Source organism: Ovis aries, chromosome X (assembly GCF_016772045.2).
Source record: "Ovis aries strain OAR_USU_Benz2616 breed Rambouillet chromosome X, ARS-UI_Ramb_v3.0, whole genome shotgun sequence".
Lineage (NCBI taxonomy): Eukaryota > Metazoa > Chordata > Mammalia > Artiodactyla > Bovidae > Ovis > Ovis aries.
Window position 1 is genome coordinate 63882178 of NC_056080.1, and position 59322 is coordinate 63941499.

At 45.7% G+C, this 59322-nt stretch overlaps 1 protein-coding gene and 1 pseudogene across 9 annotated transcripts; both read left to right on the forward strand.

The window, feature by feature from the left end:
- Nucleotides 1-19106: 19106 nt before the first annotated feature.
- LOC101104554 (heterogeneous nuclear ribonucleoprotein F-like) lies at nucleotides 19107-28103 on the forward strand (annotated as a pseudogene).
- Nucleotides 23948-50698, forward strand: GJB1 (gap junction protein beta 1). 9 transcript variants are annotated; one of them, XM_042241973.1, is made up of 3 exons: nucleotides 43665-45998; nucleotides 47609-47697; nucleotides 49180-50698. In XM_042241973.1, the coding sequence occupies exon 3, from the start codon at nucleotides 49196-49198 to the stop codon at nucleotides 50048-50050; it is 855 nt and encodes a 284-aa protein (XP_042097907.1). In that variant the 5' UTR covers nucleotides 43665-45998; nucleotides 47609-47697; nucleotides 49180-49195; the 3' UTR covers nucleotides 50051-50698. The 9 variants fall into 9 exon arrangements, with proteins under 9 accessions (XP_060264141.1, XP_060264140.1, XP_042097907.1 ...); XM_042241976.1 differs by lacking the exon at nucleotides 47609-47697 and adding an exon at nucleotides 47991-48154; XM_042241975.1 differs by having other exon boundaries at nucleotides 43665-43697.
- Nucleotides 50699-59322: the final 8624 nt, after the last annotated feature.

Consider the following 59322-nt stretch of genomic DNA (forward strand, 5'->3'; position numbering starts at 1 on the left):
GGAAGAGGCTTTTTTTTTCTTTTTTATAATGAGAAAATGATAATAAAAGTTTTGGCTCATGATTCCAGCCTTTTGAAGTCCTTTTAAAATTTATTACCAACAGCTTCAAAAACAGAGAAGAAAAAACTTCCTAATCTCAACATCCTGATATAAACATTTTGCTATGTTTAAGAAGAACTTTCTAATGATTAATAACACTCTCTGAAATTAGAATAGACTAACTCAAATGGTAGGCAGCTCGCCATCACCAGAGATATTTAAGCGGTGACTGGATAATCACTCCTTGTGGGTGATTCAAAGGCAAAGAAAGCATCTGATAAAGGACTGAGCCCAATGACCTCTAGCGTCACTGAGATTCTATGGTGAGCTGGAAAGTCTCATGATAAAGTATTCAGAAAAATATTTCTGAAGCCTTTGAGCAGGGCAATCTGGAGCCAGAGATAATAACTAGTTGAGAGGTACCTACTTTGAGGTACAACTATGTTCACCTCTGGCCCCAACCCCTACCCCTGACTTGAATCCCCAAATTACAGTGTCAGAAGCCAACTTAATGGTTGCCTAATTCCTCACCCCTATGATCTGTTGCTTGATTCCTTCTGCGGCCTTTGCCAAATAGTTATCTTGTCTCTGTTTAAATACCTCCAGTGATGGGACTATCTTGTCCTTTCAAAGCTGACCATTGCATAATGTTTGGTCATCTTGAACCATCATAAAGTTCTTCCTTAGGTTGAGTCAAAATATGTTTTCCCAGAGCACATGCCCTTTGTCCCTCTTACAGAGAAAAACAAGATGAATCCATCTTCTATGTGATGATGGTTCCAACATATGAAAACTTGATCCCAAACCACAATCACGCCCTTTTTGATCCCTTCTTCAAGTTCACATACAATGATTCTGGAGTCCTCTCATACTCCTGGTCTCGTGTGCTTCATGCATGCTCCAGGTTGCTAATGCTCCTGTTCTTTTGTGGTGTCCAAGGCTAAAGACGGTCCTCCACTGTGGTCTAATGAGCAGAGAAGAAGGCACAAATGTAATCTTCCACATCCTAGCCCTGAATTCATTAGCATTTCAGGCAGCTAGTGTCAAAAATAATGAACTTACAGGCACCTCAAACACCAGAAACCTTTTCACAGAGTCATGTCTCTCCTACCTTACACTTAAGCATTTGGTTTCGATGAACTCGACTACGAAACTTTACATTTCATTTCCCTGGTTCTTTATGGCCTCTTGGGATCTTCCTGAAACCAGCATCATTTACAAATTTGATAAACATGCCATCAATGTCTTGATCCAAGTCATTAGTTAAATTATTGGACAGGCCAGGGACCTCCCTTCAAGCCCCCAAAGATCCATTAGTCACCAGCTGTGAATACACCTTTACTGTCCTATCTTCACGTGTTTTCTTCTTATCCACAAGGACATCTCAAACCAGGACATTCTTAAACAAAGTAAAATTGTATTCTGAAATCTTCTTTGGAAACAAGGAAGCAAGGGAGGGGGAGAGGTACAAAGGGAGCAGAGATGAAAGGAGTTTAACCTTTAGATCTTCCCCTCTTCCCTTTCCCCCAGTCCCATGATGAAATCTATGACCTCAGTCTCCACGAAAGAATTCCCAGCCACCAGCTCAGGTAGAGAAAATGGGAAGAACTGAATTTAGGGTCAGAAAACCTGCATTCAGATCCATCTCTGCTTCTTCCCAGCTGTACAACCTTGAGCAAGTTTGTTAACTTCTCTGAATCTGTTTGCTCATCTGTAAAATAGGGATGCTCATGCCTACCTCACAGGGTTGTAGTTAGGCTGGATGTGAATGTATTTTGTAAACTATAAGCACCATGCAAGGGCTTCCCGGGTGGCACTAGTGCTAAAGAACCCACCTGCGAATGCAAGAGACGTAAGAGACGTGGGTTTGATCCCCGGGTTGAAAAGATCCCCTGGAGGAGAACATGGCAACCCACTCCAGTATTCTTGCATGGAGAACCCCAGGGACAGAGAAACTTGGTAGGCTACAGTCAAAGGGTCGCAAAGAGTCGGACACAACTGAAGCGACTTAGCACAGTACAGTGAAAGTGAAGTGGCTCAGTTGTGTCCGACTCTTTGCGATCCCATGGATTGACCAGAAGTCTATCAGGCTTCTCTGTCCATGGGATTTTCCAGGCAAGAGTACTGGAGTGGGTTGCCATTTCAAGCACTATACAAATGTAAGATATCATTATCATTATATATTGAGTGCCTACTGTGTTCATCGATATAGGTTATAAAAGATACACAGGCTATGGTCCTTGCCCTTGAGGAGGTCACAATTTCGTAGGGGAGACATGAAGTAGAAGCGTAGAGCAAATGAGGAAATCAACCCTGAATATTCATTGGAAGGACTGATGCTGAAGCCAAAGCTACAATACTTTGGCCACCTGTCGTGAAGAGCCAACTCACTGGAAAAGACCCTGGGAAAGACTGAGGGCAGGAGGAGAAGGGGGCAATAGAGAATGAGATAGTTGGATGGCATCACTGACACAATGGACATGAGTTTGAGCAAACTCTGAAAGATAGTGAAGGAGAGAAAAGTCTGGGGTGCTGCAGCATGGGGTCACAAAGAGTTGGACACGACTTAGCAACTGAACAACAAATAGAGCAAATGGCACAAGTCACTAATTTAGAAAAGCAGAGGTCCCTTCAGACTGGGGGAAATGAAGGAAGGCTTCATGGATTTCCATCTGCACCTCAACGCGTAGCTTGGATCTGACAGAAATGGCTGAAAGAGGACAGCATTCCAGATGGAGGAACCTGGGAATGGGGACTTAAGGAACATATTTGTGGGGGCTGGAAGCGGTCCTGTTTGGCTGCAAGAGGCCATGAGGCTGGTTGGCCACACTGCAACTTGTTTAGACATGGTCATTTCCTAGCACACACATGACAGAGCACTTGGCCCTTCAGAAGGGGGCCCAGGATTTGAGCAGAGCCTCTGAAGTCTGATGTCTGCTACTTCTCAGCTTACCACCTGGGAGAAAAACAACTCTTCTGGAGGCTGGAGGCATCTGCAATGATTCCAGGAAAGTCACCATTTTCCTTATCTGCAGCTGAGAACTAGGTCTCCGGGAAGGGTGGGGACTAAGGCTGCATTTAAATCCTAGGAACCTTCCGCTGGAAGATTAAAGTGTTTTTACTGAATTAGAGTTATCCACCATATCTGAAAGGTTTCTTATTTTTCAATTCCATGTGGGGAATAGGGAGGGAGAAAAAAATAGTTCAAGGACTCTCAAGGTCCATTTCCTGCCAGTTTTCTTTGGAGTTATACTTGTGATTTGGTGCCACCTGGTGTCCGAGATGGAATATAGCAGCCTCCTTCCTAAGTTGAGAGCCCCAGAGCGCCGCCCAGCATCTATAGGAGGGGGCCAGCTTCCTTCCAGTAGGGTAGAGTAGGGTAGAGTCGCTCTGGGGTATGCGTTAACAGAAAAAAAGAGCGAGGAAGAGAAAGTGCTGCTCCAGGCACGCCTCTTGGCCATCCTTTTTTCTGTCACTAAAGCTTCTATTTTCTTCAGACTGCCCCTGGAAATGTGTGCTTTCCCAAGGACTATAGGTTTATGTTTGCTGTGTCCTCCTCCTTCCACCCACCTCCCACTCGCGCTTTCTTACAATGGCTTGAATATCTGCAACAGACGCGACAAGAGCTCTTTCAGATCTGACCAAAAGACACTGCTGTGAGCCTCTAGGGTGGCCAAGGGAGGAACAGTGAAAAGGTCTGGTTCCCCCTTGAGCTCAGGCCTAAGGGTTTCCTCCTGCGTGAGTTACACTGGTCTAGAATGACTGAGCTCAAACTCTTCCATAAGAAATCAGCTCCTGGAGGCTACACTTTGCTTCGTGTGCATGCACGTTTAGTCGGGTCAGACTCTTTGTGACCCCATGGAGTGTAGCCCACCAGGTTCTTCTGTCAGTGGAGTTTTCCAGGCAAGAATACAGGAGTGGATTGCTATTTTCTTCTCCAGAGGATCGTCCTGACCCAGGGATCGAACTGCATTTCCTGCTTTGGCAGGCGGATTCTTTACCACTGAGCCACCTGGGAAGCTCCTTACACTTCCTACAGCCCTTCTAAATGGTTAGGGGAGGGAAAATGAGAGTAGAACAGCACGTGGTCCCCTTTGCCCTCAAACCCCATTCCTGAATAGATTCAAAGCAATCAATAAAACTAAAACTGAATTAGTCTGATGATGCCTCACAATGGGGTAATACTAGAAGGTAGTTTGAGGGGGTCACTTGAATTGGGATGGCCAGAGCTGAGTAAGGACAAGACTAAGCTGGTCAAGATGTGAACCCCTCTGCCACCGCCTGCATTCTCACATACCCTTGAAGTCTCCTTTTCTGTTGTGCCCATCTTCTTAGGCACAGCCTTTGCAGGCTCTTCTGAGTGTCGGGAATCTTGGGCAGCTCCCAGTTTGGAGTATGGATTGTGGGTGGGAGCGTGAAAATGGTTGAAGTGCAAATGGAAGGAATCAGCTAGATCAGAATGCTTCCATTCTCTGATCACAAAATATATACATTCCAGCTCTTCCCTGGTCCCTACAATTCAGGGCAGCATAGTGGATGCCCCCTAACTTGACTGGCCAAGAAGTTAACAAATCCCTTTTTATCCTGTAGTTTAGTTACAACCGGGTTGCCATTTAAAAATATATAACATCTGCTAGGAAACTAACAGATAATAAATCTAATAAAAGAACATAAAAATAGTTTAGGGGTTAACTAACATTTCTCGTCCTATCCTGGACCAACTAAAGGTGAACTTATCTGGTACAATGTACAGGGCACCCAACCAAGTCCTTTTGCCGGGACAACCTTGCAAAATCAAGTGAGGTCTGAAGTTAGAGCAAGCTGCCTAGACTTCCACCTGACATAGATCTGGTGAGATTGGCAGTCCCCGATTGAATCTGCCTCCCACGTTGCCCTCTGGCCTGGCACCCAGCTGCCTTCTGGTTCTGCAGTAATCTTGACTCCTGGGATCCCTCACTCTTTCCAGCTCCCTGAGAGAGAAGCGCCCCAGTGAAACTCCACCCCCTTCAAATGTCGTTTTGATGGTTTTTAGGACCTATGTTTCCATGAACATAAGTGTGCTTATGAATTTAACTGACCAAAACAAAAAAAATTGGATTCGAAACTGCTTCTGAAAATCTGAATCCTAGGTGGCTGTTCCTATCATTCTCACTAGTATCTCGTTTAGTCCCCTAAAGTGGCCATGTGACCTTGATGGCAAACGCCATCTTTCCAAGAAACCAGCCTTCGCTGCATCAGCTCCTCGGACGGCTGCTCGCGCTCTGTCTTTTCCGATTTCAAAGCCTTTAGACCGCCCACCGAGACCCTTTTTCCGGTCTGAGAAGCCTGGAAGGCTCTCAGGTCATTTGTGGAGCAGATGTGATTGACACCCTCGATGCCTAATGAATGCTCGTCTCCTTCCCAGCTCGGATTACTAGTTCCGCTCTCGTTCCCAGCTTCTTTTTGATGACTCATCCCTCAAATTCTTCGCTCAGTGTCCTTAGTAATACCCGCCCCGCCCGTTCTTTCTCTTTTCGCTCCTAATTGTCCTCCACCCTTGGGGGAATGGTTTTTGTGAATCCTATCGGGTCTAGTCTTTACAGTATACTTGAACCATATAGAAGCAAAAAACGGAATTTCCGTGCAGGAACGTGAAGGTTTTTTTCATTATAAGGAGCTTAACCCGTCACTGTTCTTTCAGCTTTCCCTTTCTTGTGATGGGGTGGCTTTCTGCCTCTGTTTCCAGCTCAATGCCAAACCCCAGGCGGCTCTTTCCTAGCAAAGGTCAAGCAGCCCCGCTCCCCTGGCTGGCCTCGCAGAGGGAGGAGTCAGGGGAGGCACGATTAGGGTTGGAAGTTTTCAAACATTTCTGTCAGTCTCTTGGGCATCTACATCAGGCCACATGTGACAACTGTGCTTGGGACTGCAGCCCCAAAGAGGAAACAGATCTTGAGTCGTTAATGGCGTGGGGAGGGGAGGGAAGTGGGCGATGGGGAGGGGATGAGAAAAACAAGTAGGGGGCTGAAACCGAACTTAAAAGCTGTCCTGCACCCAGTCCACTTACACAGATGAATGCATGGACTTCCACCTGGGTAAGGGTCCTCACAGCATGCTTTGCTGGTTAGAGTCAAGTGAAGCATAATAGTAGATCTGTACTAGAAAGTGGGAAAGGGACTGGCTAAATGTGTCCCCTTTGGGCATTTGTAGGCTCAGTTGCTCTTTCTTGTTAACATGCTCATCACTGCTTACCCCTTCTCTCTCTTATGCCACAGCTAAAACCTGTGATTGAAAGCTTCAGTTCGCCTAGGTTTAACACTGCCTGTATAGGGCTTTGTAGGTAGTGGAGTATCATACCAAAGGCTAGAGACTCAGGAACCATCGCATCTGCAAAGTGCTCTCAGCTATTCAGAGGGAGCTTATGCACTTTGGTATTGTGTCTCTGGGAAGAAAGAGTAGTTTGTCACTTGGGGAAAAGAAGTTGCTGTGAAGTATGTAAGGCACCTTCCTTTTCTATTCACTCCTCATCAGCCCTGCTGCTTTCCTTTTGGAGGACCCTTGGCTAAGTCCCATCCACAGCTCATTTGCATTGTCCAGGCTTGCCCCTCTGGCCTCTGAAAGGAATGTAGCCAGTGAATAAGAAAGAAGCGGCATGCTTTCTGCCCCTGCTGGCATGAAGAGCAAGTAGGGACACAAATCCTATCTCTTCCTCAGCTCTGCTTCCACCTCCTCTCCTTCATTTTCATTAAAAAAAAAAAAATCCGGAAGCATTTCTCTACTCAAAACTCTTGTCTGTCCTCGTTAGTTTACACACAGCCCTTGCGCTGACCATCAAAGGCAACAAGGGCTAAGTGACACCAAAAATGCAGAAAGCACACATGGAGATGGGGGAGAGAAGTGGGTTAATGTGGTAAAATGTGTAGTCCAGAGATATTTATGCCAGTGATACATCTGGGGATAAGTGCAGTTTGTGGCTAAGAAATCAGGATAAATGCATGTAATTGTGATGAAAAGTGGAGGTGGGCAGTTGTGAGAGTTTTAGACCTAGGTGGATTGGGACAAGCAAAGCTAGTGCCTCTTAATTGTAAAAGGATTTCTAGAGGAGGTGGGATTTCAGAAATAGGTAAGTGACAGAACCAAATGGCCATAGGGTATTTACATCCTGTGATGGGAGATTTAGATGGAGTAGACTTTGATCAGGAAAGCTTGAATAACTGCTGATTGTTATTCTTTTTCCTCCTCTCTTTTCAGTGCACATTTGTTGAGTGCCAACTCTGTCCTAGATACTGGGAACATAAAGATAAGAATGATAGCAGGGACTTCCCTGGTGGCTCAGTGGTTGGGGGTCCATCTTGCAATGCAGGGGACACAGGTGCTATCCCTGGTTGGGGAGCTAAGATCCCACATTCTGCACAGTAACTGAGTGAATGCTGCGACTACTGAAGCCCGGGCACTCTGGAGCCTGTGTGCCACAGCTAGAAAGTCTGTGCACCACAATAAAGGATCCTACATGACCTAATGAAGATCCCGCAAGCCACAACTAAGACGCGATGCAGCCAAATGAATAACAAATAAATAATGTGCTTTAAAAAAGAGAATGATAGCAAATAGTTATTGAGTACATACTATATGCCAGGTTCTGTGTTAAGCGCATTATCTTATTTATGTCTCACATTGGCCTTATGATGTAGGTATCGTTACTATGCACATGTTGCAGATGAGCAAACTGTGGTTCAAAGAGATGAAGTGACTTGCCCCAAGATCACACATCTGGCTGTAAGTGGAAGTGGTGAGATTTGAATCTAGGCAGTTAGAATCTAGAGCCCATGAATTTAATTGGTGTGCTTTACCTAATCTGCTAGTTGGATACTGATAGAAATGAAACTCCTTTGATGGCAAGGGAAGCTAGAATATGGAGGGCCAGGACTTTGAAAGCAGACCAGGTAAAGTAGAAGATCCCAGAAGCAGCAGCAGAACCCCCAGCCAGTTGTTTAGACAGGCAGGTACAGCAAGCATCAGGGTAACCAGGATACAGCAGACACTAGGAAGAAGCCCAGACTGGCAGGTGGTTGGCAGCCAGAATTTCTGGCAGCCAGTGACAGAGGGTATGCTATGGGGCCTGGGCATGATGCCAGATGTCAAAAGGTCTGGCAAGAGCTGGATAAAGCACTATTCTAGCAAAGACTAAGTGGCCATACAGGGCACCAAGGTAGGACTGAGGAGCTGGGGGCACCTGAATGAGGCTTAATGGATGGGCCCTAGGAAACAGCCCAGTTATTAGAGCTAGGAATCAACTCCATTCATTCATCCTCCCATCTGTTCTTTAAACAACATATCTTGAGCTCTCACTATGTTTTAAGTGCTACGCTAGGCTCTGGGATAAGGCACAGTCTTTTGGGGTGTGAGTCAGAACTATAAAACAGACAGCTACAAAACAATGATTAGTTCTATATTATAGGCATGAACAGACTCTGTGTGGAGGAGGAAGGAGACTAACTTTCCTTGGGAGAGTTTACAAAGAATATTAACTCTAAGATGGGTCTGCAAAGAAGAGGGGAGATTTCCCAGACTCTGGAGTGGTAGGGAGGATTTCAGGCAGAAGGAATATCATGAGCCAAGGTATAAAATTTTGAAAGAGTAGGCTACATTTGGAGAAAAATATGCAATTCATACTGGATCATGGGGTATACAGCAGGGAGGAGGGGGGATATAAATCTGAAGAAGACTTGAGGCCAGATTATGAAGGCTCTTGTGGGTGCTGCTTGACAATCTTGGACATTTTCCTACAAGTAAAGGAGACCCAGCTGCAGTCTTTATGTTGATAATTGATGGGATTGCACCAGGAAGGTGTTTCAGGAAGACTACGGAAGAAATAGTGTCCAGATGTACTGGAGGCAGGCAGATCACTCAGGAGGTTACTGCAATTGTGAAGGTAAAAAATGATGGGAGCTTGAATTAAGATAGTGACGGCAACTATTAGTTCAGGAAAATATTTCTGAGGGAGAACTGACAAGACGCAGTGACTGATGTGGTGAATGAGTGGGGAAAAGGAGTCAAGGACAATACCAAAGATTTCTTGATTGACAGCTGGATCTATAGTGACATCATTCACAGAAAGACTGGAATATAGGGTGAGGAGTGGGCTTTACAAGAGGAGCTACAAACTTCAAACTAGAAAGCTCCTCAGTTTGAGGTATGCTGAGTTGGAGGTGCCTAGTGTTGTGCTGGTAAATGTTTACCAGCTCTGAGTGCTGGAGGAGATCCTTAATTTACTGATTTCGGTGATGTAAATACACTCACCATAGCCAATTTCAAGCTACCAGTGTGGACGGAGGAGCCTGGAAGGCTGCAGTCCATGGGATCGCTGAGGGTCGGACATGACTGAGTGACTTCACTTTCACACACTGGAGAAGGAAATGGCAACCCACTCCAGTGTTCTTGCCTGGAGAATCCCAGGGATGGGGGAGCCTGGTGGGCTGCCGTCTATAGGGTTGCACAGAATCGGCTCGGACACGACTGAAGTGACTTAGCCTTAGCCTAGTGTGACATCAACCCACTCACAAAATTCCTGAAAATGTAACACTCAGTCTCAGGGACTCAGAAAGGACTTTGCCAGGTAACCAGGGGTACAGGATTCTGATGGCATTATTTAAATAATTTTGAGACCATACCACTGGATTTAGTTAGGATTTTCAAAACTCCAGTGGAAAAGCTAATGGGTTCATTAAACTGCTAACCCCAAATCAAGCAGAATAAGAATGAATTATATGGCACTGAATGAAGGATGATTATGGCTTTTGTTTGGAGTATTGCTGCTGGATTTAAGGAACCCCTCTCTTTTCTCTTAAGTCAGCTATACTAATAACAACTAGTAAATTATACTTTTGTAAACAGAAATGAAACTTTTCTCCCTGATTTCTCCAGAATTTGAAAACTCTTATTGAGTATTATTTCCATGATAATATAATTATTTGCATAAGTTCAATAAGAATCTGTCCTCCTTATAACAGGACATAATTAGAAACATTGCATATATAAGCCAAGATGTTGATTGGAATGTCATATTTGAAAATAATGTGCTAGAATCAGATAGGACTAGACAGTTTTACAGAACTAAGATTGACTTTATAGAACAATACTTACAAAGTCCTCTTGAAAAAACTGTCCTGGTACCTGGCTTACAGATTTCCCAGATTTACAGTGAATAAAGAAGGTCACTTCTTCAAGGAAGGCCCAGGAATCTTGGGCTATTTGGGGGACCTCAAGAAAGGAGGAATTCACCTACATCTATAAGTATTGCAAGTAAAATCTGGTGGCAAGTTCTTGGCTTGGCTTCAAGAAGGCCTTTGAAAGTCTAATGTAGAATTCTTTATGATAAGTTCCAGGAAAGCAAACTTTAAAAAGTGTATGTGGTCAATTACCATTTTTTGCTGTATTTATGTAAATAATCAGGCCAAATCTAATGAGATGAGATGTAGTTTGTAAACAAGAATCGGAAAAGTTGGGGGTGACTGTAGAGAGAAATCTTGTGTTCCACAGAAAACTATAGTGCACCTTTGTTGGTTATTAGATTGTAGTCCTGTTTGTTGTCTTTGAACTGTTTTTCACCTCTTAGTAAACTACATTTTATTTTCTCCTTTGTTGTCTACCTGCAAACTGGACTGAATCCTGTCAGCTTGCACATTTTGTCAGTCCTTACCAGCTTCTTAATTCTTCTAGTTTCCCTCAATATCTGGCATTTCCAATTTACAAACTGGCATTTCCAATTTTTCTCTCACCCTCTTGACTTGGTGCTGCTGAGAACTAAAACATCACTGCCCAGGTCCTTACTGGGATTCAAGGTTGTCTGGTAGCTGACCTTCCCCCATGATCTAAAGAAGCTATGTAAGCTGAAGCTGGACAACTTAATGTAAACCTCAAAGGGGCATCACCACAGCAGATCATATACGGGCAACCTTTGTGCCTGCCGCTGTGTGGGTCCCTCAGGAAGTTCACTGGAACACTTGCATCTTTCATGTTCTGCTCCAGGAAACAACCATGCAGACTTCAAGCTAGAAAACCCATCAGATTGCCAATGGTGTCCTCATTCCACTAGTGTAAGAAAATCTTCGAGCCCAGTGTATAGACATCTTCTTGACTGGCTGCTTTCTGGACTCAGAAACTGGGTTTATAATCTGCTCCAACCACTAACCTTTGTAGTTATTTTATTTCCACAGAAATTCCCCTCATTAAATGCCCAATGGCTCATATCATCCAGCAAATATCCTCTACTTCCTAGTCTTAACATATGGTTCAACTGGTATCTAATAAACAAAACTGAGAAATGGACTTAAATTGTTTAGAGAAAAGAATAATATCTTTTCTTTGGTCTGTCCAGTTCAGTCTTGGCAAAGAATTTGTTGTTGTTGTTGCACTGGGTCTTCCCTGCAGTGTACAAGCTCTTCATCGTGGTATGCGGGCTTCTCTAGTTGCAGCACATGGGCTCTCTAGTTGTGGTTCAGTTCAGTCGCTCAGTCGTGTCCAACTCTTTGCGACCCCATGAACCACAGAACACCAGGCCTCCCTGTCCATCACCAACTCCTGGAGTTTACCCAAACTCATGTTCTTTGAGTCGGTGATGCCATCCAACCATCTTATCCTCTGTCATCCCTTTCTCCTCCTGCCCTCAGTCTTTCCCAGCATCAGGGTCTTTTCCAATGAGTCAGCTCTTTGCATCAAGTGGCCAAAGTACTGGAGTTTCAGCTTCAGCCATCAGTCTTTCCAATGAATATTCAGGACTGACTTCTTTTAGGATGTACTGGCTGGATCTCCTTGCAGTCCAAGGGACTCTCAAGAGTCTTCTCCAACACCATAGTTCAAAAGTATCAATTCTATGGTGCTCAGTTTTCTTTATAGTCCAACTCTCACATCCATACATGACTACTGGAAAAACCATAGCCTTGACTAGACGGACCTTTGTTATGATGCATGGGCTTAGTTGCCCCATGGCATGTGAGATCTTAGTTCCCTGACCAAAGATTGAGCCCATGTCCCCTGCACTGGAAGGCAAATTCTAAAGCACTGGACCACCAAGGAAGTCCCTTGGCAAAGAATTCTGCTAAGTCATCCTCCCATCTTTGATATATGATCAAGTTCTTCATCCCACACTTCAGTTGTGTAAGTCCTTGGCCTGCCATTAGTAAGACTGTTAGGTCAGTTTAGCAAGAACCCCTCATCCTTGACGTGTCCTCTTAGTAATTTTCCATCCACTGACCCTTTCACTCTGGTTATTGGCTATAAAATCCCAGTTGAACCCAATCTCTCCTGTGTCTTGTAAAATTTTTATCATTAAGTGAGGGAAAATCTGATAAAACTTCAAGGAGAAATAGATGAATCCACTATTATAATTGGAGACTTCAACACTCCTGTATAAGAAATGGAGAGATCCAGTTGGCAGAAAATAAGGAAGGACATAGCTAAATTCAATAGCATTGCTAATCAACTGGATATAACTGACATACACAGATTACTTTGTCCAACAACAGTAAAATACACATTTTTCTCAAGCTCATATGGAACATTCACATAGACCACATTCTGGGCCATCACAAATTCAAAAGAATAAAGATCGTATGATGTCTGCTCTCAGGCAACAGGGGAATTAAAATAGAAATCAATAACAGAAACATAACTGGAAAATCCCAAAACACATGGAGATTAAACAGCACACTGCTAAATAACACAAAGGTCAAAGAAGAAATCTCAAGGCAAATTTTAAGATATTTGGAGCTAAATGAAAATGATTACACAACTTAACAACATGTGTGGAATGCAGCAAAAACAGTGCTTAGAGGGAAATTTATAGCATTGAATCCTTATATTCAAAAAGAAGAAAGATCTAAAATCAATAATCTAAATTTCCACATTCAGTTCAGTCACTTCAGCCGCTCAGTCATGTCCGACTCTTTGTGACCCCATGAACTGCAGCATGCCAGGCCTCCCTGTCCATCATCAAATCCCAGAGTTCACCCAAACTCATATCCATAAAGTCAGTGATGCCATCCAGCCATCTCATCCTCTGTCGTCCCCTTCTCCTCCTGCCCCCAATCCCTCCCAGCATCAAGGTCTTTTCCAGTGAGTCAACTCTTCACATGAGGTGGCCAAAGTATTGGAGTTTCAGCTTTAGCATCAGTCCTTCCAATGAACACCCAGGACTGATCTCCTTTAGAATGGACTGGTTGGATCTCCTTGCAGTCCAAGCGACTCTCAAGAATCTTCTCCAACACCACAGTTCAAAAGCATCAATTCTTTGGCACTCAGCTTTCTTCACAGTCCAACTCTCACATCCATACATGGCCACAGGAAAACCCATAGCCTTGACTAGACGGACCTTTGTTGGCAAAGTAATGTCTCTGCTTTTGAATATGCTGTCTAGGTTGGTCATAACTTTCCTTCCAAGGAGTAAGCGTCTTTTAATTTCATGGCTGCAATCACCATCTGCAGTGATTTTGGAGCCCAAAAAAATAAAGTCTGACACTGTTTCCACTGTTTCCCCATCTATTTCCCATGAAGTGATGGGACCAGATGCCATGATCTCCGTTTTCTGAATGTTGAGCTTTAAGCCAACTTTTTCACTCTCCTCTTTCACTTTCATCAAGAGGCTTTTGAGTTCCTCTTCACTTTCTGCCATTAGGGTGGTATCATCTGCATATCTGAGGTGATTGATATTTCTCCCGCCAATCTTGATTCCAGCTTGTGCTTCTTCCAGCCCAGCGTTTCTCATGATGTACTCTGCATATAAGTTAAATAAGCAGGGTGACAATATACAGCCTTGACGTACTCCTTTCCCGACTTGGAACCAGTCTGTTGTTCCAGGTCCAGTTCTAACTGTTGCTTCCTGACCCGCATATAGGTTTCTCAAGAGGCAGGTCAGGTGGTCTGGTATTCCCATCTCTTTCAGAATTTTCCACAGTTTATTGTGATCCACACAGTCAAAGGCTTTGGCCATAGTCAATGAAGCAGAAATAGGTGTTTTTCTGGAACTCGCTTGCTTTTTCAATGATCCAGCAGATGTTGGCAATTTGATCTCTGGTTTCTCTTCCTTTTCTAAAACCAGCTTGAACATCTGGAAGTTCACGGTTCATGTATTGCTGAAGCCTGGCTTGGAGAATTTTGAGCATTACTTTACTAGCATGTGAGATGAGTGCAATTGTGTGGTAGTTTGAGCATTCTTTGGCATTGCCTTTCTTTGGGATTGGAATGAAAACTGACCTTTTTCCAGTCCTGTGGCCACTGCTGAGTTTTCCAAATTTGCTGGCATATTGAGTGCAGCACTTTCACAGCATCATCTTCCAGGATTTGAAATAGCTCAACTGGAATTCCATCACTTCTACTAGCTTTTTTCCACCTTAGGAAACAAGAAAAAAAGAGCAAATTAAATCCAAAGAGCAGAAATCAGTGAAATTGAAAACAAGAAATCAATATAGAAAATCAACAAAAATAAGCTGAGTTTTTTTAAAAGATCAATAAAATTGATAAGCCTCTAACCAGGCTAACTATAGCTACCTAAGAAAAGAAGGAGAGCACAAATTACTAATATCAGAAATGAAAGAGGGATCATTGTAAACAGATAATAAAGGAATACCACAAACAACTCTATGCCCACAAATATGTCTACTTAAGATGAAATGGGCCAATATCTTGAAACACACAAGCAGCCAAAACTCACACAAGGAGAAATAGACAATCTGAATAGGCCGATTTATCAATGAAATTGAGTCAATACCCCCACCAAAACAGAAAACACCAGATCCGGATGAGTTCACTAATGAATTCACCCAAACATTTAAGGAAGAAATTATACCAATTCTCTACAATCTCTTTTAGAGGATAGAAGGAAAAGGATTACTTCCTAACCCATTCTATGAGGCCAGCACTACTTTAATATTAAAACCAGAAAAAGACATTGCTAGAAAAGAAAACTACAAACAAATATCTCTCATGAACAAAGATGCAAAAATCTTCAATGAAATATTAGCAAACCAACTTAAGCAATATATAAAAAGAATTATATACCATGACCAGTTAGGATTTATCCCAGATATGCAAGACTGGTACAACATTCAAAACTCAAATAATGCAGCCAATCACATGAATAAGTTAAAAAATAAAAATTGTACAATCATATCAGTAGATGCAGAAAAAGATTTGATTAAAATCCAACACTGATTCATGATAAAAAAGAAAAAACTTCCAAATAAATTCCTCAGTAAATTCTTAGGAATAGAGGCAAACTTCCATCACTTGATAATTAATACCAAAATACCTACAACTAACATCATACTTAATGACAAGAAACTTGAAGCTTCTCCACCAAGATTAGGAACAAGGTAAGGATGCCCCCTTTCATCACTCCTTTTGAACACTGTACTGGCAGTTCTAGATAATGCAATAAAACAAAAAAAAAGAGAAGAAAAGTTATACAGATTGGGAAGAAAGAAATAGAACTATCTTTGTTTGCAAATGACATAATATGTAGAAAATCCAAAAGAATCAACAACAACAAAACTCCTGGAACCAATAAGCAATTATAGCAAGGTTAATATACAAAAGTCAGTCATGGACTTCCCTTGTGGCTTACTGGATAAGAACCTGCCTGCCAATGCAGGACACAAAGTTTAAATCCCTTGTCTGGGGAGATTCCACATGCTGTGGAGCAACTAAACCCATGTGCCACAACTAGTGAAGCCCTTGAGCTGCAACTACTGAAGCCCACGTGCCTAGAGCCTGTGGTCCACAACAAGAGAAGTCACTACAATGAGAAGCCTGTGCACTGCAATGAAGAGTAGCCCATGCTTGCCACAACTAGAGAAAGGTCGTGCAAAGCAATGAAGACCCAGCAGTCAAAAACTAACTAAGTAAATTTAAAAAGTCAGTCACTTTCCTAAATACCAGTAATGAGTACATGAAAAATAGAAATTGAAGACACAATATCATTTACATTAGCACCCTCAAAAATCAAATACTTAGATATAAATCTAAAAAAAATGTATAAGATATATATAAGGAAAATTGTAAAACTATGAAGAACAAAAGTGAATAAGAACTAAATAAATGGAGGGACTTCCCTGGTGGTCCAGTGGCTAAGACTACACACTCCCAATGCAGGGTGCCTGGGTTCGATCTCTGCTTAGGGAATTAGATCTCACATGCCTCAACTAAGAGTTTGTGTGTACAACTAAAGATCCCCCATGCCACAACTAAAAAGATCCCACATATCACAACAAAGACTGAAGATCCTACGTGTGGCAACTCAGACCTGGTGTAGTCAAGTAAATAAATAGGTAATTTTTTTTTTAAGTTTGTTCTTTAAATAAATAAATAAATGAAGAAATGCTCCATGTTCATGGAGCAGAAGACTCAATACTGTCAAGATGTCAGTTCTTCCCAACTTGATGTATATATTCAAGGAAATCCCAATCAAAATCCCAGCAAGTTATTTTATGGATATCAGCAAATTGATTCTAAAGTTTACATGAAGAGGCAAAAGACCCAGAATAACCAACACAATACTGAAGGAGAAGAACAAAATTGGAGGACTGACACTATCCAATGTCAAGACTTACTGTAAAGCTACAGCAATCAAGACATTGTGGTTTCGGTGAAAGAAGAGACAAAAAGATCAATGGAACAGAATATAAAGCCCAGAAATTGATCCGCATAAATAAAGCCAACTGATCTTTGACAAAGTAGCAAAGGCAATACAATGGAATAAAGATAGTGCTTTCAACAAGGGTTGGAACAACTGGACATCTATATCCAAAAAATGGATATAGGGACTTCCCCAGTGGTCCAGTGGCTAACATTCCACACTTTCATTACAAGTGAAGTATGGGTTCCCCTGATTGGGGAACTAAGATCCCTTAAGCCATGCAGTGTAGCTAAAAAATAAAAAAAAGAAAATTCTTAGGAAATAACATAGGCAAAAAATCTAGGTGATTTTGGGTATGACACTGACTTTTAAAAAATAATAATTTTATTAATTTATTTTGGCTGTGCTGAGTCTTCATTGCAGTGTGGACTTTTCTCTAGTTGCAAGGAGTGGGGGCTACTCTTCGTTTCAGTGCACAGGCTTCTCATTACGGTGGCTTTACTTGTTGTGGAGCATGGGCTGTAGGGCGCTCAGGCTTCAGTAGTTGCAGCACGTGGGCTCAGTAGTTTTGGTTCCCAGGCTCTAGATCACAGGCTCAGTAGTTGTGGCACACCAGCTTAGTTGCTCCAAGGCATGTGGGATCCTCCCAGACTAAGGACCAAACCCATGTCTCCTGCATTAGCAGGTGGATTCTTTACCACTGAGCCAGCAGGGAAGCCCAGCAATGACTTTTTATAATACCAAAGGCACAATCCATGAAAGAAAGAACTGACAAGCTTAAGATTAAAATGAAAAACTTCTACTCTGTGAAATAATGTCAAGAGAATGAGAACACAAGCTACAGACTAGGAGAAAATATTTGCCAAAGACACATCTGATAAAGGACTGTTATTCAAAATACGCAAAAAAAAAAAAAAAAGAAAAGAAAAAAAGAAAAGAAAGAAAACCGCTTAAAACTCAATTTAAAACTCAATGGTGAGGCAACGAACAACCCAATTTAAAAATGGGCCAAAGACCTTAACAAACAGCTCATCAAAGAAGATAACCAAATGGCAGATTAGCATACAAAAATATACTCTACATATATGCCATCAGGGAAATGCAAATTAAAATGAGATACCACTACACACTTGTTAGAATGCCCCAAAGCTGAACACTAACAGTACCAAATGCTGGTGAGGATATGAAACAACAGGAACTCTCATTCATTGCTGGTGAACATGCAAAATGGAAGACACTTTGGAAGACAGTCCGGTGGTTTCTTACAAAAGTAAACATATTCTTACCATATGACCCAGCAATTGAACCCCTTGGTATTTATCCAAAAGAGCTGAAAAATTAAGTCTACTCAAAAACCTGCAATGAGATGTTCATTACAGCTTTATTCATAATTGGTGCAACTTGGAAGCAACCAAGATGTCCTTCATTAGGTGAATGGATAAATAAAATGTTGTATATTTAAACAATAGAATATTATTCATTGCTAAAAAAGGACGCGTGATCAAACCATACAAAGACATGAAGAACCTTAAATGCATAGGGCTTCCCCGCTGGCTCAGTAGTAAAAAATCTGCCTGCAATGCAGATCCCTGGGTTAGGAAGATCCCCTGGAGGAGGAAATGGCAACCCACCCCAGTATTCTTGCTGGGAAAATCCCATGGACTGAAGGGCCTGGTGGGTTACAGTCCATAGGGTCACAGAGTCGGACACAACTGAGCAACTGAGTATGTATGCACTCACGTGCAAGTGAAAGAAGCAATTGGAAAGGGCTGTATTCTTATAATTTCAATATAAAACATCCTGGAAAAGACAAAACTTTGGAGACAGTGAAAAAATTAGCGCTTGCCAGGGACTGGGGTTGGTGGAAAGATGAACAGGCAGAGTACAGAGGATCTTAATGGCAGTGAAACTACTCTGTATGATACTATAATGGTGGGTATATGTCATTATGCATTTGCCCAAATACATAGACTATACAACACCAAGAGTGAATCCTAAAGTAAACTATATATGAAGATATATTCATCTACTGACCTTGCACAGATTCCAGGAGGGGAGTATGGGAGTTTTCAAAGAAATGGATATTCACACTGGGAATAGCTGGAATGAGCTGGAGGGGTGGAGGTGGGAAGGAACCATCAAAACCTGAAATAGAGCTCTAGGAGTCATCAACAAACAGATGGTACTTGAAAGCAAGAGAGCCAGGTAAATCACTCAGCAAGTCTTGCAGTAAGAAGACACTGAGGAAAAAAAAAAATTTTAAAAATAAATAAATAAATAAAAAAGAAGACTCTGAGGAGGACATGTGACTGTGCTGTGTCTTGTTGGAGAAGCAGAACAATTCATTACCTACCTGGAGTGTCTTTGGCTGTGGGCATCCCCTGCTGTTAAGTTTTTGTTTTCTTTTTAGCCACACAAAGCTGCACCCAAGCTTGTTTGACGTCTGTTCTGTCAACGGTCCATGATGTTGGGCCCTGAGAGAGATGAAGGCTTTGTGGTCAAGCTTCGTGGCCTGCCCTGGTCCTGCTCTGTTGAGGATGTGCAAAATTTCCTCTCTGACGGCATGATCCATGATCGGGTCACAAGTGTCCATTTTATCTACAGTACAGAAGGCAGGCAGAGTGGTGAGTCTTTTGTTGAACTTCAATCAGAAGATGATGTAAGGATGGCCCTTAAAAAAGACAGGCAAAGCATGGGACATTGGTACATTGAAGTGTTCAAGTCCCACAGAACTGAGATGGATTGGGTGTTGAAGCACAGTGGTCCAAACAGTGGTGACACTTCCAGTGATGGTTTCATTAGACTTCAAGGACTCCCGTTTGGATGCACCAGGGAGGAGATCATTCAGTTCTTCTCAAGGTTGGAAATGATGCCAAACGGGATCACACTGCCTGTGGACCCTGAGGGCAAGACTACAGGGGAAGCCTTTGTGCAGTTTGTTTCAGAGGAGATAGAGAAGGCTCTAGGGAAGCACAAGAAGAGAATCAGTTCAGTTAAGTTCAGTTGCTCAGTCGTGTCTGACTCTTTGCCACCCCATGAATCGCAGCATGCCAGGCATCCCTGTCCATCACCATCTCCCAGAGTTCACTGAAACTCACGTCCATCAAGTCAGTGATGCCATCCAGCCATCTCATCCTCTGTTGTCCCCTTCTTCTCCTGCCCCTAATCCATCCCAGCATCAGAGTCAACTCCTCGCATGAGGTGGCCAAAGTACTGGAGTTTCAGCTTTAGCATCATTCCTTCCAAAGAACACCCAGGACTGATCTCCTTCAGAATGGACTGGTTGGATCTCCTTGCAGTCCAAGGGACTCTCAAGAGTCTTTTCCAACACCACAGTTCAAAAGCATCAATTCTTTGGCACTCAGCTTTCTTCACAGTCCAACTCTCACATCCATACATGACCACTGGAAAAATCATAGCCTTGATTAGATGGACCTTTGTTGGCAAAGTAATGTCTCTGCTTTTGAATATGCTGTCTAGGTTGGTCATAACTTTCCTTCCAAGGAGTAAGCGTCTTTTAATTTCATGGCTGCAATCACCATCCGCAGTGATTTTGGAGCCCCCCAAAATAAAGTCTGCCACTGTTTCCACTGTTTCCCCATCTCTTTCCCATGAAGTGATGGGACCAGATGCCATGATCTTCGTTTTCTGAATGTTGAGTTTTAAGCCAACTTTTTCACTCTCCTCTTTCACTTTCATCAAGAGGCTTTTCTGCCATAAGGGTGGTATCATCTGTATATCTGAGGTTATTGATATTTCTCCCGGCAATCTTGATTCCAGCTTGTGCTTCTTCCAGCCCAGCGTTTCTCATGATGTACTCTGCATATAAGTTAAATAAGCAGGGTGACAATATACAGCCTTGACGTACTCCTTTCCCGACTTGGAACCAGTCTGTTGTTCCAGGTCCAGTTCTGTTGCTTCCCGACCTGCATATAGGTTTCTCAAGAGGCAGGTCAGGTGATCTGGTATTCCCATCTCTTTCAGAATTTTCCACAGTTTATTGTGATCCACACAGTCAAAGGCTTTGGCATAATCCATAAAGCAGAAACAGATGTTTTTCTGGAACTCTCTTGCTTTTTCCATGATCCAGCAGATGCTGGCAATTTGATCTCTGGTTCCTCTGCCTTTTCTAAAACTAGCTTGAACATCTGGAAGTTCGCAGTTCGCATATTGCTGAAGCCTGGCTTGGAGAATTTTGAGCATTACTTTACTAGCATGTGAGATGAGTGCAAGTGTGTGGTAGTTTGAGCATTCTTTGGCATTGCCTTTCTTTGGGATTGGAATGAAAACTGACCTTTTTCCAGTCCTGTGGCCACTGCTGAGTTTTCCAAATTTGCTGGCATATTGAGTGCAGCACTTTCACAGCATCATCTTCCAGGATTTGAAATAGCTCAACTGGAATTCCATCACCTCCACTAGCTTTGTTCGTAGTGATGCTTTCTAAGGCCCACTTGACTTCACATTCCAGGATGTCTGGCTCTGGGTGAGTGATCACACCATCGTGATTATCTTGGTTGTGAAGATCTTTTTGTACAGTTCTGTGTATTCTTGCCACCTCTTTTTAATATCTTCTGCTTTTGTTAGGTCCGTACCATTTCTGTCCTTTATCGAGCACATCTTTGCATGAAATGTTCCCATGTCCGAGGTCAGGGGCAGAGGCCGAGAGGAACTACTCCATGTCTGAGGCCAGGGGAGGCACCGGGAAGAGCTATCCCCCCGGCCCGAGGCCAGGGGCGGCAGCCACGAGGAGTTACCCCACGTCCAAGGTCAGGGCGGCAGCCGAGAGTGCCAGGCTATGATGGCGCAGGAGCGGCCGAGAGGAGCTACCCCATGTCGAGGTCAGGGGCAGCTGCTGGAAGGAGCTAACCCCCATCTGAGGCCAGGGGTGGCAGTCCAGAGGAGCTACCCTACGGCCAACGTCCGGGGGGGTGGCCAAGAGTGCCAGGCTGCGACGGCACAGGAGCTGCCGAGAGGAGGTACCCGATGCCCGAGGTCAAGGGCGGCGGCCGGGGGGAGCTATCCCCTGCCCGAGGCCAGGGGTGGCGGCCGGGAGGAGCTACCCCTCCATCCAAGGCCAGGGGTGGCAGCTGCGAGGAGCTACCCCAGGCCCAAGGTCAGCAGCGACGGCCGGGAGGAGCTACCCCATGTCGAGGTCAGGGGCAGCTGCTGGAAGGAGCTATCCCCCGTCCGAGGCCAGGGGTGGCGGTCCAGAGGAGCTACCCTACGGCCAACATCCGGGGGGGGGGTGGCCAAGAGTGCCAGGCTGCAACGGCGCAGGAGCTGCCGAGAGGAGGTACCCGATGCCCGAGGTCAAGGGTGGCGGCCGGGAGGAGCTATCCCCTGCCCGAGGCCAGGGGTGGCGGCCGGGAGGAGCTACCCCTCCATCCGAGGCCGGGGTGGCGGCTGTGAGGAGTTACCCCAGGCCCAAGGTCAGTGGCGACGGCCGGGAGGAGCTACCCCACGTCGAGGTCAAGGGCGGCGGCCAGGAGGAGCTGCCCCCAACCCGAGGCCAGGGGTGGCGGTCCAGAGGAGCTACCCTACGTCCGAGGTCCGGGGGGTGGCCAAGAGTGCCAGGCTGCGACGGCGCAGGAGCTGCCGAGAGGAGGTACCCGATGCCCGAAGTCAAGGGCAGCGGCCGGGAGGAGGTATCCCCTGCCCGAGGCCAGGGGTGGCGGCCGGGAGGAGCTACCCCCCATCCGAGGCCACGGGTGGTGGCCGCGAGGAGTTACCCCAGGCCCAAGGTCAGTGGCGACGGCCGGGAGGAGCTACCCCATGTCGAGGTCAGGGGCGGCGGCCAGGAGGAGCTGCCCCTCACCCGAGGCCAGGGGCGGAGGCTGGGAGGAGTTACCCCACATCGAGGTCAGGAGTGGCGGCCGAGAGGAGCTACCCACGTCCGAAGTCAGGGCGGTGGCCGGGAGGAGCTATCCCGGGCTCGAGGCCAAGTGCGGCGGCTGCGAGGAGTTATCCCACGACGAGGCCAGGGGCGGTGGCTGCGAGGAGTTACCACATGTCGAGGTCAGGAGTGGCGGCCGAGAGGAGCTACCCATGTCCGAGGTCAGGGCGGCAGCCGGGAGGAGCTATCCCCGGCCCAAGTCCAGGGGTTGTGACCAAGAGAAGCTATCCCCGGCCCGAGGCCAAGGGCACTGGCTGCGAGGAGTTACCCCACATCGAGGTCAGGACGGCAGCCGGGAGGAGCTATCCTCCGCCCGAGGCCAAGGGAGGCTGCTGGGAGGAGCTATCCCCCGCCCGAGACCAGGGGTGGCGGCCGGAAGGAGCTACACCCGGCCCGAGGCCAGGGGCGGTGGCTGGGAGGAGCTATCCCTCGCCCGAGGCCAGGGGCGGCTGCTGGGAGGAGCTATCCCTCGCCCGAGGCCAGGGATGGCGGCTGGGAGGAGCTATCACCGCCCGAGGCCAAGGGCGGCTGCTGGGAGGAGCTATCCCCCGCCCGAGGCCAGGGATGGCGGCTGGGAGGAGCTATCACCGCCCGAGGCCAAGGGCGGCTGCTGGGAGGAGCTATCCCCCGCCCGAGGCCAGGGATGGCGGCTGGGAGGAGCTATCACCGCCCGAGGCCAAGGGTGGCTGCTGGGAGGAGCTATCCCCCGCCCGAGGCCAGGGATGGCGGCTGGGAGGAGCTATCCCCCACAGGGATGGCGGCCAGGAGGAGCTACCTCCAGCCCGAGGCCAGGGGCGGTGGCTGCGAGGAGTTACCCCACCTCGAGGTCAAGGCAGCGGGGAGGAGCTACCCCCAGCCCGAGGCCAGGGGCGGCGGCTGGGAGGAGCTATCCCCCGCCCGAGGCCAAGGGCGGCTGCTGGGAGGAGCAATCCCCCGCCCAAGGCCAGGGGCGGTGGCTTTGAGGAGTTACCCCACCTCGAGGCCAAGGGTGGCAGCTGGGAGGAGCTATCCCCCGCCCGAGGCCAAGGGCGGTGGCTGGGAGGAGCTAACGCACATCGAGGTCAAGGCGGCATCTGGGAGGAGCTATCCCCCGCCCGAGGCCAGGGGCGGCAGCTGGGAGGAGCTATCCCCCGCCCGAGGTCTGGGGCGGCCGGGAGGAGCTATCCCCCCCCCCCCCGAGGCCAAGGGTGGCAGCTGGGAGGAGCTATCCCCCGCCCGAGGCCAAGGGCGGTGGCTGGGAGGAGCTACACCACATCGAGGTCAAGGCGGTGTCTGGGAGGAGCTATCCCCCGCTGGCGGCCAGGGGTAGCACCCGGGAGGAGCTACCGCCGGCCCGAGGCCAGGGGCGGCGTCTGGGAGGAGCTATCCCCCGCCCGAGGCCAAGGGCGGTGGTTGGGAGGAGCTACCCCACATCGAGGTCAAGGCGGCGTCTGGGAGGAGCTATCCCCCGCTGGAGGCCAGGGGTAGCACCCGGGAGGAGCTACCCCCAGCCCGAGGCCAGGGGCGGCAGCTGGGAGGAGCTATCCCCCGCCCGAGGCCAAGGGCGGCTGCTGGGAGGAGCAATCCCCCGCCCGAGGCCAGGGGCGGTGGCTTTGAGGAGTTACCCCACCTCGAGGTCAGGAGCGGCTGCCAGGCCAAGGGCGGCGGCTGGGAGGAGCTACCCACGGCCCGAGGCCAGGGGCGGTGGCTGTGAGGAGTTACCCGACGCCTGAGGCCAGGGGCATTAGCTGGGAGGAGTTACCCGACACCTGAGGCCAGGGGCAGCGGCTGCGAGGAGTTACCACACGTCGAGGTCAGGGTCGGCACTCGGGAGGAACTACCCACGTCCGAGGTCAGGGGCGGCGGCCGGGAGGAGCTACCCTACGCCCGAGGCCAAGGGCAGCGGCTTCGAGGAGGCCAAGGGCCATGGGCAGGAGGAGCTACCCCACGTCCACGGAGTGGTGCCTGTGCAGGCGCAGGAGGGCCGATGAGGAGCTACTCCACGTTCAAGGTCAGGAGGGGCGGCGGTGAGGAGATACCCCTAGTCCAAAGTAAGGAGCAGCAGCTGTGCTTTGCTGGAGCAACCGTGAAGAGATACCCCATGTCCAAGGTAAGAGAAACCCAAGTAAGACAGTAGGTGTTGCAAGAGGGCATCAGAGGGCAGTTCAGTTCAGTCGCTCAGTCTTATCCCACTCTTTGCGACCCCATGAATCGCAGCACGCCAGGCCTCCCTGTCCATCACCAACTCCCAGAGTTCACTGAAACTCACGTCCATCAAGTCAGTGATGCCATCCAGCCATCTCATCCTCTGTCATCCCCTTCTCCTCCTGCCCCCAATCCCTCCCAGCATCAAAGTCTTTTCCAATGAGTCAACTCTTCACATGAGGTGGCCAAAGTACTGGAGTTTCAGCTTTAGCATCATTCCTTCCAAAGAAATCCCAGGGCTGATCTCCTTCAGAATGGACTGGTTGGATCTCCTTGCAGTCCAAGAGACTCTCAAGAGTCTTCTCCAACACCACAGTTCAAAAGCATCAATTCTTCGGCGCTCAGCCTTCTTCACAGTCCAACTCTCACATCCATACATGACTACTGGAAAAACCATAGCCTTGACTAGACTAGACGGACCTTAGTCCGCAAAGTAATGTCTCTGCTTTTGAATATGGTATCTAGGTTAGTCATAACTTTTCTTCCAAGGAGTAAGCATCTTTTAATTTCATGGCTGCAGTCACCATCTGCAGTGATTTTGGAGCCCCCCCCCAAAAATAAAGTCTCACACTGTTTCCACTGTTTCCCCATCTCTTTTCCATGAAGTGATGGGACCAGATGCCATGATCTTCGTTTTCTGAATGTTGAGCTTTAAGCCAACTTTTTCACTCTCCTCTTTCACTTTCATCAAGAGGCTTTTGAGTTCCTCTTCACTTTCTGCCATAAGGGTGGTGTCATCTGCATATCTGAGGTTATCAATATTTCTCCCGCCAATCTTGATTCCAGCTTGTGTTTCTTCCAGTCCAGCATTTCTCATGATGTACTCTGCATATAAGTTAAATAAGCAGGGTGACAATATACAGCCTTGATGTACTCCTTTTCCTATTTGGAACCAGTATGTTGTTCCATGTCCAGAGGGCAGACACACTGAAACCATAATCACAGAAAACTAGTCAGTCTAATCACAGGGACCACAGCCTTGTCTAACTCAATGAAACTAAGCCATGCCGTGTGGGGCCACCCAAGACGGGCAGGTCATGGTGGAGAGGTCTGACAGAATGTGGTCCACTGGAGAAGGGAATGGCAAACCACTTCAATATTCTTGCCTTGAGAACCCCATGAACAGTATGAAAAGGCAAAATGGTAAGATACTGAAAGAGGAACTCCCCAGGTCAGTAGGTGCCCAGTATGCTACTGGAGATCGGTGGAGAAATAACTCCAGAAAGAATGAAGGGATGGAGCCAAAACAAAAACAATACCCAGTTGTGGATGTGACTGGTGATAGAAGTAAGGTCTGATGCTGTAAACAGCAATATTGCATAGGAACCTGCAATGTCAGGTCCATGAATCAAGGCAAACTGGAAGTGGTCAAACAGGAGATGGCAAGAGTGAACATCGACATTCTAGGAATCAGCTAACTAAAATGGACTGGAATGGGTGAATTTAACTCAGATGACCATTATATCTACTACTGCGGGCAGGAATCCCTTAGAAGAAATGGAGTAGCCATCATGGTCAACAAAAGAGCCCGAAAAGCAGTACTTGGATGCAATCTCAAAAACGACAGAATGATCTCTGTTCGTTTCCAAGGCAAACCATTCAATATCACAGTAATCCAAGTCTATGCCCCAACCAGTAATGCTGAAGAAGCTGAAGTTGAATGGTTCTATGAAGACCTACAAGACCTTTTAGAACTAACATCCAAAAAAGATGTCCTTTTCATTATAGGGGACTGGAATGCAAAAGTAGGAAGTCAAGAAACACCTGGAGTAACAGGCAAATTTGGCCCTGGAGTACAGAATGAAGCAGGGCAAAGGCTAATAGAGTTTTGCCAAGAGAACGCACTGGTCATAGCACACACCCTCTTCCAACAAAACAAGAGAAGACTCTATACATGGACATCACCAGATGGTCAACACCGAAATCAGACTGATTATATTCTTTGCAGCCAAAGATGGAGAAGCTCTATACCGTCAGCAAAAATAAGACCAGAGCTGACTGTGGCTCAGATCATGAACTCCTGATTGCCAAATTCAGACTTAAATTTAAGAAAGTAAGGAAAACCACTAGACCATTCAGGTATGACCTAAATGAAATCCCTTATGATTATACAGTGGAAGTGAGAAATAGATTTAAGGGACTAGATCTGATAGAGTGCCTGATGAACTATGGATGGAGGTTCGTGACATTGTACAGGAGACAGGGATCAAGACCATCCCCATGGAAAAGAAATACAAAAAAGCAAAATGGCTGTCTGGGGAGGCCTTACAAATAGCTGTGAAAAGAAGAGAAGCAAAAAGCAAAGGAGAAAAGGATATAAGCATCTGAATGCAGAGTTCCAAAGAATAGCAAGGAGAGATAAGAAAGCCTTCCTCAGCGATCAATGCAAAGAAATAGAGGAAAACAACAGAATGGGAAAGACTAGAGATCTCTTTGAGAAGAGAGTAGGGCACAGGTATATTGAGGTGTTCAACAGTCAGGAGGAAGTTAGGTCATACTTGGATCCCCCACTGAAGTTCATGTCAGTGCAGCTGCCAGGCCTCTATACTGGAGGCATACTGGCATCATCAAGCAGGCAAGCCTGGAGAGGATGAGGTCTGGTGCCTACAGTGCAGGCTGTGGGAGTTATGAGGAGTACAGCAGCCTCAGTGATGGCTACGGCTTCACCACTGACCTGTTTGGGAGAGACCTCAGTTACTGTCTCTCTAAGATATACAACCACAAGTATAGAGATGATGAGTTCACTGTCCAGAGCACCACTGGACACTGCGTCCATATGAGAGGACTGCCACAGAGAATGACATTTACAACTTCTCCCTGCTCAACCCTGTGAGAGTCCACATTGAGATTGGCCCTGATGGAAGAGTGACCGGTGAAGCTGATGTTGAGTTTGCCACTCATGAAGAAGCCGTGGTGGCCATGTCCAAAAACAGGGCAAACATGCAACATAGATACATAGAACTTTTCTTGAATTCCATAACAGGGGCCAGCAACGGGTCATATAGCAGCCAGATGATGCAGGGCATGGGAGTGTCAACCCAGTCCACTTACAGTGGTCTTGAGAGCCAGTCTGTGAGTGGCTGTTATGGGCTGGCTATGGTGCCCAGAACAGCATGGGTAGATATGACTAGTTTTGTAGTAGCTTTTGAGTTATTTCAGTCAAATTTTCACAGGTAGCCAACAAGCCGTGAAAAACAGTTATTACTCTAGAGGAAGCTAGGGGACCCATTTTGCACCATGAGTTTGTGAAATCTGGATTTTAAAATTACCTCAAGTGTTTTCTCATGCAAACTTTCTTCTAGCATGTGATATTGAATAAACTAAAACTATTTTCAGCTTTTCTTGATTAACATTTTGGTAATGTACTTCTGGAGTAATGTTATCTGAATTAAAGTGGTCTTAAGTATGTTAAATGTGGATCTTTTACACCACATCATCGTGTACACATTGGGGAGGTGTGCTTTTTTGGAAAACTCAAGGTGCTAGTTCCTTAATTCAAAGAGGACATTTCTCATGTTTGTTCACTCTAGTTTATTTTCATTTAAAATGTCTTAGGTTAAGTTTAAGCTTTTTAAAAGTTTGTTTTGAAAATTGAGACACATCACAAATACTGTAGGAATTGGTGAGGCCTTGACTTCAAAAACTTTCTTTGTACTGTGATTTCCTTTCGGGTGTATTTTGCTAAGTGAAACTTGTTAAATTTTTTTAGCTAAACTTTTTTTCCTTAAAATAAAAAGACTTTTTCACACACACACACACACACAGACACACACACACACAGACACACAGAAGAAGACACTGAGGCTAGACCTCTGGGGAACATCTACAGAGGAGCCGGAGGAGGACAATGCAGACAAAAATCATGAGCATGATATAATGGAAACCAAAGAAAGAATAATTTTCTAGAAATGAGATTTATTCTTAGCATCACACACTACTGAGAAGTTCCCTCTGAAGTATATCTGCAGCTTTTCTAATATGGAAACCACTTATCAGCATAGTGAAAGCTGATGGTTGGGGCAGAGACCAGAATGCAGAGACTGAACTATGATGTGAAGATGTCAGTGTTAACTATTTTTCTGAAAATTGGAATCTGGGTAGTTCTTTTCACAATAGCAACACTAGTTGTGTGTGTGCTAAATCGCTTCAGTGTCGCTTCAGTCGTGTCTGTGCTTACTCAGTTGTTTCAGTCATGTCTGACTCTTTGTGACCCTATGGACTGTGGCCTACCAGGCTCCTCTGTCCATGGGATTCTCCAGGCAAGAATACTGGCATGGGCTGCCATGCCCTCCTCCAGGAGATCTTCCCGACCCAAGGATCAAACGCAGGTCTTCTGCATTGCAGGCAGAGCATTTACAGCTGAGCCACCAAGGAAGCCCACAATACCAGTTACCATATGTTAAATAACAAATATATAGAAGGTGAGTATTACAATTTCTTTCAACTCTGGAGAACATATTATTGGGTGCCTTGGCTGTTGGGGACATGAAGAAGATCAAGGTGAGGTCACTGTCCCCAAGGTGCCGATAACACAATAGGAGACAGACAAAGAGGTCTGGGGGCATAGATGAGGGAAGAATAATTTCTATCAGAAGGGGATGGGAATCTGAGAAATCCTGACAGAGGAAATGACATTAGAGTTGGGATTTGAAAGATGAGTGAAAATTCTCCTGGTGAAGGGTGGAGAGGATGTTCTAAGTAGAGGGACACAAAGGCAAAAGCTTGTAGACAGAAATGTCTCTGCCATGTTTGGGGATGACTTGTGGCTCAGTGCAGATAAAGGGCATGTTAGTGAGTTTGGACTTTAACAGAGATAATGGGAAGCTTCCAGAGTTATTTTAAGCTAGATCAGTCACATGTCCAGAATTGAAAGAGTCCAACTGCAAGTGGGAAGACACACTGAGAGACTTCCATAACTTTCTGAGTAAAAGAGGATGAGCGCCTGTTCTAAGAGGATAGCAAAATGTTGGAGGAGAATGAAACAAACAGCGAAGCAAGGCATTTGAGCTAATTGAGGAAATAAACATGATGACTTGGTGACTGATCATAGTGAAATTATTAATCTCTCGAGCCCTGGAATAAGGAAGAATTCTGGTTCTGCAACATTCCATTGCTTGCTCTTAGAAACATTATTGAGCTTCCCAGGTGGCGCTAGTGGTAAAGAATCCTCCTGCCCATGCGGGAGGCTCAAGAGACGCGGGTTTGATCCCTGAGTCAGGAAGATCCCCTGGAGGAGGGCATAGCAACCCACTCCAGTATTCTTGCCTGGCGAATCCCATGGACAGAGGAGCCTCGTGGGCTATAGTACATAGGGTCGCAAAGAATCAGACATGACTGAGCAAGCACAGACACATTATTTAATATTTCTGAGCCTCAGTTTCCTCATCTGCATAATAGGGATAATAAAATGCCTGCTGTATAGGACAAAACAAGATTAAGTACTCAATAAATGTTAGTGATTATGTTTAATACTATTATTTTTACTGCCAGCTAAATTGCAGTCACTAATGGAAGTGCCCAATAGGCAATTAGAAATGTGAATTGAAGTGCAGAAAGAAAATATGGACCAGAGATTTTTTATTTACCTTATTACCTTGGAGAGTGGTTACACTGCTGTGAAGGGCAGAGAACGGAACTTTGCAGAATATTTGCACTTAGAAGTGGTAGGAGAAAGTGTACAGAAAAGTAGTGGTGTGTGAGAGAGAAGTCTTACCTTTGAGAGGATCATTTTAAACTGCTAAATGCAGTGGCTTCATCTAGATCCTTTATTCCTGACACCTCTGTACCATTAGATGCAAGTGACCTCTTCAAGCCTTCTTTAGAAACTCTCTTCTTCAGTTTCCATGGCATTCTATTCTCTTCTGGCTTCTCTGATTATGCATAGAACATCTCAGCCTTATCACTTCCTTGTGCCAACTCCTTCATTTTACAAATGAGGAGACAAAAGAGCCAGGAAATGGAAGTAGCTTGTTCAAGGTTCACAGTCAATTGTTCCTTCCTCATCTTTATTTCCACCCTTTTCTCTCTTCCTACAGTTCTTTGTTCTTTGCCCTCCTATACTCACTTTCTCTTTCTAAAAACTCATCTTTTTGCACAGTTTCTAGGATTACTTTTAGGTTTTTTGATTTCCAGCTTGAAATCTCCCATCCTTGCCTCTCCAGAGCTGCTATCCCACCCTTTCAATAGTTAGTGAGATGTTCTACCAACACCTCATACTTAGCATGTCTGAAATATTGTCTTTCCCTACAAGGCTAGCTTCCCTCTGACTCCATTACCATATCAGTGCTGCCTTCATTCTCCTAGTCAGCTAATTCCTTATCAGATTTGGTCAATTGGTCCTATATAAATGTCCATGTAGTGCAGGAGTTAAGCACACTGCCTGTAGGGACAAGACTGGCTGGGACCAAATAATGGTTTTGTGATATTGGACAAGTGACTTATTCTGAACCAGAGGCTATTAGTGCTGGAAGAGAACTTAAAGATAATTATTTCCCAAAGCTTCACCTTTTTCAGAAAAGAAATCTGAATCCCTGAAAGGTAATTCCCCACAGCCTGTAAATATGAGTCAGGACTGGAACCCAGGACTACTGGAGCTCCAAGTCAATATGCTTTGTCCTGCACCATGTTGCCTCTTGCTGTTTTATTGGACCTGTCACCACTGCCACTTCCCAAGACTGAATATTTATAACTTTGTGCCTGGATTATTGACATAGCCTTCTACCTACTCTTGCAACCTTTCCTTTACCCCATCCCCAGTTCATCCTGCCAAGTTAATCTCCCTAAAGCTTCATTTCCATCTTGTCATTTCCCTCATTGAAAAGCTTTTGGTGGTTCCTCCTCGCCTACTATATAAAATTCAAATGTCCGAAAGTGAAGTTGCTCTGTCATGTCCAACTCTTTGTGATCCCATGGACTATAGCCTACCAGGCTCCTCTGTCCATGGGATTTTCCAGGCAACAGTACTGGAGTGGGTTGCTATTTCCTTCTCTAGGGGATCTTCCCAACCCAGGGATCGAACCCGGGTCTCCTGCATTGTAGGCAGACGCTTTTACAATCTGAGCCACCAGGGAAGTCTCAGATGTCCAAGCTAGGTATCAAAACTCCTCCAAAATGTGCTGCCAGCCCACCTTTCCACGCTTCATTACCCATACTACCCTTTTATACTTCATGACCCAGCCGTGCCCAAAACTCGGTGTTCTTTGAACAGCTCATGCACTTTCATGCCCTACTGCCTTTTTACATAGTGTTCTCTCAACTTTGAATGTCTTAATTTGATTTTCTTCCTGTCAAATTCTTATTCATTTTTCAGGGACCAATTAAATGTCCTAGTGCATGAATACTTTTCAGATTCTCCCAGTCAGAATTAATCTTTATGATAATGTATGTGACAGGAATTGACAACATAGCTGAGTGTTTAGTGAGTTCCTGTCTTCCTTTTTTTCACCTGTGTTCCCACAACATATTGCTTATACTTCTGTTTAACACTTATTTCACTTACTTATATTCAAGCTGATTATTTAACCTACTAATGAGACTTGTCTCATTCATCTTTGCATCCTCCATGGCCCCAAGAGAGTTCCTGGCACACAATAGGTACTTAACAGATATTTATTGAAAGGAAAGGAAAGGAGAGGAAAACTGTGGAGCCAAGTCTTGAGACATCCCCTCATTAGTAATTCAGCAAGACCAACTCCTCTTGCTGAACATGGAGTGACATGTTGAGAGAAGAAAAATCTGGGAAACCCTATTGGCTGATCTTCAACAAAGTGCTTCAGGAAGCCTTGGTTCAACCTGACAGTTTGCTTGAGGGTGATAAGGTAGGAGAGGTGAGACAACTCAGATAAAATTCTTATCCACACAGTCTTTAAAATAAGCTGAGATCAATGCAGGTCCATTGTTCCTTGCCAGCTGGTTTACAAATAGCTAGAGAGAGCAGTGACTTGTGCTAAAGAGGGGAGAAGGTAGAAGTAGAATGTCTTTGGAGCCATTTGCAAGGGGAGGTTACCATGATCCATGAGTTAATCTTTCCCTGGAAAAGGATTCTTTCTGTCAGTTGAAGTATAGTTGATGTATAATGTGCTAATTACTATTGTACAGGAAAGTGACTCAGATATATATATATATATATATATATATATATATATATTCTTTTTATATTATTTTCCGTTGAGGTTTATCATAGGATATTGAATATAGTTCTCTGTGCTGTAGAGTAGGAAGGACCTTGTTGTTTTTCCATTCTGTATATAAAAACTACATCTGCTAACCCCAATCTCTCACTCCATCCCTTCTCCAGTCCCCTCCGCCTTGGCAACCACCAGTCTGTTCTCTACATCCGTGATTCTGTTTCTGTCTCACAGATATGATCGTTTGTGTCATATTTCAGACCCCACACATATGTAATATCATATGGTATTTATCTTTCTCTTTTTGACTTCAGTTCAGTTCAGTCGCTCAGTCGTGTCCAGCTCTTTGCGACCCCATGGACTGCGGCACACCAGGCCTCCCTGTCCACCACCAACTCCCGGAGTTCACCCAAACTTGTGTCCATTGAGTCAGTGATGCCATCCAACCATCTCATCCTCTGTCATCCCCTTCTCCTCCTGCCTTCAATCTTTGCCATCATCAGGGTCTTTTCAAATGAGTCAGTTCTTCACATCAGGTGGCCAAAGTATTGGAGTTTCAGCTTCCATATCAGACCTTCCAATGAATATTTAGGACTGATTTCCTTTAGGATGGACTGGGTGGATCTCCTTGCAGTCCAAGGGACTCTCAAGAGTCTTCTCCAACACCACAGTTCAAAAGCATCCTTTGTTCAGTGCTCAGCTTTCTTTATAGTCCAACTCTCACATCCATACATGACTACTAGAAAATCCATAGCCTTAACTAGATGGACCTTTGTTGGCAAAGTAATGTCTCTGCTTTTTAATACACTGTCCAGGTTGGTCATAGTTTTACTTCCAAGGAGCAAGGGTCTTTTAATTTCATGGCTGCAATCACCATCTGCAGTGATTTTGGAGCCCCCCAAAATAAAGTCTGCCACTGTTTCCACTGTTTCCCCATCTATTTGTCATGAAGTGATGGGACCAGATGCCATGATCTTAGTTTTCTGAATGTTGAGTTTTAAGCCACCTTTTTCACTCTCCTCTTTCATTTTCATCAAAAGGCTCTTTAGTTCTTCGTCGCTTTCTGCCATAAAGGTGGTGTCACCTGCATATCTGAAGTTGACATTTCTCCCAGAAATCTTGATTCCAGCTTGTGCTTCATCCAGCCCAGTGTTTCTCATGATGTACTCTGATAGAAGTTAAATAAGCAGGCTGACAATATACAGTCTTGACGTACCCCTTTCCCTATTTGGAACCAGTCTGTTGTTCCATGTCCATTTCTAACTGTTGCTCCTGACCTGCAGACAGATTTCTCAGGAGGCAGGTCAGGTGGCCTGGTATTCCCATCTCTTGAAGAATTTTCCGCACTTAGTATGATAATCTCTAGTTGCAGCCATGTTGGTGAAAATGGCATTATTTCATTCTTTTTTATGGCTGTGTAGTATGGAAAAGGATTCTTGATCAAGCTCCCTGGATCACTTCCCTTGGAAGAGTGGGTAATTGTGAGGGGTAATGCAGGCCAAGTAGGTTCTTCATGATCTCTCAGTAGCATTGGACACAGCTTTCAGCTAAGGCCTCTATGCAGGTCATCCTAATGCATTCTCATTTTGGCCAGACCTTGTGCTTGTGGGATCTTAGTTCCCAGACCAGGGATTGAACTCAGGCCCTCAGCAGTGAGAATACAGAGCCCTAATCACTGAACCTCTGGGGAATTTCCTGCATTCTCATGTTGACAGTTTAAGGACAGGTTGAAAACCTCAGGTTCATTTCTCTGTTGGCCGCCTCCATCATTATCAATTATCATTCATCAGAATTTTTCTAAACACCTACTACATGTCAGGTACATGGGTACTGATGCAGATTTGAATGGAATGTGCCCTTAAAAAAATTATTGTTCTAGGAAATTCCCTGGTGGACCAATGGTTAAAACTCCACACTCCCAGTACAGGGGGCATGGATTGGGTGCTTGGTTAGGAACTATATCCCATATGTCAATACCCCGCAACTATATCCCACAACTAAGACCCAGTACAGTCAAATAATTTTTTAAAGTGTTATCCTAATAGAGGAGACACATAAGTAAACAGACAATATGGTGGACTCCGATAAGTGCCATCACAGAGATATACAGCACAGAGGAGAAACTAAGAGAGAGACAAAGTGGATGGAACAAAACCTTAACTTCTGAATTTAGCATAAAAGGCCACTGGCTACCTCTCTCTACTCCTCAGCCTTTGTATGTAAACAGCAGACCATCTGAGCAGAGTTTCAAGGAATGGAGAGTTGGCAAAGAAGTGGGGAAGAGGTATTATAGGCAGATTCTATCCTAAAGGCAATGAGGAACAATGGAGAACTTGAAGTAGAGGAGGGGTATGATCAGATATGTATTTTAGAAAGACCACTCTAAGGAAAGTTTGGAGAATGGATTGGAAGAGGTCAGGAATGGAGGAAGGGAGACAGGAAACTGGTTTACTAACCCAATTGTAAAATTATTATAGTCTATACTAGGGCAGTGGAAGTGGAATAGAAAGAAAAGGAGCTGAAAGATATGAGAAAGCAAAACCTACAGGGTTTAGTTATTTATTAAATACAGAGTTAAAGGAGGCTAAGCAAGGGGAGGAAGCTAGTACTGAGTCAGCAGATTCCTGGCTTGAGCTATTGGGTGGATATGAGACCATTCAATGGGATAAAGGAACACTGGAGGGGCAGTAGGTTTGGGAGCAGAAGAGATTAGATGAACATCATATACATATTTGGAGACCAGGAGTGAGGTCTGGCCTGAAAATACAGATTTGAATCTATCTGTAGTTGAAGCCATGGGTTAGATGGGCCTACTCAGGGAGAGCCTGAAAAGTGACAGGAACAGAGGGACTAGAACTCTGAGGAACATCAACATTTAAGGGGCAGAGTAAAAGAAAAGTGTGGAGCAATCAAATAGACAAAAGAGAGACCCAAAGAGAAAAGTGTAAGAAAATTCAAAACAGATTCTGTAGCCATTAAAAAATACACTTTAGAAAAATATTTAGACATCTTTGTTGTTGTTCAGTAGTTAAAGTGAAAGTTAAGTTGCTCAGTCATGTCCGACTCTTTGCGACCCCATGGACTGAAGCCCACCAGGCTCCTCCGTCCATGGGATTCTCCAGGCAAGAATACTGGAGTGGGTTGCCATTTCCTTCTCCAGGGGACCTTCCCAACCCAGGGATCAAACCCAGGTCTCCCACATTAGAGGCAGACGCTTTAACCTCTTAGCCGCCAGGGAAGGTTCAGTAGTTAAGTTGTGTTCAACTCTTTGTGACCCCATGGGCTGCAACACACCAGGCTCCCTTGTCCTTCACCATCTCCCAGAGCTTGCTCAAATTCATGTCCATTGAGTCAGTGATGTCACCCAACCATCTCATCCTCTGTCGTCCCCTTCCCCTTTTGCCTTCAATCTTTCCCAGGATCTTTTCCAATGAGTTGGCTCTTCTCATCAGGTGGCCAAAGTTTTGGAGCTTCAGCTTCAACATCAGTCCTTCCAATGAATATTCAGGGTTGATTTAGGATTGACTGGTTTGATCTCCCTACAGTCCAAGGGACTCTCAAGAGTCTTCTCCAACACCACAATTCAAAAGCATCAATCCTTCAGCACCCAGCCTTCTTTATGGTCCAACTCTCACATCCATACATGACTACTGGAAAAACCATAGCTTTTACTAGACGGACCTTTGTTGGCAAAGTAATGTCTCTGCTTTTTAATAAGCTGTCTAGGTTTGTCATAACTTCCTTTCCAAAAGGCAAGCAACATCTTTAAATAGTCGTGATGTAATAGCAAGTGAAAGAGGATATAGAACAATATGCACTGCTGAGAACAGATTGATGATTGCCAGAGGTGGGGGGTGGAAGGTGGGCAAAAGTGTGAAGGGAATCAAAGGGTATGTACTTGCAGTTACAAAATGAATAAGTCATGGGGATGTAATGAGCAGCATGGTAAGTGTAGAAACAATACTGTATTGTATATTTGAAAATTGTTAAGAGTAGATCTTAAAAATTCTCATGACAAGAAAGAAATTCTGTGTGGTGATGGATGTTAACTAGAGTGACTGTAGTGATCATTCCACAATGTATACAAATACTGAATCATTATGCTGCACGCCTAGAGTTAATATAATGTTATATGTCAATTATATCTCAATAAAAATAATATGTAGTATATGATGACAATTTTATAATAAGAGTACAAGTATATATTTTCATTGAAAAATGACTGTAAGCTTTCACACCTTGTAGTAATGGTTATCTCTGGATGGTGATGCTACAGATTATTTTTATTATTATCCTATGAATTGTTTTGGTATTTTCCAGTTCTCCATAAAGAACATACATTGCTTGTGTAACAGCAAACATAAAGATTAATATAAAAGGGAGGGACATCCCTGGAAGTCCAGTGGTTAAAACTATGTACTCCCAATACAGGAAGCACGGGTTTAATCCCTGGTTGGGGAACTAAGATCCCACATGCCACAGGATGAGGCTATATATTTATATATGGAAAAATCAAAGAAGAAAGTTTAGAGAAGGTGGGAGTGGTCAAGTGAATCCAACATCTCAGAGTCAGTAAGACTAGCTCTGAGGGATGTCCACTGGATTTAGTAACAAAGTGACCTTGGTGAAAACTATTTCAGTGGAGTAGGGAGCAGGTGCAGAAGCTGGGTTGGAGTGGAAGTGAAAAGTGAATACCAGATGAAGAAGTATAGATGGCAAGTATAGACATATCATTCAAAAAATGTGGTAAAGAAGAAAAACAGATAGGGTAGAAGCCCAGTCTCAGATAGATAACATTCAGTTTAAGATTTTCACACTACTACGTGTGGTGGCTTTGAGTGCCCTGAAGAGAGGTAAGTTATGATGGTTTTCTGATACTCAGATTTTCAATATAAGGGGTACAGCATAGTATGGAATTGTAAGCAGGAGCCATCAGGAAATCAGCATCAGAAATTGCTCTTATGAGCTCAGAGACAAACTTAGCATCATTGGAACTGAGTGAAACACTCCAGTATTACATATGTGGCTACATAATTTAGAGTGTGGGTTAATACTTGGGAAAGAGCCCTTCCCAAAAGCCTGTGATAAGTATGAAATCATTGTGGAAGTTCTAGTGACTCATGTGATAACAGTCAGGGCTTCTTTATCAAGGTGTGCAGCTCAGTTTCATAGACAATGTTGTTCTCGAGGAATAATGCCAAACCTCAGTGCACGCTACAGCTCAACACATCCCCAACACTGTGAGGTGAAATGCCAAAAGTGAGAAAGAGCAGTTTATGTTTATTAAAGTACTAACACAGATTCAGCAATCAATAACTGCTTGACACTCTGAAAAGCGCCCTCATGCTGGCAAATCCAATGCCACTGAACACCCATTTCCTAGGAAACAATGAAGTAGCTCAATTATCTTTGTCTTTTATAGGAGGAAAAAGCAACCAAATGAACCAAAATGGAATCAAAAAGCAATCAAAATTCATGATTTCAGGGATCTGAATGGGCCTAGGAATCAGCCCTTTAACTGTCAGCAGAGTCAGTTGGAGCAGGTAAAATAGGGGGGAAAATGTCTGGGTTTCCTACCTAGATAGCCTTTCATCCCTCCTATGAACAATACCTGTTAGCAGAAGCCTTTGCTTTCAGGATGTCATCAGCAGCCTGACACTCCCCTAGGTATTGACCTAGGAGTGCTGAGTGGTTCAAAGAAATAACAGGGGCAGTGGCTGTGATTGCTGAGACAGGGGGATTCTCAATAAGGCATTTGTGGTGTTATGGTTGGCAAACTTGGTTGACAGGGGGAAGGAAAGAGGAGTCCAAAGATTAGACAGAAAGGATGAGCCTCAGGGCTTCTATTTAGGGCCTGATTTACATGTTTTATTTGGATTATCAGTTTGAGGGGGTGGGTGATGAACCAATACATTTCTAATTGGGAGTCCTGGAAACAGATCCTATGAAAAAGAAGTTCCCTTTATATACAATATGAGTTCAATGATAGGTGTGTATATAAAGAAAGGAAACTGGAAAGTACTAAATTATTAACAGCTTAATGGGCAGGGTGTTAGCTCATCAGGTTGGACAATTAGCAGAACTAGCTAAATTCTTCTGTGTCCTTTTTGCTTCACCCTTCATACTTGACATGTGGCCCCATTTTTTTTTTTTTTTTGGCTACAACCTGGACTCCTCTCTGATTCCTCACCCCTATCACACGACTTCTACCCTTGGGATTGGATGCAACCTGGGAATTTTCTCCCCCTGCTCTGCTGTACCTCAAAGCAGAATGATCAGGAAATGGACATCAAGCTGTAACATTAAGATAGGAGCCCAACAGTTCCAGTTTCTCATTATGCTTGTTTCACTTGGCTACCTGAAATGATGTGGAATTTCCTGGGGTCTTTTACAAGCATACTCTCCGTTGGTGCAGTGATCAGACATCAGTGAAATATAGGACCATTCCTAAACCCCAGGAGTTTGAGTCTTTTTAAAAAAGATTTATTCTTTTATTTTTTAGCTGTGGTGGGCCTATATGTCGGCTTTCTCTAGTTGCAGTGAGCAGGAGGGCTATTGTTGCTGTGTGCACCTGGCTTCTCATTGTGATGACTTCTCTTGTTGCGGAGCACAGGTGCTAGGTGCGTGGGCTTCAGCAGTTCCAGTGTGTTGGCTCAGGAGTTGTGGCTTGCAGGCTTAGTTGCTCCGTGGCATTTGGGATCTTCTGAGACCAGGGATCAAACTGGTGCCCCCTGCATTAGAAGGCAGATTCTTGACCACTGGACCATCAGGAAAGTCCAGGGTCTTAATAAAATACAAAAATGAGGGAGGCAGGGGCAAAAAGAATTTGAAACTGCAGGGAGTAGATATGGTGCTGCTTAATGCTCTTACTCCCAGGAAATCTGAAAGCTCCAAGAAGCACCACCTCACCTTCAGGTTTTACTGTTGGTAGAATGAGTGCACCATCCTGACAATATGGGGCTGGTTTAAGGATATTTCACACTTTTAGGTTTTTTTGAGCGGGAGAGCTGAAGCAATTTTGCTTTGTTCCCTGCTCCCAAATTGTCCTAAGAGCAAAGGGTATATGCTTAACATCAAGTGAATTGGTGCACTGTCTGCATCCAGTTCTTCAGAAATCCCCTTGGAAAAATACTGATAACTCTCCCTTTTTGATCTCTTCTAAGAATATGAATTCCTGAGGCACAAACTCATTCATACAATTACATCTTTTAAAAAGGATCTGTGGGGACTTCTCTGGTGGTCCAGTGACTAAGACTCCACACTCCCAATGTAGGGGGCTCAGGTTTGATCCCTGCTCAGGGAACTAGATCCTACATGCCACAATTAAGAGTTCACATGTCACAACCAAAAATCCCATAGGTGTCAATGAAAATTGAAAATCCTGCATGCTACAACTAAGACCTGGTGCAGCCAAATAAATAAGTAGATAATTCAAAAATAAATAAAAAGGATTTGTGACAACCAAGAGCAATTATGAATACAGGACAACTTTCATCTTTCCCTAGCAGCCCTTACTGTAAACAGTTTGCATAACCTTCCACAACCTGAGCTGGGGTGGGAACTTTTGAAATGTTCTGCAGATTTTCAGGGTTAGCCATTTCCTTAATCCTATGGACCCATTTGGGAAGATCTTTTTGGCCTGTGTGTCTTAAGCAACATTTATATGGGAAGCTGTCTCCTTTGATTTCTGAGCCATACAGCAGTGCTGTCTCATTGATCAAAGCCATAGAAAATGCCACATTTTGTTTGGTAATGAGGCCCAGGGACAGGCTTGATGATGGACTCCACATGCGAGGCAGCGCTGCTGCAGACCATCCAGGGAAGCCTTCAGATCACTGGGCTGAGGCAGCCGGCGCTGTTCCGGGATGTAATGAGCAGATCTCCCACTGGCTTTCCGATTCTGTTTATGAGTTTAGAACCTCTGAACTCTGACGATGTTGCTGGAGAAATGTGCTCTGAAATAAAGTGATCAATTTCTTCCAGCAACTGTCCTGGTCCTGGGTGGGACAGAACAGGAAAGCCCTTGTTTGGACTAATATCTGAGCCATGCTGGAGACAGCAGGCTTATGTTTAAGACCTATTATCTTGTATATTTTAAGATCTAATAAAGATCTTCCTGAGTGAATCTGAGGAAGTAAACAGGCTGATGTAAAAAAGATTTTTTTTAATATTCCCCCCAAACGTCCATTGTGAGAAGAAAGGCTGCTTAGGATTCAAGGCAGACGCTGATTTTAGCTGCTTACCAGGAGCAAATGGATTTGCACTGCTCACTGTAGTAGTTTTCCTCCTCTCCTCTCCATTTTCCTCCCCTCCCATGCTCTCTCCTCTCCCCCTTTCCAGAAGATGTGTTCAAGCAGCAATAAACAGGCAGAGGACAAGTCAATTCTAGCAACAGTATTTTTTATACCACTACAAGCTACTCTAAAAGACTTCCTGTAGCCTAGAACTACAAGCACTTAGAGAAACCCTGCCAGAACTCTAAGAAACAATGAGTACACACTGATATTGACCTGTATTTTCCCTTCCTAGGAGCTCTGTTATAGGAGCTTTCTCTTCTGGTCAAACAGGTCTGCCCACCGTTCCCTAAACACATCTCACAGCTTCCTGTCACCTGGAATGCCTGGCCTCTCCATCTCCTTTATGATCTACATCCAACTCTGTCTCTTCCTATAATAAGTACCTTTTAATCCTACATCTGAATGCCTTCTGGCCCCTCGTATCTACACAGGTCATTCAGGACATAATCCCTTGTTGTAGGTACTCGGGCATATACTTATCTCTCCAGCTAGTTTTGAACCTTCTACAGTTAAGGACCAGTTCTCACTCAGATTCTCCATGGAACCTGTAGAGCTCATCAGCTCTGATGCTGTGGTTAAACAGCCTCTGGCACAAGACTGCCTGGGTTCAAATCTTGCTTTGTCACTTGCTGGTTGAGTGACCTCACTCATGTCACTTAACTTCTGTATGCCTTAATTCCCCTGTAACATGGGAATATTAATAACACCTTCTGCAGACAGCTATTTTGAGGATCCAAGTAATACTTGCAAAATACTTTGAACACTGCCTTTCACCCATTAAGTACTCCAGAAATGCTAGTCCTCTTTATCCACTCCAACCTGCATGCTCAGCATGAACTGCCAAGTACCGAAGAATGGCATTCAGCCTGCCCTCATGGTGTCAAGCTTGGTTTTGCCTTATAAGTTTACCAGACACTCACTGAAGGAATTCCCTACCTGACTTTCAATAGCCTTCCTGCTCTAAGCCCTTTACCTGACTGCTGGTATCATCCACAGCCACCCAACACAGTCTTGCCTCCTTTCTGTCTCCCAGTCATGTGCCACTCATTCCTACCTTTGTACCTTTACTCAGTGTTCCTCTTCCCTGGAAAGCTAGCCCTACCCTTCCCCTTTCCAATTCCCACCCATCCTTCACTTTTCCACTCAAGCTTTACCTCTTCCAGGAAGCCTTCCCTGATTATCTCAATTTATCTTCATCTTCCCCTTGTGGCTCAGCTGGTAAAGAATCTGCCTGCAATGTGGGAGACCTGGGTTTGATTCCTGGGTTGGGAAGATCCCCTGGAGAAGGGAAAGGCTACCCACTCCAGTATTTTGGACTGGAGAATTCCATAGACTGTATAGTCCATGGGGTCGCAAAGAGCGACTGAGCGACTTTCACTTCACTTCCCCTTCTTCCAACTCCCTCAGCAGTCTAAGTTAGAACCACATAACTGAGCATACACTGACATTTTCCTGGCAACTTTTGAGTTGTAGTCTCATTTCCTCAGGAAGCTGATAAATTCCTTAAGAATAGCTAGAATGTTTTCCCCTCTTTTTCCATCTGCCCCTGGCATGTAACCAGTACTGGGTGGGTACTCAACAGGTGTCCAGCAAAGACTTATCAGTTGATGTACCTATATGCCCGGGTATGGCCAAGGGAAGCTGGGGTTCTGGCTCTCATCCTGGCAGTGAGCTCAGGCTGGAGTGAAGAGAAGGCAGGGAACCAGTGAAGCTGACTTCAGTTATTTCTTCACTGCCATCCAGGCCACAGAATTAGCAGGGTCTTCAGGTAAACTGTCCTTCAAGCTGGACTTATCTCTCAGTTAATGGTTGACATTCTTTGTTTACCTTAATGATTGCCAAGATCTGTTGCTGCGCACGGTACATTTTGTGGCTCAACTGCCTTGGCCCCGAAGGTAGAAGACAATTTGGAAGAGGTTTGGGGTTGTGGGATGGGACTGGAAACGCTTTGGTCCATTCCTAGCCACTTAGGGCATGGGCAATAAGCAGAGAGCCCAAGAGAACCCCGGTACTGCCGTGTGGGGGAAGCCCTGCTGTCTCTCACTTTGGCCTCAAGGGGCCAGTAGTCATTGCCCATAGCTGTTTTTTCTCTCCCCACAGTCAGCATTTTCAAGGCTGGGAGCTGGAAGGGATGGCACCCAGTGCAGGAGCCCTCTCTGTAGCTCGTCCACACACCGGATCTACCTATGGCCAGTGGGTGAGGGAAGGCTGAAGGCTGAGGCCCAGGTCCAGTTCCGTCTCCCAGATTGGGCTAAACATGCATACGTGGGTGACGAAGATGCCTCTCTTCCTCTGGGATGGGGCAGTAACTTCAGGCTATGTGATTTGTCTCTCCAAAGTTACCGGGAGTTCAGGGGATCAATCTTATTTAATGATTGTGTGAGGGAGGAGGTAGAGCTGGTTAATGTTTGTCTTGTTCCTCTTGGGCTGTGGGCCATATCTGGCTCCAGCCCTGGGCTCTTTGTCCCTCCCCTGGACTGGGCTGACAGTACCTAGTGACATAGTGCAGACACGCCTGCAGACATTCCCTGGGAAAGGGCAGCAGCAGCCAGGTGAGGAAGCTGCGGGCTGAGGGACGTGGGCCCAGGGGCTGGTGTGGCCCAGGAGGGCAGAAGTGGGGGTTGGGGAGAGGCTTGGGTCTTGCCTTCTCCTGGGCTCAGCATTCAGCCACTTAGATCCCTTCTGTGTTTCCCTCTGAGCTGGACTGAGGCACCTCCTACCCAGATGCCAGGCTTGCTTAGTCTCTCTCTGTAGCCCCCAACTCATCCTTTTCCCAGGCTCAGTGTTGCTTCTGCTCTCACTCTTTTTTGCCCAGGCAAGAATCACCCTCATCCCCACAGGGTCAAATACCCAGAAAGACTGGAGGGGGCCCCCAGGCTCAGGGTGTCTAAGTTTATATCTTTAAGACATTTCCTGCCACACAGGGTTAGGGTTCAGCGGGGGCCGCTGGGCACTGCCAGGTGCTGTTTTCCTTCCCTGATTAGAAGGCTAACCAGGCGTGCCACCAACATAGGGGCTGCGGGCGGATGAATACAGCACACTCGGTAGGCACAGAGGACCAGCCAGCCGGGCCAAGGTTTGGGAGCATGCATTTCCATTTTCTTGAGGGAGGCAGGGAGACTCAAGCTGAGCTTGGAGTAACTGATGACTGGGAGATCTGAAGGATGGGTAGTCCCCTAGTTGTTTGAAAGTTGTTCCAGCTGTTGGGAATGGCACGGCAGAATGCATGGACTTAGAAAATGAGATGACGAGAGGAGAATAGAGACAAGATGGGTTTGAATGGAGAGAAGTATAGAGGAGGATGCAGCAGAGCAATGGGGACGGGACCCCGGCTTTGATGAGGGGCCAGCATGAGCCCTAATCTGAGTTCCAGCACTGGCTTACCAGCTGTGTGATAAATTACTCAGCTTCTTTGAGTCTCCATTGCCTTGTCTGTGAACTGAAGACAATAACTCACAGCTCACAGGTTTGTTGTGAGGATAAGAGTTAAGGAACAGACTACTCCTAGCACAGAATAGGTATTCCCTAAGTTGTGGCTGCTATAATAAGCCCAAGTAGAGAGCAACAGGAAGTCAGAGAGTTGATGGAGGAGTAAAAGGGTATAGTCGAAACAGTGAGGAAAGGAGCTGATATTACCAGGAGCTCTGTGGAAAGATCATGGCAGAGCGAGAGAAGGAGAAAACTGGAATGAGTTAGACTGGCCCTGACCCAAGCCTGGCCACAGGATACATGCGACGGTGTGGAGGGAACAGTGCTGTGACTGAGGTGCCGTGGGACCACAGGCTGGAGGCGGGGAAGGGAAGCGGCTGAAGAGGAAGAGGGATGGAGGGGTTTGGTCTTAGCCGCACCAAACTGATGAAGGCAGCTGGAAACTCAGAAGAAAATCTGAAAAAAAGCCCCCTGTCCTTTCCTGCCAGAGGCTGCCTGTGAAATGGGGGAGGGAGTATGGAGTCTGAGGTTGAGTATAACCTCATTTAGCCAAGCCAGGCCCCTCTTTCCCAAACCAAAAAGATACAAGGATTTCCCATAGTTAGAAGGAGGGACAGGAAAGAGGTAGGAGCAGAAAGAGAGAGACTTGAACGTGTGTGTATACATGCATACCCACACATGCAGGCACATGTGGAAAGGAATGCTGAGAACAGTTTTTGAGTTCTGAGATCTAAATATCTCAGAATGCAGTGTCCTTAAAGGAAGAGAGGCTGCCAAGGTACAAATACTTTGAGGTCAGAGGAAAACAAATTTGAAATTTGACTCTACCATTTAGCAGAAGTGCAGTTGTCATTGAGGTAAGTTGTTTAACTTCTTTGAGCCTCACCTTCTCTGTCTGAGAAGTGGGTATAATATTAGTTGGAGGGACTAAGGACAATCTCCTGATTTTGACCTGTGCTTGAGTGCTTGGGCAAATCTGGATCTGAGGACAAGGCCAGAGCCAGACAGGGTCAGAGAAATCTTGTCTAATTAAACATAGGAGCCAAACATGCCTGGAGCAACACAGAGCATATCAACACCTGGACTTTAACCCAAAGTCACAAAAACAGTTTGGATTTCAAAATCAGGTGACTCCCATGAATGTTTTTGAAATGAAACCCTTGAGGTACTGATGTTGACATAGGGATCAGCTCTTTCCAAAGGGAGAGCAAAAATTGAGATATCAGTGCTCACACAAGGGTCCTTAGGGGCTCCAAAGGGAGCTCCTGGCTATGTCCCAGAGGGCTCAAGAAGATGGGAGGTGGAGAGCTATAAGAACCTAGAAACTCAGGGGTGGCCAGGCTGGCTGTGAGACATCCCTAAACGACAGAGAGAAGAGAACAGCTGAAGTTCACTTTGGGGTTTGAGGAAGCAGCCAGAGAAAGGTAAGGACAAGGAAACAGAACAAATCTGGAAGCAACTGAAAGCCCTGGGAAGGGAGGAGAGGAGAAGAGTTGTCAGTTACAGGAAAGAAGAGAAGGGCTAGAGGAGAATAAAAGTCAGACAAATCTTCAATCTCGCTATTTCTTAAAAGCACTCAGAAAGAAAAATGATAATTGTATCTGAGGCAGCAAAGCTTCTGGGAAAAAACATGGACTCTGGAGTCAGCTTGTGTTTGTGTGTATCTGTGTGTGTGTGTGTGTGTGTGTGTGTGTGCGCGTGTCTGTGTGCATGTGCATTAGTCGCTAAGTTGTGTCTCTTTGTGACCCTGTGGGCTGTAACCTGCCAGGCTCCTCTGTCCATGGGATTCTCCAGGCAAGAATTCTGGAGTGGGTTGCCGTTCCCTTCTCCAGGGGATCTTCCTGACCCAGGGATCAAACCTGCACCTCCTGCATCTCCTGTACTGCAGGCAGACTTTACCACTGAGCCACCAGGGAGTCAGCTTGATCTGGCTCAAAAATCCCAGCTCTGGCTTGTACTCACCACATGAACCTTGTGACACTGAGATAAGTTCCTTCACCTTTCTCTACCTCAGTTTTCTCATCTGTGACATGAGGGTTACAAATAACACCTACCTCTCAGGGTTGTTTTGAGGTTTACAGGAGATGGTATGCAAGGGCCTGGCACAGAGCAGGGACTTGGGAGATGGTTATTCTTAACAATATGCTCCTCCACCACCTATTTTGACTCTAACAGGTCTCATTGGATGAAGCATTTCTTTCCATTGTACCTCCTGTACCAGCTCTGCCTTCAAAATCCCAGGCTTGGGAGAAAGGGCACCTGTGTTCCTGCTTTTCCCGCACTGGTTTAGGCCCACAGCATGAACTGACTGAGGCTTTTTTTTTTTTTAAGCTGCATGAAGAAACCTTGTACAGACTATCCCTTTACCCCTTAGTTTCTTTCATTCCGCTCCCCCAACTTTTCCTGGGCTTCCCTGGTGGCTCAGTGGTAAAGAATCCGGCTGCCAATGCAGGAGATGCAAGAGACCCGGGTTCAATTTGTAGGCTGGGATGATCCCCTGAGAAGAAAATGGCAACCTGCTCCAGTATTCTTGCCTGGAAAAACCCATGGACAGAGAAACCCAGCCCGTGGCTGGCTATAGTCCATGGAGTCACAAAAGAGTCCATCATTACTTAATGACTAAATAACAACAAATTTTTCTAGCTACTAATACCCTCTCCCTTCCCCCTACAACAGAGAGGACCACCCAGAACTTGCCACAAAGTTCAGGCCTTGTGTTCTCACAGCCAGTTTCTGGCTTGCAGCATGATCTCCTTGCAACTTAATGGCAGACAAGGTGGGAGGTAGAAGGAAGCCTTCTCCCCTTGCCTAAGAGACAGAGGGGAATTTCTTCCCTAGAGCAACTGGCAAGCTCAGGAAACCAGGAGTTAAAATGTATACTTGACCCGGGGCCAGGGCAGCAACGGAATGGTCTGTTCTGTTTCAGACAGACACTATAGGTCAACAGCAGCATTGGGAAGAAATAAAGAGGGATATTGGGTTTGGCAAACCACTTAGTTCCCCCCAAGTCACATTGTTTTCTCTTCCTGATAAGGTTTTACTTCCCTTGATCACCAACCATGAAACTGGAGCTGGGCTAAGAACTTTTACATGTTGCTTCATTGAACCTCACAATAACACTGGGTATGAACCTCATTTATAGATGCGCACACAGACTCAGAGGTTTGGTAACTTACCCCAAAGTCATAGTAGATAAAAAACAAAAAACCCCAAAGCTAGGTGGCTCTTATCTTTTCCATCTCCTAAACTTCTTCTGTTTGCTTGGTTAACTTTTGCTTTTTCCTTCTGGCTTGTCTTCACTTGGCCATCCTCTGTACCGGCTCAAGGAGAGATGGTCAGGCTTTGCTCTGTGATTTTGGGATAGGACTGCACTCACAGGTTAGCAACTTCCTTGTTTCTTGTGTTTTTATGGGTAGCCTTTGCTTCTGTTGCTGCTGTTGTCATCATTAACAGCTAGCCTACACTTCGGGGAACACCATCTGCAAAAGCACAAAGACTGTACCGAGCAAAGAGCTTAGAATTCTGCTTCAGACACTTTTGTGTTTCATCCTACTCAGACACTTCAGCTGTGTGACCTTAAGTGAGTTACTTAACTTATCTGAGCTTCAGCTTCCTCAGCTGGCAAGACTGGGGTCCTTAGAGGCTTGCTAAGTGGGTCAAAAGAAAGAATGTATGGGAAAATACTTAGCACAGTTCCTAGCTTGATAAAAGTGAGCTCCTTTTCCTAACCTCAGGCTCACCCATATCTTGGAGGGGATTTAAGCCAGGAAAAAATCCTGCTGAATCTAAGTTTCTAGTAGAGTCATGGGAGAGTGCCTTAGGCCAGAGGCTTCTGGTTCCCCTGGGTCCCATCTTACATGCACCTGTCCTTGTTCCATCTTCCCCCCCGCTGTGGCCATTCTTCTGGTGGGGCTATGGGGTGGGTGCGGCGATGGACCGGGCGGGCACAGAACAGGTGGGTGCAGGCTGGGTGTCCGGCGCTGGGACACAAGTGCTCTGTGTGTAGGGTGGGCGGAAGTCAGGGCGTTTGATCTGAATTCTAAAGGGCGTTGTTCAGAGCCCCACAAAGGTCCCATTGTGCAGACACTGGGTATAAAGCAGCATATGACTCCCCAGCACCGGGCGGTGATGAATTGGGACGCAGGCGCGAACCCAGGGACCACTCCCCCTGCATAGACATGAGACCATAGGGGACCTGTCTGGGTGGCCTCAGGGATAGGCGCTCCCCAAGGTAACGGGGCTTTGTTGGGTTTAGCCCAGGTCCAGACTTAAGGAACTGGGGGAGGGGAAGCTAAAGAGGATGGCTGATGGCAGAACAAGATGGGCCTGGCAAGGAAGGGCAGGAGAGGAGAGAATGATGGATGAAGGTGGAGAAGAGAGATGGGGCTCAGGGAGGTCAAGTCATCAAGTGAATGAGTGAGGAGGAAAAGAAAGAGAAGGAGAGGCTGGCAAGGGAGAGGGGGTGGTGAGGAAAGCTATGACTCTCCTTCTTCCTTTCTTGTCACTGGCTCTTGGGAGGGTTGGGGGAGGTGTCAGGCAGTGTTATGGAGCCTGGCTTTCCACCCTAGCTTTCTGACAGCTTGTGCTGTGGCTCATGTTTTGCAGGTGTGAATGAAGCAGGATGAACTGGACGGGTTTGTACACCTTGCTCAGTGGCGTGAATCGGCATTCTACTGCCATTGGCCGAGTATGGCTCTCTGTCATCTTCATCTTCAGAATCATGGTGCTGGTGGTGGCTGCCGAGAGCGTGTGGGGTGATGAGAAGTCTTCCTTCATCTGCAACACCCTCCAGCCTGGCTGCAATAGTGTCTGCTACGACCACTTTTTCCCCATTTCCCACGTGCGTCTGTGGTCTCTGCAGCTCATCTTGGTGTCCACCCCAGCTCTCCTCGTGGCCATGCACGTGGCACACCAGCAGCACATTGAAAAGAAAATGCTTCGACTTGAGGGCCACGGCGACCCCCTGCACCTGGAGGAGGTGAAGAGGCACAAGGTCCACATCTCAGGGACACTGTGGTGGACCTATGTGATCAGCGTGGTCTTCCGGCTGCTGTTCGAGGCCGCTTTCATGTATGTCTTTTATCTGCTCTATCCTGGCTACGCCATGGTGCGGCTGGTCAAGTGTGATGCCTACCCCTGCCCCAACACAGTGGACTGCTTCGTGTCCCGCCCCACGGAGAAAACCATCTTCACGGTCTTCATGCTGGCCGCCTCAGGCATCTGCATCATCCTCAACGTGGCCGAGGTGGTGTACCTCATCTTCCGGGCCTGTGCCCGCCGAGCCCAGCGCCGCTCCAATCCACCCTCCCGCAAGGGCTCGGGGGGCTTCGGCCATCGCCTCTCACCTGAATACAAGCAGAATGAGATCAACAAGCTGCTGAGTGAGCAGGACGGCTCCCTGAAAGACATACTGCGCCGCAGCCCTGGCACCGGGGCTGGGCTGGCTGAGAAGAGTGACCGCTGCTCGGCCTGCTGATGCCACAGACCAGGCAACCTCCCATCCTGCCCCCCACCCCTGTCCTGCCCCAGGCCTGCCCCTCCTTCTCCCCTGTCGGCGCGCAGGCCTCTACCTGCTAGAGGTTGCTCCATCAAAACTTTCCTTCCCTCCCTACTTCTCTTCCTCCTCAGGGCCTTCTGCCTCAGGGCCTGAAGGTGTGGGGAGCTGGAGGCCACCCACGCCAGTACTCAAGGCTATTGGGGGTGCAGGCAGCTCTCGTTGCCTGCACCCCTTCCTCTTCCCTCTCCCTCTCCCTGGGACCACTGGGGACCAGAGGTGGGATGCTCTGACAACATCTCCAATTATGAAACTAATCTTAACCCCGTGCTGTCAGATACCCTATTTCTGGAGTCACATCGGTGGGGAGGGATGTGGGCAAGTGGAGTGGAGGGAGGGTGCTGTGGACGTGTGGGTGGGGAAGGGAGGGTAGCAAACGAAAGAAAAGGAGGAACAGTGCTTGCCGGCCCTGAGGAAAAGGAGGACATGTCTGGGGTGGAGGAGCTAGGGAGGGAGAAGCAGGCAGATAAGTTGGAGTGGGGGTTGGTCAGGGTTGCCTTTGCCTCTAGTCCTCAAGGCCTCTCTCTGCCTGAAATGTTACACATTAAACAGGATTTTACAGTAAACGAAGAGGTGGCTTGTGTGTTTGTGAAGTTCTTTCTCCTGCAATCTCTGACCACCCCCTGGATGAGCTGGCCTTGGCTTTTTGCTGATCAAGAAAGAAATGGGAAAAGAAAGAGAGCAATTTGAGTAGCTGAAACTGCCAAGGAGGGACTGCCGCATATACCCCACTACCCCACCAGCCAGGCACAACCAGGCCCAGAGCCATTCTCTCCTGTGTTTTGTTTGGTATGGGTTCTTTTGCCCCCATTTTAAAATAACAGCTTTATTGGACTCTAATCCACTCATCCCTTTCTCTGATTGATTTTTTTCATCCATTTTAAGTATGTAGTTTATTGAGTTTGGGTAATTTTGTGCAGTCTTGTAAACATGACCACAATCTATTATAAAACATCTACATGCCCTCAAAAAGTTTCCTTGGGCCCCTTCCTCTGATTTTAAAAAGATTAAAATGACAACTCCCTCTGGAGAGACAGGAGGTGATGGAGAAAGTTCACAAGTCTGAGAGAGTAGCATACATCTCCTTGGTGAGGCCTGTCCCCTGCACTCCTGGGAGGAAATATGGCCTGTCCTCCCTCAAAACTCAGCCTTCACTGCCTATGGATGGTCTCCAAGCCACCCACTGGATTGCACAGTGACTCTGACCCCTTTTCTAAGATGTAGCCCTAATTCTACCCTTCTCCCCAGTTTCCTTCCCTCAGGAATCAATGCCTCCCACCACAGAGATGTCTCTAACACAGGTTAAGTATTTCACAGCAGCAGTTTCCTCAGCATCACTCACCCAAGCAGCAGGCACCTCCCCTCTTTCCCTGGGCTGTGGTGAGAAGAGCCCCAGGCTGGCACTTGATAAAGCTGGGTTCGAGTCTTGGTTCTGTCACTTAGTAGCAAGGTATTCCCTTCTGCAAGCTTCAGCTTTCTCATGAGCAAACAAGGGCTGGCCCAGAACCTTTCTAAGCTTCCTTTGACACTCTGGGCTCCATGGATTCCCCAAAGCCTCCCCCAGTCTCATGAGGGCTCCCTGTTGCAGAGTCACTGCCCTTACCAATGGCCCCTAGGAATAAAAGTTTCCCCCACAGTGGGTTTCTCCCTTCAACTTCCCTACCTCTTAACAGAAAAAATTATTTGCTACTCCCTTTCAGAGAATGCTGACTCCCTGTGGGAAGTATGTCAGAAAGGAATAGAAAATCAGGCCTAATCTTATCAGAATTGTTCTCTAGAAACAGTCTTTTTCCTTCAGACAGAAACCCTGGGAGGGTTCCTCATTCAAGGAGGTTTCTTTCTCCTTTAGAAAAGAAAGGAGTGCACAAGTATTCCTTTCCCACACACTCTGCAATCCTGAAAGAGAGTTTCCTCCTCTCTTAAAAGAGAGACATTTCTTTCCTGCGAGAAATCTCCTTCCTTAGTAAACTAACAGCTACTGTCAGAGGAGAGGTCCCCATCCCCTCACGGTGAGTGGAGATTTCTGTTCGTATTGAAATACATTCTCCCTCCCTCCACAACACAGCACAGCAAACAACAGCACCTCTCTTTTGTCCAAAAGACCAAAGAAAGTTTTTCTTTTTAAAATTCCATCCTGGTTCAACAAAGGAACTTCATACTCTTCCCACGTTGAGAAATGTTAAATCTATCACCTGAGAAATCCGGTTTCTCTTCAGATTCTAAGAATTCCCCTTGGAAAGGGGTTCCATCTCCAGATCAAGACTTTGCTCTCCAGGGGGCAGTGGTGGGACAATAAAGCTGCTGGGCTGGGTGTTCAGACAAAAGGACACTTCCTCTCGTGTGCTGTGAAACAGGCGCATGCACGTGTGCTCAGCTGCTCAGTTGTGTCTGACTCTTTGTGACCCCACGGACTGTAGCCTGCCAGGCTCTTCTACCCATAGGATTTTCCTGGCAAGAATACTGGAGTGGGTTGCCATTTCTTCCTCTAGGGGATCTTCCCGACCCAGGAATCAAACCCACATCTTGTGCACTGGCAGGTGGATTCTTTACCACTGAGTACCTGGGAAGGTGGGAGCAGGCCAAAGGAAGTTTGAGGGGAGCTAGTGTACATAATATATATAGCAAAGAGGGAGGCAGGTACAGCAGGCTAACCCTAGGACTGACTTTTTTATTTGAGGTTATGTCACAAACATGTAAGGGTTTCTTATACAGGAGGCAAGTAAGACACCCAGTAGAGCAACTGTAGTAGTGAAGATGGCAATGAAATTAGGAAACCTACTTCTAGCCCCTGGAAACTTCATACTTATCCTCTCTGAGTCTCAGCTTCCTCATCTGAAATAGAAGGCTCTCTACCTCTTTCACAGAGCTTTTGTGAGACTCAAACAAGGTATGTTCAAAAGCTGGTTATACACTGTAAAAGTAAAGGATGATAGTATCATCACCACTGAGACCACAGCCTTAGGGCAAGCTAGAACTCGATGAACCAGGAAGGAGTGAGGCTGGTTCAGCCAGGTTGGAGCTAGTGGAAGGAACTTGGCAATGTAGGGTTGCCCCAGGAAATGGACAGCAGTCTAAACAGCAAAGTCCAGGAGATGTCACAAACTTCTTTTGAGCATGATCCATTTAAGGGTAAATATTCAAGGGGTGTGATCTGAGGGTAGAAAAGGCTTGGTAACAAGCTTCTGGCATTCTCTCTCATGGTACTAGTACTTCTTAGACACATTTCTGGTCTTTTTAGAGCATCTGTGTGTGCAGAGATACCAGGAGCTGGGGGCAAAGGAACAGAGTCAGCTTCTGGATGAAGGGACTGGTTGAACTAGGATAGTAGTCAAGGCCCCAGCCAGCTGAGTTGGGATTTCAAAGCAGGCTGCAGTCTCCATAGAGAATTGGCATGGCAACCATGAACTGATTCAGATGCCCAATCAGATAGCCTGGGTGCACACAGTGGTGGCTAGAGGGGAATGCTTGCTCCATTTACTGATTCCACAATACTTAAATTCCAGACCTGACCTGTGAGAGAGAAGGGGCTATAAAAGCCCACCAAGCTAGGCTCCCTTTGATTTCTGGACTAGCCCAGTCTGAACCTGTCAGGTGGGGAAATAATTGGGGCACTTTAGGGAGGGAGAATAAAGCGGGCAGAAACCATACAGATATCTGAAAGGGTATGGTGTTGTCTTCAGAGTTAGAGAAACAATCTGCTATGAAGGATTTGAGAAGGGAAATGGCTAGAGGGGAGGTAGGACAGATAAACTGTGACCTGTTAATAATGGGCCTTGTACGTCACTATAAGGCATTAAGACTGTTCTAGAGTTGAGTTTTGAGTAGGGGAGTGCCACTTCAGATTTGCAGTGTGGGAGCTCACTCTGGCAGCTGCAGAGACAGTGGATTGGTAGTTGGAAAAATGAGGGGAAGAATGACTGGCAATGGGACTGTAGCAATAGCCCAAGTGGGGCCTGTGGGACTTGGACAACGGCAGGAGGAATAAGAGGACACAAATGTAAGAGACTCTTTGGATGCAGGATTGATGCCAGGACTTGATGTCTGAGTGTGGTGAGACTGAGAAGCCAAAGATCATTTGGAGATTTCCTCCCCCTTCCTTGACTAGCAGACTCCTAAAATCATTGAAGACTCAGCTCAAAGGTCAGTTCCTATATGAAAACGTCAACTCTCTTCTCCTTGCCCCCTCCCCCCAACCCCTCAGAAAGAACAAGTCCTCCCCCCATTCTGAATTCCTACCGGATATTGTAGTAGTATGTGTTGATTAGAGTTCTTATCAAACTGTGTGGTAATTACTTGCATAATCTTAGCACACAGTAAGTGCTTAGTCTGTTGAATTAAGGGCAGTAGGAAAGAGGATATAGGCATGTGCAAAGGCTCAGGGTCTTGAAAGAGTGGAGTGTGTCCTAGAGCAAAGAATGCCTGGGATGGGGCTCAGGGTATGATAGGAAATAAGACTGGCAATTCAGGCTGGGGCCAGGCCATGAAGGGTCTCATATGCTATGTGTAGAAATTTACACAGGAGTTTGAACTCTCAACCATCACAGGTAGGTATGCTTCTTTTTTAAAAGTTAGGTCCCTACTAGTGTGCATGCATGCTAAGTTGCTTCAGTTGTGTCCAACTCTTTGCAACCTTAAGGACTATAGCCCACCAGGCTCCTCTGTCCATGGGATTCTCCAGGCAAGAATACTAGAGTGGGTGGCCGTACCCTCCTCCAGGGGATCTTCCTGACCCAGGGATCAAGCCCATGTATCTTATATCTCCCGCATTGGCAGGTGGATTCTTTACCACTATGCCACCTGGGAAGCCCAGGCTCCTACTAGACTTGTAGGCAATTCTGTACTCATCATGGTAGGCAGACTGGAGATACTGGGGAGATTAAGGTCAGGGCAGACCTTGAACAACTTGATACATTAAGGTTGACAGAGAACTATGGAAGAAAGGGCAGAGTGATTTGACAGTGGACTTCAAAGAGAAAGGGTAATTTATTCAGGATGGTGAACAACTGTTCTCCATGTCAACTGAAGACCCTCTGAAAAGTCAGTACAGCATAGTGACCTTTGCCAAGTTGTTTGACCACTCTATGCCTCAGTTTCCTCTTCTGTAAAATAGAGATAATAACAGTACGTCTGTCACAGGGCTGCAGTGAGGATCAAATGCACTCACTACATAAAAGACACTTAGAATAGTACCTAGTTGATAGTAAGTTCTATGCAAGTGTCTGCTTTTATTTCCTCCCACCATCTTTGCCATCCTCCAAAGATTCACCAAGAAAAAGAAATGCAAAAAGGCAAAATGGTTGTCTGAGGAGGCCTTACAAATATCTGCGAAAAGAAGAGAAGCGACAGGCAAAGGAGAAAAGAAAAGATATATCCATTTGAATGCAGAGTTCCAAAGAATAGCAAGGAGAGATAAGAAAGCCTTCTTTAGCAATCAATGCAAAGAAATAGAGGAAAACAATAGAATGGGAAAGACTAGAGATCTCTTCGAGAAAATTAGAGATACCAAGGGAACATTTCATGCAAAGATGTGCTCAATAAAGGACAGAAATGGTAAGGACCTAAGAGAAGTGGAAGATATTAAGAAGAGGTGGCAAGAATACACAGAACTATACAAAAAAGATCTTCACGACCCAGATAATCACGATGGTGTGATCACTCACCTAGAGCCAGACATCCTGGAGTGCGAAGTCAAGTGGGCCTTAGGAAGCATGTCTATGAATAAAGCTAGTGGAGGTGATGGAATTCTAGTTGAGCTATTTCAAATCTTAAAAGATGATGCTGTGAAAGTGCTGCACTCAATATGCCAGCAAATTTGGAAAATTCAGCAGTGGCCGCAGGACTGGAAAAGGTCAGTTTTCATCCCAATCCCAAAGAAAGGCAATGCCAAAGAATGCTCAAACTATCACACAACTGTACTCATCTCACACGATAGCAAAGTAATGCTCAAAATTCTCCAAACCAGGCTTCAACAGTATATGAACTGTGAACTTGCAGATGTTCAAGCTGGTTTTAGAAAAGGCAGACGAACTAGAGATCAAATTTCCAACATCTGTTGGATCATCAAAAGAGCAAGAGAGTTCCAGAAAAGCATCTACTTCTGCTTTATTGACTATGCCAAAGCCTTTGACTGTGTGGATCACAACAAAATGTGGAAAATTCTTAAAGAGATGGGAATACCAGATCACCTGACCTGCTTCTTGAGAAATCTGTATGCAGGTCAGGAAACAACAGCTAGAACTGGACATGGAACAACAAACTGGTTTCAAATTGGGAAAGGAGTACGTCAAGGCTGTATATTGTCACCCTGCTTATTTAACTTATATGCAGAGTACATCATGAGAAACGCTGGGCTGGAGGAAGCACAAGCTGGAATCAAGATTGCCGGGAGAAATATCAATCACCTCAGATAGGCAGATGACACCATCCTTATGGCAGAAAGCAAAGAAGAATAAAGAGCCTTTTGATGAAAGTGAAAAAGGAGAGTGAAAAAGTTGGCTTAAAGTTCAACATTCAGAAAACTAAGATCATGGCATCTGGTCCCATCACTTCATGGGAAATAGATGGGGAAACAGTGGAAGCAGTGGCTGACTTTATTTTGGGGGGCTCCAAAATTACTTCAGATGGTGACTGCAGCCATGAAATTAAAAGACCTTTGCTCCTTGGAAGAAAAGTTATGACCAACCTAGACAGCATATTAAAAAGCAGAGACATTACTTTGCCAACAAAGGTCCATCTAGTCAAAGCTATGGTTTTTCTAGTAGTCATGTATGGATGTGAGAGTTGGACTATAAAGAAGGCTGAGCACCGAAGAATTGATGCTTTGGTGTTGGAGAAGACTCTTGAGAGTCCCTTGGACTGCAAGGAGATCCAACCAGTCCATTCTAAAGGAGATCAGTCCTGGGTGTTCACTGGAAGGACTGATGCTGAAGCTGAAACTCCAATACTTTGGCCACCTCATACGAAGAGTTGACTCATTGGAAAAGAGCTTGATGCTGGGAAAGATTGAAGGCAGGAGGAGAAGGGGACGACAGAGGATGAGATGGTTGGATGGCATCACTGACTCAATGGACATAAGTTTGAGTAAACTCCAGGAGTTAGTGATGGACAGGGAGGCCTGGCAGTCCAGGGAGGCTGCAGTCCATGGGGTTGCAAAGAGTCAGACACGCCTGAACTGAACTGAAAGATTCACCAGCTCTTTCAAACATTGAGCTAAATTCTTTGTCTCACCTAACTAACATGTTTTCTTGACTGTCTAGTTGTCAATTGTGTGCTGAAGTAGGCAAATCTTTATGTTTGCACACATGTAATGGTACATATGGCCACATTCGGATATAAGTGGAAGGATGGTTGTGGGGGGAGGGCCTTAATTCTTAATGTAATTTTAATGAAAAGAATGTGTCTCAATCATAATAAATTCTGAAACTTTATTCCCAGACTTACAAATAACTTAAGTGTGGGACTTCTTTGGTGATCCAGTGGTTAAGACTCTGTGCTCTACTGCAGAGGGTGTGGGTTCAGTCCCTGGCTGGGGAACTAAGATCCCACATGCCATGCAGTGCAGCCGAAAAAGGGAAATAACTTAGGTGGATGAAAGGAAAGAAGAAAGGGGATTGCTTATGGAGCACCCAGTATGGACCAGATTTGGTGATAAATTAAGCACTTATATGTATCATCTCAGTAATGGTAACATAGCTATTACTATACCCATACTTGTAGATGAGGAAATGGAGGTTCAGAGAGGTTGAGTAGTATGTCTAGCTGAAAACTGCAGAGCTAGAATGAATACTTAGGTCTATTCTAATCCAAAATCTGTGCTATCTCCTCTATCCCAAATTAACCACTCTATGTTGCCCTAGGAAGGCTTTCATGATAGAGGGGGGTTGTGGGGGAAGCTCAGTATGATATGAAAAAATTAAGTTGCTGGAAAACAAGATGTGCGTTTGGGGGACCCTGAGGTTAGGAGAGAGGAATGATGAAAGCTGAAGAACAGGCTGCCCTGCGCTTCTTCCAAGATCTCTGCTTGGAGCAGAATCCAGAAATTGTCCACTTCTAGGAAGGAAGGCAATTTGGGGAGTGCAGGCAAGATGGGGAGAGAGTTATTTAGAACCCCTACCTTTCAACACCGTGAATCATGACAAGTTTTTAAATCCTACTATTTCTCTCCCTTAAGCTTAGAAATCTCAAATGCAGGCTTCGTTTTCCAGCAGTTCCCTTGCCACTTTCTCTTTGCCTTTCACCTTCCCTTTAAGGGGCAAAGCCCCTCATCCCACAATTAGAGATAAAGGTCTTGAAAAGCAGATTCCTTGGAGGATTAATGCCAACAACAACAACAAAACATCATTCACACTAGAATATAATCAATTCACCAACAAAGAAAGTCTTGTAAGTCAGCTTCCCAAATCTTTCTCAAGTTCCTTTCCTCCTCAGCATTCTCATAATGCTGCAGTCTTCCTTCAGGCCTTGAAATTATCTCCTAACTGGTAATGTAGACAATAAAAGCTAATGTTTATTAAGTGCTTGTTGTGTGCTGGGCACTGTGCTAAACCGTATCTCCCTTAATCCTCACCATTCATGGAGGTAAGCATAATTATTGTCCCCAATTTACAGATGAGGAAACAGGCCCATATAGTAACTTGGCCAGACCAAAGAGCCCTAGGAAAGAAAGGGCTGAGCCAAGGATCTAGAACTCATGTCTGCCAGACGCCCTAGGCAAAGGACAAACTCATTTCTGTACCACTGGCTCCCTGACACTGGCCTCCTGCATTTCTTCAGCACTCAGTTGTCCATTCACCCAGACATGCTAGAGTCACCTTAAAACATGAAGCCGAGGACTACCCTGGTGGTCCAGTGGTCAATGCAAGGGGCATGGGTTCAATCCCTGGTCAAGTAACTAAGATCCCACATACCCCATGGTGAGGTCAAGAAAATTTAAAAAACAAACAAACAAAAAACCATGAAGTCTACCCTGTCAATTCTTTGTGAAAATCCTTTGATGACTTTCCACTGCTTTGAGGATAAGGTATGACTGTTTCAGTTTGCCTGGACCAAGGGGTTTCCAGGGTGCTGGGCTTTCATTGCTAAAACTGGTTGGTCACCTTAGCAGGCCATGGTATTAGATGCCTTTCACAACCTGATCCCCTTTCCCCCAGCAACACGTCCCACCACTCCTCATCCCTTTTCCTGTGCAGTGTCCA

Coding starts and splice junctions, on each gene's coding strand:
- GJB1 (XM_060408158.1), top strand. CDS start 49,196: ATGAACTGGACGGGTTTGTACACCTTGCTCAGTGGCGTGAATCGGCAT.